The sequence below is a fragment of the Apostichopus japonicus genome, chromosome 20 (assembly GCF_037975245.1).
Source record: "Apostichopus japonicus isolate 1M-3 chromosome 20, ASM3797524v1, whole genome shotgun sequence".
NCBI lineage: Eukaryota > Metazoa > Echinodermata > Holothuroidea > Aspidochirotida > Stichopodidae > Apostichopus > Apostichopus japonicus.
In genome coordinates, this window is record NC_092580.1 from 769,730 (window position 1) to 841,818 (window position 72,089).

The window sequence follows — 72,089 nt, forward strand, 5'->3', positions numbered from 1 at the left end:
TTGGATCGCGGGCTCGAGACCAGGTGGGGCAGTTTGCTTTTGCCGCGATCTCATACGGTCTCTGGGAAATTTAAGTATTAGAAACGAACATAGATTTATATCAACTGCTGTCGTGGCGCGGTTGGTTGCTCTGTACCTCGAGAGCGTGACGTATTTTGGATCGCGGGCTCGAGACCAGGTGGGGCAGTTTGCTTTTGCCGCGATCTTATACGGTCTCTGGGAACTTTAAGTATTAGAAACGAACATAGATTTATATCAACTGCTGTCGTGGCGCTGTTGGTTGCTCTGTACCTCGAGAGCGTGACGTATTTTGGATCGCGGGCTCGAGACCAGGTGGGGGCAGTTTGCTTTTGCCGCGATCTCGTACGGTCTCTGGAACTTTAAGTATTAGAAACGAACATAGATTTATATCAACTGCTGTCGTGGCGCGGTTGGTTGCTCTGTACCTCGAGAGCGTGACGTATTTTGGATCGCGGGCTCGAGACCAGGTGGGGCAGTTTGCTTTTGCCGCGATCTTATACGGTCTCTGTGAACTTTAAGTATTAGAAACGAACATAGATTTATATCAACTGCTGTCGTGGCGCGGTTGGTTGCTCTGTACCTCGAGAGCGTGACGTATTTTGGATCGCGGGCTCGAGACCAGGTGGAGGCAGTTTGCTTTTGCCGCGATCTCATACGGTCTCTGGGAAATTTAAGTATTAGAAACGAACATAGATTTATATCAACTGCTGTCGTGGCGCGGTTGGTTGCTCTGTACCTCGAGAGCGTGACGTATTTTGGATCGCGGGCTCGAGACCAGGTGGGGGCAGTTTCCTTTGGCCGCGATCTCATACGGTCTCTGGGAACTTTAAGTATTAGAAACGAACATAGATTTATATCAACTGCTGTCGTGGCGCGGTTGGTTGCTCTGTACCTCGAGAGCGTGACGTATTTTGGATCGCGGGCTCGAGACCAGGTGGGGGCAGTTTGCTTTTGCCGCGATCTTATACGGTCTCTGGGAACTTTAAGTATTAGAAACGAACATAGATTTATATCAACTGCTGTCGTGGCGCGGTTGGTTGCTCTGTACCTCGAGAGCGTGACGTATTTTGGATCGCGGGCTCGCGACCAGGTGGGGGCAGTTTGCTTTTGCCGCGATCTTATACGGTCTCTGGGAAATTTAAGTATTAGAAACGAACATAGATTTATATCAACTGCTGTCGTGGCGCGGTTGGTTGCTCTGTATCTCGAGAGCGTGACGTATTTTGGATCGCGGGCTCGAGACCAGGTGGGGGCAGTTTGCTTTTGCCGCGATCTTATACGGTCTCTGGGAACTTTAAGTATTAGAAACGAACATAGATTTATATCAACTGCTGTCGTGGCGCGGTTGGTTGCTCTGTACCTCGAGAGCGTGACGTATTTTGGATCGCGGGCTCGAGACCAGGTGGGGGCAGTTTGCTTTTGCCGCGATCTCGTACTGTCTCTGGAACTTTAAGTATTAGAAACGAACATAGATTTATATCAACTGCTGTCGTGGCGCGGTTGGTTGCTCTGTAACTCGAGAGCGTGACGTATTTTGGATCGCGGGCTCGAGACCAGGTGGGGCAGTTTGCATTTGCCGCGATCTCATACGGTCTCTGGAAACTTAAAGTATTAGAAACGAACGTAGATTTATATCAACTGCTGTCGTGGCGCGGTTGGTTGCTCTGTACCTCGAGAGCGTGACGTATTTTGGATCGCGGGCTCGAGACCAGGTGGGGGCAGTTTGCTTTTGCCGCGATCTTATACGGTCTCTGGGAACTTTAAGTATTAGAAACGAACATAGATTTATATCAACTGCTGTCGTGGCGCGGTTGGTTGCTCTGTACCTCGAGAGCGTGACGTATTTTGGATCGCGGGCTCGAGACCAGGTGGGGCAGTTTGCTTTTGCCGCGATCTGGTACGGTCTCTGGAACTTTAAGTATTAGAAACGAACATAGATTTATATCAACTGCTGTCGTGGCGCGGTTGGTTGCTCTGTACCTCGAGAGCGTGACGTATTTTGGATCGCGGGCTCGAGACCAGGTGGGGGCAGTTTGCTTTTGCCGCGATCTTATACGGTCTCTGGGAACTTTAAGTATTAGAAACGAACATAGATTTATATCAACTGCTGTCGTGGCGCGGTTGGTTGCTCTGTACCTCGAGAGCGTGACGTATTTTGGATCGCGGGCTTGAGACCAGGTGGGGGCAGTTTGCTTTTGCCGCGATCTTATACGGTCTCTGGGAACTTTAAGTATTAGAAACGAACATAGATTTATATCAACTGCTGTCGTGGCGCGGTTGGTTGCTCTGTAACTCGAGAGCGTGACGTATTTTGGATCGCGGGCTCGAGACCAGGTGGGGGCAGTTTGCTTTTGCCGCGATCTTATACGGTCTCTGGAACTTTAAGTATTAGAAACGAACATAGATTTATATCAACTGCTGTCGTGGCGCGGTTGGTTGCTCTGTACCTCGAGAGCGTGACGTATTTTGGATCGCGGGCTCGAGACCAGGTGGGGGCAGTTTGCTTTTGCCGCGATCTCATACGGTCTCTGGGAACTTTAAGTATTAGAAACGAACATAGATTTATATCAACTGCTGTCGTGGCGCGGTTGGTTGCTCTGTACCTCGAGAGCGTGACGTATTTTGGATCGCGGGCTCGAGACCAGGTGGGGGCAGTTTGCTTTTGCCGCGATCTTTTTCGGTCTCTGGGAACTTTAAGTATTAGAAACGAACATAGATTTATATCAACTGCTGTCGTGGCGCGGTTGGTTGCTCTGTAACTCGAGAGCGTGACGTATTTTGGATCGCGGGCTCGAGACCAGGTTTGGGCAGTTTGCTTTTGCCGCGATCTCATACGGTCTCTGGAAACTTTAAGTATTAGAAACGAACATAGATTTATATCAACTGCTGTCGTGGCGCGGTTGGTTGCTCTGTACCTCGAGAGCGTGACGTATTTTGGATCGCGGGCTCGAGACCAGGTGGGGGCAGTTTGCTTTTGCCGCGATCTGGTACGGTCTCTGGGAACTTTAAGTATTAGAAACGAACATAGATTTATATCAACTGCTGTCGTGGCGCGGTTGGTTGCTCTGTACCTCGAGAGCGTGACGTATTTTGGATCGCGGGCTCGAGACCAGGTGGGGCAGTTTGCTTTTGCCGCGATCTGGTACGGTCTCTGGAACTTTAAGTATTAGAAACGAACATAGATTTATATCAACTGCTGTCGTGGCGCGGTTGGTTGCTCTGTACCTCGAGAGCGTGACGTATTTTGGATCGCGGGCTCGAGACCAGGTGGGGGCAGTTTGCTTTTGCCGCGATCTCATACGGTCTCTGGGAACTTTAAGTATTAGAAACGAACATAGATTTATATCAACTGCTGTCGTGGCGCGGTTGGTTGCTCTGTAACTCGAGAGCGTGACGTATTTTGGATCGCGGGCTCGAGACCAGGTGGGGGCAGTTTGCTTTTGCCGCGATCTCGTACGGTCTCTGGGAACTTTAAGTATTAGAAACGAACATAGATTTATATCAACTGCTGTCGTGGCGCGGTTGGTTGCTATGTACCTCGAGAGCGTGACGTATTTTGGATCGCGGGCTTGAGACCAGGTGGGGGCAGTTTGCTTTAGCCGCGATCTCATACGGTCTCTGGGAACTTTAAGTATTAGAAACGAACATAGATTTATATCAACTGCTGTCGTGGCGCGGTTGGTTGCTCTGTACCTCGAGAGCGTGACGTATTTTGGATCGCGGGCTCGAGACCAGGTGGGGGCAGTTTGCTTTTGCCGCGATCTCATACGGTCTCTGGGAACTTTAAGTATTAGAAACGAACGTAGATTTATATCAACTGCTGTCGTGGCGCGGTTGGTTGCTCTGTACCTCGAGAGCGTGACGTATTTTGGATCGCGGGCTCGAGACCAGGTGGGGGCAGTTTGCTTTTGCCGCGATCTGATACGGTCTCTGGAACTTTAAGTATTAGAAACGAACATAGATTTATATCAACTGCTGTCGTGGCGCGGTTGGTTGCTCTGTACCTCGAGAGCGTGACGTATTTTGGATCGCGGGCTCGAGACCAGGTGGGGGCAGTTTGCTTTTGCCGCGATCTTATACGGTCTCTTGGAACTTTAAGTATTAGAAACGAACATAGATTTATATCAACTGCTGTCGTGGCGCGGTTGGTTGCTCTGTACCTCGAGAGCGTGACGTATTTTGGATCGCGGGCTCGAGACCAGGTGGGGGCAGTTTGCTTTTGCCGCGATCTTATACGGTCTCTTGGAACTTTAAGTATTAGAAACGAACATAGATTTATATCAACTGCTGTCGTGGCGCGGTTGGTTGCTCTGTACCTCGAGAGCGTGACGTATTTTGGATCGCGGGCTCGAGACCAGGTGGGGGCAGTTTGCTTTTGCCGCGATCTCATACGGTCTCTGGGAACTTTAAGTATTAGAAACGAACATAGATTTATATCAACTGCTGTCGTGGCGCGGTTGGTTGTGCTCTGTACCTCGAGAGCGTGACGTATTTTGGATCGCGGGCTCAACACCAGGTGGGGGCAGTTTGCTTTTGCCGCGATCTCATACGGTCTCTGGGAACTTTAAGTATTAGAAACGAACATAGATTTATATCAACTGCTGTCGTGGCGCGGTTGGTTGCTCTGTACCTCGAGAGCGTGACGTATTTTGGATCGCGGGCTCGAGACCAGGTGGGGGCAGTTTGCTTTTGCCGCGATCTCATACGGTCTCTGGGAAATTTAAGTATTAGAAACGAACATAGATTTATATCAACTGCTGTCGTGGCGCGGTTGGTTGCTCTGTACCTCGAGAGCGTGACGTATTTTGGATCGCGGGCTCGAGACCAGGTGGGGGCAGTTTGCTTTTGCCGCGATCTCATACGGTCTCTGGGAAATTTAAGTATTAGAAACGAACATAGATTTATATCAACTGCTGTCGTGGCGCGGTTGGTTGCTCTGTACCTCGAGAGCGTGACGTATTTTGGATCGCGGGCTCAAGACCAGGTGGGGGCAGTTTGCTTTTGCCGCGATCTTATACGGTCTCTGGGAACTTTAAGCATTAGAAACGAACATAGATTTATATCAACTGCTGTCGTGGCGCGGTTGGTTGCTCTGTACCTCGAGAGCGTGACGTATTTTGGATCGCGGGCTCGAGACCAGGTGGGGGCAGTTTGCTTTTGCCGCGATCTTATACGGTCTCTGGGAACTTTAAGTATTAGAAACGAACATAGATTTATATCAACTGCTGTCGTGGCGCGGTTGGTTGCTCTGTACCTCGAGAGCGTGACGTATTTTGGATCGCGGGCTCGAGACCAGGTGGGGGCAGTTTGCTTTTGCCGCGATCTCATACGGTCTCTGGGAACTTTAAGTATTAGAAACGAACGTAGATTTATATCAACTGCTGTCGTGGCGCGGTTGGTTGCTCTGTACCTCGAGAGCGTGACGTATTTTGGATCGCGGGCTCGAGACCAGGTGGGGGCAGTTTGCTTTTGCCGCGATCTGATACGGTCTCTGGAACTTTAAGTATTAGAAACGAACATAGATTTATATCAACTGCTGTCGTGGCGCGGTTGGTTGCTCTGTACCTCGAGAGCGTGACGTATTTTGGATCGCGGGCTCGAGACCAGGTGGGGGCAGTTTGCTTTTGCCGCGATCTTATACGGTCTCTTGGAACTTTAAGTATTAGAAACGAACATAGATTTATATCAACTGCTGTCGTGGCGCGGTTGGTTGCTCTGTACCTCGAGAGCGTGACGTATTTTGGATCGCGGGCTCGAGACCAGGTGGGGGCAGTTTGCTTTTGCCGCGATCTTATACGGTCTCTTGGAACTTTAAGTATTAGAAACGAACATAGATTTATATCAACTGCTGTCGTGGCGCGGTTGGTTGCTCTGTACCTCGAGAGCGTGACGTATTTTGGATCGCGGGCTCGAGACCAGGTGGGGGCAGTTTGCTTTTGCCGCGATCTCATACGGTCTCTGGGAACTTTAAGTATTAGAAACGAACATAGATTTATATCAACTGCTGTCGTGGCGCGGTTGGTTGTGCTCTGTACCTCGAGAGCGTGACGTATTTTGGATCGCGGGCTCAACACCAGGTGGGGGCAGTTTGCTTTTGCCGCGATCTCATACGGTCTCTGGGAACTTTAAGTATTAGAAACGAACATAGATTTATATCAACTGCTGTCGTGGCGCGGTTGGTTGCTCTGTACCTCGAGAGCGTGACGTATTTTGGATCGCGGGCTCGAGACCAGGTGGGGGCAGTTTGCTTTTGCCGCGATCTCATACGGTCTCTGGGAAATTTAAGTATTAGAAACGAACATAGATTTATATCAACTGCTGTCGTGGCGCGGTTGGTTGCTCTGTACCTCGAGAGCGTGACGTATTTTGGATCGCGGGCTCGAGACCAGGTGGGGGCAGTTTGCTTTTGCCGCGATCTCATACGGTCTCTGGGAAATTTAAGTATTAGAAACGAACATAGATTTATATCAACTGCTGTCGTGGCGCGGTTGGTTGCTCTGTACCTCGAGAGCGTGACGTATTTTGGATCGCGGGCTCAAGACCAGGTGGGGGCAGTTTGCTTTTGCCGCGATCTTATACGGTCTCTGGGAACTTTAAGCATTAGAAACGAACATAGATTTATATCAACTGCTGTCGTGGCGCGGTTGGTTGCTCTGTACCTCGAGAGCGTGACGTATTTTGGATCGCGGGCTCGAGACCAGGTGGGGGCAGTTTGCTTTTGCCGCGATCTTATACGGTCTCTGGGAACTTTAAGTATTAGAAACGAACATAGATTTATATCAACTGCTGTCGTGGCGCGGTTGGTTGCTCTGTACCTCGAGAGCGTGACGTATTTTGGATCGCGGGCTCGAGACCAGGTGGGGGCAGTTTGCTTTTGCCGCGATCTCATACGGTCTCTGGGAACTTTAAGTATTAGAAACGAACATAGATTTATATCAACTGCTGTCGTGGCGCGGTTGGTTGCTCTGTACCTCGAGAGCGTGACGTATTTTGGATCGCGGGCTCGAGACCAGGTGGGGGCAGTTTGCTTTTGCCGCGATCTCGTACGGTCTCTGGAACTTTAAGTATTAGAAACGAACATAGATTTATATCAACTGCTGTCGTGGCGCGGTTGGTTGCTCTGTACCTCGAGAGCGTGACGTATTTTGGATCGCGGGCTCGAGACCAGGTGGGGGCAGTTTGCTTTTGCCGCGATCTTGTACGGTCTCTGTGAAATTTAAGTATTAGAAACGAACATAGATTTATATCAACTGCTGTCGTGGCGCGGTTGGTTGCTCTGTACCTCGAGAGCGTGACGTATTTTGGATCGCGGGCTCGAGACCAGGTGGGGGCAGTTTGCTTTTGCCGCGATCTGGTACGGTCTCTCGGAAATTTAAGTATTAGAAACGAACATAGATTTATATCAACTGCTGTCGTGGCGCGGTTGGTTGCTCTGTACCTCGAGAGCGTGACGTATTTTGGATCGCGGGCTCGAGACCAGGTGGGGGCAGTTTGCTTTTGCCGCGATCTCATACGGTCTCTGGGAACTTTAAGTATTAGAAACGAACATAGATTTATATCAACTGCTGTCGTGGCGCGGTTGGTTGCTCTGTACCTCGAGAGCGTGACGTATTTTGGATCGCGGGCTCGAGACCAGGTGGGGGCAGTTTGCTTTTGCCGCGATCTTATACGGTCTCTGGGAACTTTAAGTATTAGAAACGAACATAGATTTATATCAACTGCTGTCGTGGCGCGGTTGGTTGCTCTGTACCTCGAGAGCGTGACGTATTTTGGATCGCGGGCTCGCGACCAGGTGGGGCAGTTTGCTTTTGCCGCGATCTTATACGGTCTCTGGGAACTTTAAGTATTAGAAACGAACATAGATTTATATCAACTGATGTCGTGGCGCGGTTGGTTGCTCTGTACCTCGAGAGCGTGACGTATTTTGGATCGCGGGCTCGAGACCAGGTGGGGGCAGTTTGCTTTTGCCGCGATCTTATACGGTCTCTGGGAACTTTAAGTATTAGAAACGAACATAGATTTATGTCAACTGCTGTCGTGGCGCGGTTGGTTGCTCTGTACCTCGAGAGCGTGACGTATTTTGGATCGCGGGCTCGAGACCAGGTGGGGGCAGTTTGCTTTTGCCGCGATCTCGTACTGTCTCTGGAACTTTAAGTATTAGAAACGAACATAGATTTATATCAACTGCTGTCGTGGCGCGGTTGGTTGCTCTGTACCTCGAGAGCGTGACGTATTTTGGATCGCGGGCTCGAGACCAGGTGGGGCAGTTTGCTTTTGCCGCGATCTTATACGGTCTCTGGGAACTTTAAGTATTAGAAACGAACATAGATTTATATCAACTGCTGTCGTGGCGCGGTTGGTTGCTCTGTACCTCGAGAGCGTGACGATTTTTGGATCGCGGGCTCGAGACCAGGTGGGTGCAGTTTGCTTTTGCCGCGATCTTGTACGGTCTCTGGAACTTTAAGTATTAGAAACGAAAATAGATTTATATCAACTGCTGTCGTGGCGCGGTTGGTTGCTCTGTAACTCGAGAGCGTGACGTATTTTGGATCGCGGGCTCGAGACCAGGTGGGGGCAGTTTGCTTTTGCCGCGATCTCATACGGTCTCTGGGAACTTTAAGTATTAGAAACGAACATAGATTTATATCAACTGCTGTCGTGGCGCGGTTGGTTGCTCTGTAACTCGAGAGCGTGACGTATTTTGGATCGCGGGCTCGAGACCAGGTGGGGGCAGTTTGCTTTTGCCGCGATCTCATACGGTCTCTGGGAACTTTAAGTATTAGAAACGAACATAGATTTATATCAACTGCTGTCGTGGCGCGGTTGGTTGCTCTGTACCTCGAGAGCGTGACGTATTTTGGATCGCGGGCTCGAGACCAGGTGGGGGCAGTTTGCTTTTGCCGCGATCTTATTCGGTCTCTGGGAACTTTAAGTATTAGAAACGAACATAGAATTATATCAACTGCTGTCGTGGCGCGGTTGGTTGCTCTGTAACTCGAGAGCGTGACGTATTTTGGATCGCGGGCTCGAGACCAGGTGGGGCAGTTTGCTTTTGCCGCGATCTCATACGGTCTCTGGAAACTTTAAGTATTAGAAACGAACATAGATTTATATCAACTGCTGTCGTGGCGCGGTTGGTTGCTCTGTACCTCGAGAGCGTGACGTATTTTGGATCGCGGGCTCGAGACCAGGTGGGGGCAGTTTGCTTTTGCCGCGATCTTATACGGTCTCTGGGAACTTTAAGTATTAGAAACGAACATAGATTTATATCAACTGCTGTCGTGGCGCGGTTGGTTGCTCTGTACCTCGAGAGCGTGACGTATTTTGGATCGCGGGCTCGAGACCAGGTGGGGACAGTTTGCTTTTGCCGCGATCTGGTACGGTCTCTGGAACTTTAAGTATTAGAAACTAACATAGATTTATATCAACTGCTGTCGTGGCGCGGTTGGTTGCTCTGTACCTCGAGAGCGTGACGTATTTTGGATCGCGGGCTCGAGACCAGGTGGGGGCAGTTTGCTTTTGCCGCGATCTTATACGGTCTCTGGGAACTTTAAGTATTAGAAACGAACATAGATTTATATCAACTGCTGTCGTGGCGCGGTTGGTTGCTCTGTAACTCGAGAGCGTGACGTATTTTGGATCGCGGGCTCGAGACCAGGTGGGGGCAGTTTGCTTTTGCCGCGATCTTATACGTTCTCTGGAACTCTAAGTATTAGAAACGAACATAGATTTATATCAACTGCTGTCGTGGCGCGGTTGGTTGCTCTGTACCTCGAGAGCGTGACGTATTTTGGATCGCGGGCTCGAGACCAGGTGGGGGTAGTTTGCTTTTGCCGCGATCTCATACGGTCTCTGGGAACTTTAAGTATTAGAAACGAACATAGATTTATATCAACTGCTGTCGTGGCGCGGTTGGTTGCTCTGTACCTCGAGAGCGTGACGTATTTTGGATCGCGGGCTCGAGACCAGGTGGGGGCAGTTTGCTTTTGCCGCGATCTCATACGGTCTCTGGGAAGTTTAAGTATTAGAAACGAACATAGATTTATATCAACTGCTGTCGTGGCGCGGTTGGTTGCTCTGTACCTCGAGAGCGTGACGTATTTTGGATCGCGGGCTCGAGACCAGGTGGGGCAGTTTGCTTTTGCCGCGATCTGGTACGGTCTCTGGGAACTTTAAGTATTAGAAACGAACATAGATTTATATCAACTGCTGTCGTGGCGCGGTTGGTTGCTCTGTACCTCGAGAGCGTGACGTATTTTGGATCGCGGGCTCGAGACCAGGTGGGGCAGTTTGCTTTTGCCGCGATCTGGTACGGTCTCTGGGAACTTTAAGTATTAGAAACGAACATAGATTTATATCAACTGCTGTCGTGGCGCGGTTGGTTGCTCTGTACCTCGAGAGCGTGACGTATTTTGGATCGCGGGCTCGAGACCAGGTGGGGGCAGTTTGCTTTTGCCGCGATCTCATACGGTCTCTGGGAACTTTAAGCATTAGAAACGAACATAGATTTATATCAACTGCTGTCGTGGCGCGGTTGGTTGCTCTGTACCTCGAGAGCGTGACGTATTTTGGATCGCGGGCTCGAGACCAGGTGGGGGCAGTTTGCTTTTGCCGCGATCTCATACGGTCTCTGGGAACTTTAAGCATTAGAAACGAACATAGATTTATATCAACTGCTGTCGTGGCGCGGTTGGTTGCTCTGTACCTCGAGAGCGTGACGTATTTTGGATCGCGGGCTCGAGACCAGGTGGGGGCAGTTTGCTTTTGCCGCGATCTCATACGGTCTCTGGGAACTTTAAGTATTAGAAACGAACATAGATTTATATCAACTGCTGTCGTGGCGCGGTTGGTTGCTCTGTACCTCGAGAGCGTGACGTATTTTGGATCGCGGGCTCGAGACCAGGTGGGGCAGTTTGCTTTTGCCGCGATCTTATACGGTCTCTGGGAACTTTAAGTATTAGAAACGAACATAGATTTATATCAACTGCTGTCGTGGCGCTGTTGGTTGCTCTGTACCTCGAGAGCGTGACGTATTTTGGATCGCGGGCTCGAGACCAGGTGGGGGCAGTTTGCTTTTGCCGCGATCTCGTACGGTCTCTGGAACTTTAAGTATTAGAAACGAACATAGATTTATATCAACTGCTGTCGTGGCGCGGTTGGTTGCTCTGTACCTCGAGAGCGTGACGTATTTTGGATCGCGGGCTCGAGACCAGGTGGGGCAGTTTGCTTTTGCCGCGATCTTATACGGTCTCTGTGAACTTTAAGTATTAGAAACGAACATAGATTTATATCAACTGCTGTCGTGGCGCGGTTGGTTGCTCTGTACCTCGAGAGCGTGACGTATTTTGGATCGCGGGCTCGAGACCAGGTGGGGGCAGTTTGCTTTTGCCGCGATCTTGTACGGTCTCTGGGAAATTTAAGTATTAGAAACGAACATAGATTTATATCAACTGCTGTCGTGGCGCGGTTGGTTGCTCTGTACCTCGAGAGCGTGACGTATTTTGGATCGCGGGCTCGAGACCAGGTGGGGGCAGTTTGCTTTTGCCGCGATCTCATACGGTCTCTGGGAACTTTAAGTATTAGAAACGAACATAGATTTATATCAACTGCTGTCGTGGCGCGGTTGGTTGCTCTGTACCTCGAGAGCGTGACGTATTTTGGATCGCGGGCTCGAGACCAGGTGGGGGCAGTTTGCTTTTGCCGCGATCTCATACGGTCTCTGGGAACTTTAAGTATTAGAAACGAACATAGATTTATATCAACTGCTGTCGTGGCGCGGTTGGTTGCTCTGTACCTCGAGAGCGTGACGTATTTTGGATCGCGGGCTCGAGACCAGGTGGGGGCAGTTTGCTTTTGCCGCGATCTCATACGGTCTCTGGGAAATTTAAGTATTAGAAACGAACATAGATTTATATCAACTGCTGTCGTGGCGCGGTTGGTTGCTCTGTACCTCGAGAGCGTGACGTATTTTGGATCGCGGGCTCGCGACCAGGTGGGGGCAGTTTGCTTTTGCCGCGATCTCATACGGTCTCTGGGAACTTTAAGTATTAGAAACGAACATAGATTTATATCAACTGCTGTCGTGGCGCGGTTTGTTGCTCTGTACCTCGAGAGCGTGACGTATTTTGGATCGCGGGCTCGCGACCAGGTGGGGACAGTTTGCTTTTGCCGCGATCTTATACGGTCTCTGGGAACTTTAAGTATTAGAAACTAACATAGATTTATATCAACTGCTGTCGTGGCGCGGTTGGTTGCTCTGTACCTCGAGAGCGTGACGTATTTTGGATCGCGGGCTCGAGACCAGGTGGGGGCAGTTTGCTTTTGCCGCGATCTTATACGGTCTCTGGGAACTTTAAGTATTAGAAACGAACATAGATTTATATCAACTGCTGTCGTGGCGCGGTTGGTTGCTCTGTACCTCGAGAGCGTGACGTATTTTGGATCGCGGGCTCGAGACCAGGTGGGGGCAGTTTGCTTTTGCCGCGATCTCGTACTGTCTCTGGAACTTTAAGTATTAGAAACGAACATAGATTTATATCAACTGCTGTCGTGGCGCGGTTGGTTGCTCTGTACCTCGAGAGCGTGACGTATTTTGGATCGCGGGCTCGAGACCAGGTGGGGCAGTTTGCTTTTGCCGCGATCTGGTACGGTCTCTGGAACTTTAAGTATTAGAAACGAACATAGATTTATATCAACTGCTGTCGTGGCGCGGTTGGTTGCTCTGTACCTCGAGAGCGTGACGTATTTTGGATCGCGGGCTCGAGACCAGGTGGGGGCAGTTTGCTTTTGCCGCGATCTTATTCGGTCTCTGGGAACTTTAAGTATTAGAAACGAACATAGATTTATATCAACTGCTGTCGTGGCGCGGTTGGTTGCTCTGTAACTCGAGAGCGTGACGTATTTTGGATCGCGGGCTCGAGACCAGGTGGGGCAGTTTGCATTTGCCGCGATCTCATACGGTCTCTGGAAACTTTAAGTATTAGAAACGAACATAGATTTATATCAACTGCTGTCGTGGCGCGGTTGGTTGCTCTGTACCTCGAGAGCGTGACGTATTTTGGATCGCGGGCTCGAGACCAGGTGGGGGCAGTTTGCTTTTGCCGCGATCTTATACGGTCTCTGGAAACTTTAAGTATTAGAAACGAACATAGATTTATATCAACTGCTGTCGTGGCGCGGTTGGTTGCTCTGTACCTCGAGAGCGTGACGTATTTTGGATCGCGGGCTCGAGACCAGGTGGGGCAGTTTGCTTTTGCCGCGATTTTATACGGTCTCTGGAACTTTAAGTATTAGAAACGAACATAGATTTATATCAACTGCTGTCGTGGCGCGGTTGGTTGCTCTGTACCTCGAGAGCGTGACGTATTTTGGATCGCGGGCTCGAGACCAGGTGGGGCAGTTTGCTTTTGCCGCGATCTGGTACGGTCTCTGGAACTTTAAGTATTAGAAACGAACATAGATTTATATCAACTGCTGTCGTGGCGCGGTTGGTTGCTCTGTACCTCGAGAGCGTGACGTATTTTGGATCGCGGGCTCGAGACCAGGTGGGGGCAGTTTGCTTTTGCCGCGATCTGGTACGGTCTCTGGGAACTTTAAGTATTAGAAACGAACATAGATTTATATCAACTGCTGTCGTGGCGCGGTTGGTTGCTCTGTAACTCGAGAGCGTGACGTATTTTGGATCGCGGGCTCGAGACCAGGTGGGGGCAGTTTGCTTTTGCCGCGATCTTATACGGTCTCTGGAACTTTAAGTATTAGAAACGAACATAGATTTATATCAACTGCTGTCGTGGCGCGGTTGGTTGCTCTGTACCTCGAGAGCGTGACGTATTTTGGATCGCGGGCTCGAGACCAGGTGGGGGCAGTTTGCTTTTGCCGCGATCTCATACGGTCTCTGGGAACTTTAAGTATTAGAAACGAACATAGATTTATATCAACTGCTGTCGTGGCGCGGTTGGTTGCTCTGTACCTCGAGAGCGTGACGTATTTTGGATCGCGGGCTCGAGACCAGGTGGGGGCAGTTTGCTTTTGCCGCGATCTTATTCGGTCTCTGGGAACTTTAAGTATTAGAAACGAACATAGATTTATATCAACTGCTGTCGTGGCGCGGTTGGTTGCTCTGTACCTCGAGAGCGTGACGTATTTTGGATCGCGGGCTCGAGACCAGGTGGGGCAGTTTGCTTTTGCCGCGATCTCATACGGTCTCTGGAAACTTTAAGTATTAGAAACGAACATAGATTTATATCAACTGCTGTCGTGGCGCGGTTGGTTGCTCTGTACCTCGAGAGCGTGACGTATTTTGGATCGCGGGCTCGAGACCAGGTGGGGGCAGTTTGCTTTTGCCGCGATCTTATACGGTCTCTGGGAACTTTAAGTATTAGAAACGAACATAGATTTATATCAACTGCTGTCGTGGCGCGGTTGGTTGCTCTGTACCTCGAGAGCGTGACGTATTTTGGATCGCGGGCTCGAGACCAGGTGGGGCAGTTTGCTTTTGCCGCGATCTGGTACGGTCTCTGGAACTTTAAGTATTAGAAACGAACATAGATTTATATCAACTGCTGTCGTGGCGCGGTTGGTTGCTCTGTACCTCGAGAGCGTGACGTATTTTGGATCGCGGGCTCGAGACCAGGTGGGGGCAGTTTGCTTTTGCCGCGATCTTATACCGTCTCTGGGAACTTTAAGTATTAGAAACGAACATAGATTTATATCAACTGCTGTCGTGGCGCGGTTGGTTGCTCTGTAACTCGAGAGCGTGACGTATTTTGGATCGCGGGCTCGAGACCAGGTGGGGGCAGTTTGCTTTTGCCGCGATCTTATACGGTCTCTGGGAACTTTAAGTATTAGAAACGAACATAGATTTATATCAACTGCTGTCGTGGCGCGGTTGGTTGCTCTGTACCTCGAGAGCGTGACGTATTTTGGATCGCGGGCTCGAGACCAGGTGGGGGCAGTTTGCTTTTGCCGCGATCTCATACGGTCTCTGGGAACTTTAAGTATTAGAAACGAACATAGATTTATATCAACTGCTGTCGTGGCGCGGTTGGTTGCTATGTACCTCGAGAGCGTGACGTATTTTGGATCGCGGGCTTGAGACCAGGTGGGGGCAGTTTGCTTTAGCCGCGATCTCATACGGTCTCTGGGAACTTTAAGTATTAGAAACGAACATAGATTTCTATCAACTGCTGTCGTGGCGCGGTTGGTTGCTCTGTACCTCGAGAGCGTGACGTATTTTGGATCGCGGGCTCGAGACCAGGTGGGGGCAGTTTGCTTTTGCCGCGATCTTATACGGTCTCTGGGAACTTTAAGTATTAGAAACGAACGTAGATTTATATCAACTGCTGTCGTGGCGCGGTTGGTTGCTCTGTACCTCGAGAGCGTGACGTATTTTGGATCGCGGGCTCGAGACCAGGTGAGGGCAGTTTGCTTTTGCCGCGATCTCATACGGTCTCTGGAACTTTAAGTATTAGAAACGAACATAGATTTATATCAACTGCTGTCGTGGCGCGGTTGGTTGCTCTGTACCTCGAGAGTGTGACGTATTTTGGATCGCGGGCTCGAGACCAGGTGGGGGCAGTTTGCTTTTGCCGCGATCTTATACGGTCTCTTGGAACTTTAAGTATTAGAAACGAACATAGATTTATATCAACTGCTGTCGTGGCGCGGTTGGTTGCTCTGTACCTCGAGAGTGTGACGTATTTTGGATCGCGGGCTCGAGACCAGGTGGGGGCAGTTTGCTTTTGCCGCGATCTTATACGGTCTCTTGGAACTTTAAGTATTAGAAACGAACATAGATTTATATCAACTGCTGTCGTGGCGCGGTTGGTTGCTCTGTACCTCGAGAGCGTGACGTATTTTGGATCGCGGGCTCGAGACCAGGTGGGGGCAGTTTGCTTTTGCCGCGATCATATACGGTCTCTTGGAACTTTAAGTATTAGAAACGAACATAGATTTATATCAACTGCTGTCGTGGCGCGGTTGGTTGCTCTGTACCTCGAGAGCGTGACGTATTTTGGATCGCGGGCTCGAGACCAGGTGGGGGCAGTTTGCTTTTGCCGCGATCTTATACGGTCTCTTGGAACTTTAAGTATTAGAAACGAACATAGATTTATATCAACTGCTGTCGTGGCGCGGTTGGTTGCTCTGTACCTCGAGAGCGTGACGTATTTTGGATCGCGGGCTCGAGACCAGGTGGGGGCAGTTTGCTTTTGCCGCGATCTCATACGGTCTCTGGGAACTTTAAGTATTAGAAACGAACATAGATTTATATCAACTGCTGTCGTGGCGCGGTTGGTTGCTCTGTACCTCGAGAGCGTGACGTATTTTGGATCGCGGGCTCGAGACCAGGTGGGGGCAGTTTGCTTTTGCCGCGATCTCATACGGTCTCTGCTAAATTTAAGTATTAGAAACGAACATAGATTTATATCAACTGCTGTCGTGGCGCGGTTGGTTGCTCTGTACCTCGAGAGCGTGACGTATTTTGGATCGCGGGCTCGAGACCAGGTGGGGGCAGTTTGCTTTTGCCGCGATCTTATACGGTCTCTGGGAACTTTAAGCATTAGAAACGAACATAGATTTATATCAACTGCTGTCGTGGCGCGGTTGGTTGCTCTGTACCTCGAGAGCGTGACGTATTTTGGATCGCGGGCTCGAGACCAGGTGGGGGCAGTTTGCTTTTGCCGCGATCTCATACGGTCTCTGGGAACTTTAAGTATTAGAAACGAACATAGATTTATATCAACTGCTGTCGTGGCGCGGTTGGTTGCTCTGTACCTCGAGAGCGTGACGTATTTTGGATCGCGGGCTCGAGACCAGGTGGGGCAGTTTGCTTTTGCCGCGATCTGGTACGGTCTCTGGGAACTTTAAGTATTAGAAACGAACATAGATTTATATCAACTGCTGTCGTGGCGCGGTTGGTTGCTCTGTACCTCGAGAGCGTGACGTATTTTGGATCGCGGGCTCGAGACCAGGTGGGGGCAGTTTGCTTTTGCCGCGATCTCGTACGGTCTCTGGAACTTTAAGTATTAGAAACGAACATAGATTTATATCAACTGCTGTCGTGGCGCGGTTGGTTGCTCTGTACCTCGAGAGCGTGACGTATTTTGGATCGCGGGCTCGAGACCAGGTGGGGGCAGTTTGCTTTTGCCGCGATCTGGTACGGTCTCTGGGAAATTTAAGTATTAGAAACGAACATAGATTTATATCAACTGCTGTCGTGGCGCGGTTGGTTGCTCTGTACCTCGAGAGCGTGACGTATTTTGGATCGCGGGCTCGAGACCAGGTGGGGGCAGTTTGCTTTTGCCGCGATCTCATACGGTCTCTGGGAACTTTAAGTATTAGAAACGAACATAGATTTATATCAACTGCTGTCGTGGCGCGGTTGGTTGCTCTGTACCTCGAGAGCGTGACGTATTTTGGATCGCGGGCTCGAGACCAGGTGGGGGCAGTTTGCTTTTGCCGCGATCTTATACGGTCTCTGGGAACTTTAAGTATTAGAAACGAACATAGATTTATATCAACTGCTGTCGTGGCGCGGTTGGTTGCTCTGTACCTCGAGAGCGTGACGTATTTTGGATCGCGGGCTCGCGACCAGGTGGGGCAGTTTGCTTTTGCCGCGATCTTATACGGTCTCTGGGAACTTTAAGTATTAGAAACGAACATAGATTTATATCAACTGATGTCGTGGCGCGGTTGGTTGCTCTGTACCTCGAGAGCGTGACGTATTTTGGATCGCGGGCTCGAGACCAGGTGGGGGCAGTTTGCTTTTGCCGCGATCTCATACGGTCTCTGGGAACTTTAAGTATTAGAAACGAACATAGATTTATATCAACTGCTGTCGTGGCGCGGTTGGTTGCTCTGTACCTCGAGAGCGTGACGTATTTTGGATCGCGGGCTCGAGACCAGGTGGGGGCAGTTTGCTTTTGCCACGATCTCGTACTGTCTCTGGAACTTTAAGTATTAGAAACGAACATAGATTTATATCAACTGCTGTCGTGGCGCGGTTGGTTGCTCTGTACCTCGAGAGCGTGACGTATTTTGGATCGCGGGCTCGAGACCAGGTGGGGCAGTTTGCTTTTGCCGCGATCTTATACGGTCTCTGGGAACTTTAAGTATTAGAAACGAACATAGATTTATATCAACTGCTGTCGTGGCGCGGTTGGTTGCTCTGTACCTCGAGACCGTGACGATTTTTGGATCGCGGGCTCGAGACCAGGTGGGTGCAGTTTGCTTTTGCCGCGATCTTGTACGGTCTCTGGAAATTTAAGTATTAGAAACGAACATAGATTTATATCAACTGCTGTCGTGGCGCGGTTGGTTGCTCTGTAACTCGAGAGCGTGACGTATTTTGGATCGCGGGCTCGAGACCAGGTGGGGGCAGTTTGCTTTTGCCGCGATCTCATACGGTCTCTGGGAACTTTAAGTATTAGAAACGAACATAGATTTATATCAACTGCTGTCGTGGCGCGGTTGGTTGCTCTGTAACTCGAGAGCGTGACGTATTTTGGATCGCGGGCTCGAGACCAGGTGGGGGCAGTTTGCTTTTGCCGCGATCTCATACGGTCTCTGGGAACTTTAAGTATTAGAAACGAACATAGATTTATATCAACTGCTGTCGTGGCGCGGTTGGTTGCTCTGTACCTCGAGAGCGTGACGTATTTTGGATCGCGGGCTCGAGACCAGGTGGGGGCAGTTTGCTTTTGCCGCGATCTTATTCGGTCTCTGGGAACTTTAAGTATTAGAAACGAACATAGAATTATATCAACTGCTGTCGTGGCGCGGTTGGTTGCTCTGTAACTCGAGAGCGTGACGTATTTTGGATCGCGGGCTCGAGACCAGGTGGGGCAGTTTGCTTTTGCCGCGATCTCATACGGTCTCTGGAAACTTTAAGTATTAGAAACGAACATAGATTTATATCAACTGCTGTCGTGGCGCGGTTGGTTGCTCTGTACCTCGAGAGCGGGACGTATTTTGGATCGCGGGCTCGAGACCAGGTGGGGGCAGTTTGCTTTTGCCGCGATCTTATACGGTCTCTGGGAACTTTAAGTATTAGAAACGAACATAGATTTATATCAACTGCTGTCGTGGCGCGGTTGGTTGCTCTGTACCTCGAGAGCGTGACGTATTTTGGATCGCGGGCTCGAGACCAGGTGGGGCAGTTTGCTTTTGCCGCGATCTGGTACGGTCTCTGGAACTTTAAGTATTAGAAACGAACATAGATTTATATCAACTGCTGTCGTGGCGCGGTTGGTTGCTCTGTACCTCGAGAGCGTGACGTATTTTGGATCGCGGGCTCGAGACCAGGTGGGGGCAGTTTGCTTTTGCCGCGATCTTATACGGTCTCTGGGAACTTTAAGTATTAGAAACGAACATAGATTTATATCAACTGCTGTCGTGGCGCGGTTGGTTGCTCTGTACCTCGAGAGCGTGACATATTTTGGATCGCGGGCTCGAGACCAGGTGGGGGCAGTTTGCTTTTGCCGCGATCTCATACGGTCTCTGGGAACTTTAAGTATTATAAACGAACATAGATTTATATCAACTGCTGTCGTGGCGCGGTTGGTTGCTCTGTAACTCGAGAGCGTGACGTATTTTGGATCGCGGGCTCGAGACCAGGTGGGGGCAGTTTGCTTTTGCCGCGATCTTATACGGTCTCTGGAACTTTAAGTATTAGAAACGAACATAGATTTATATCAACTGCTGTCGTGGCGCGGTTGGTTGCTCTGTACCTCGAGAGCGTGACGTATTTTGGATCGCGGGCTCGAGACCAGGTGGGGGTAGTTTGCTTTTGCCACGATCTCGTACTGTCTCTGGAACTTTAAGTATTAGAAACGAACATAGATTTATATCAACTGCTGTCGTGGCGCGGTTGGTTGCTCTGTACCTCGAGAGCGTGACGTATTTTGGATCGCGGGCTCGAGACCAGGTGGGGCAGTTTGCTTTTGCCGCGATCTTATACGGTCTCTGGGAACTTTAAGTATTAGAAACGAACATAGATTTATATCAACTGCTGTCGTGGCGCGGTTGGTTGCTCTGTACCTCGAGACCGTGACGATTTTTGGATCGCGGGCTCGAGACCAGGTGGGTGCAGTTTGCTTTTGCCGCGATCTTGTACGGTCTCTGGAAATTTAAGTATTAGAAACGAACATAGATTTATATCAACTGCTGTCGTGGCGCGGTTGGTTGCTCTGTAACTCGAGAGCGTGACGTATTTTGGATCGCGGGCTCGAGACCAGGTGGGGGCAGTTTGCTTTTGCCGCGATCTCATACGGTCTCTGGGAACTTTAAGTATTAGAAACGAACATAGATTTATATCAACTGCTGTCGTGGCGCGGTTGGTTGCTCTGTAACTCGAGAGCGTGACGTATTTTGGATCGCGGGCTCGAGACCAGGTGGGGGCAGTTTGCTTTTGCCGCGATCTCATACGGTCTCTGGGAACTTTAAGTATTAGAAACGAACATAGATTTATATCAACTGCTGTCGTGGCGCGGTTGGTTGCTCTGTACCTCGAGAGCGTGACGTATTTTGGATCGCGGGCTCGAGACCAGGTGGGGGCAGTTTGCTTTTGCCGCGATCTTATTCGGTCTCTGGGAACTTTAAGTATTAGAAACGAACATAGAATTATATCAACTGCTGTCGTGGCGCGGTTGGTTGCTCTGTAACTCGAGAGCGTGACGTATTTTGGATCGCGGGCTCGAGACCAGGTGGGGCAGTTTGCTTTTGCCGCGATCTCATACGGTCTCTGGAAACTTTAAGTATTAGAAACGAACATAGATTTATATCAACTGCTGTCGTGGCGCGGTTGGTTGCTCTGTACCTCGAGAGCGGGACGTATTTTGGATCGCGGGCTCGAGACCAGGTGGGGGCAGTTTGCTTTTGCCGCGATCTTATACGGTCTCTGGGAACTTTAAGTATTAGAAACGAACATAGATTTATATCAACTGCTGTCGTGGCGCGGTTGGTTGCTCTGTACCTCGAGAGCGTGACGTATTTTGGATCGCGGGCTCGAGACCAGGTGGGGCAGTTTGCTTTTGCCGCGATCTGGTACGGTCTCTGGAACTTTAAGTATTAGAAACGAACATAGATTTATATCAACTGCTGTCGTGGCGCGGTTGGTTGCTCTGTACCTCGAGAGCGTGACGTATTTTGGATCGCGGGCTCGAGACCAGGTGGGGGCAGTTTGCTTTTGCCGCGATCTTATACGGTCTCTGGGAACTTTAAGTATTAGAAACGAACATAGATTTATATCAACTGCTGTCGTGGCGCGGTTGGTTGCTCTGTACCTCGAGAGCGTGACATATTTTGGATCGCGGGCTCGAGACCAGGTGGGGGCAGTTTGCTTTTGCCGCGATCTCATACGGTCTCTGGGAACTTTAAGTATTATAAACGAACATAGATTTATATCAACTGCTGTCGTGGCGCGGTTGGTTGCTCTGTAACTCGAGAGCGTGACGTATTTTGGATCGCGGGCTCGAGACCAGGTGGGGGCAGTTTGCTTTTGCCGCGATCTTATACGGTCTCTGGAACTTTAAGTATTAGAAACGAACATAGATTTATATCAACTGCTGTCGTGGCGCGGTTGGTTGCTCTGTACCTCGAGAGCGTGACGTATTTTGGATCGCGGGCTCGAGACCAGGTGGGGGTAGTTTGCTTTTGCCGCGATCTCATACGGTCTCTGGGAACTTTAAGTATTAGAAACGAACATAGATTTATATCAACTGCTGTCGTGGCGCGGTTGGTTGCTCTGTACCTCGAGAGCGTGACGTATTTTGGATCGCGGGCTCGAGACCAGGTGGGGGCAGTTTGCTTTTGCCGCGATCTTATTCGGTCTCTGGGAACTTTAAGTATTAGAAACGAACATAGATTTATATCAACTGCTGTCGTGGCGCGGTTGGTTGCTCTGTAACTCGAGAGCGTGACGTATTTTGGATCGCGGGCTCGAGACCAGGTGGGGCAGTTTGCTTTTGCCGCGATCTGGTACGGTCTCTGGAAACTTTAAGTATTAGAAACGAACATAGATTTATATCAACTGCTGTCGTGGCGCGGTTGGTTGCTCTGTACCTCGAGAGCGTGACGTATTTTGGATCGCGGGCTCGAGACCAGGTGGGGGCAGTTTGCTTTTGCCGCGATCTCATACGGTCTCTGGGAACTTTTAGTATTAGAAACGAACATAGATTTATATCAACTGCTGTCGTGGCGCGGTTGGTTGCTCTGTACCTCGAGAGCGTGACGTATTTTGGATCGCGGGCTCGAGACCAGGTGGGGCAGTTTGCTTTTGCCGCGATCTGGTACGGTCTCTGGAACTTTAAGTATTAGAAACGAACATAGATTTATATCAACTGCTGTCGTGGCGCGGTTGGTTGCTCTGTACCTCGAGAGCGTGACGTATTTTGGATCGCGGGCTCGAGACCAGGTGGGGGCAGTTTGCTTTTGCCGCGATCTTATACGGTCTCTGGGAACTTTAAGTATTAGAAACGAACATAGATTTATATCAACTGCTGTCGTGGCGCGGTTGGTTGCTCTGTACCTCGAGAGCGTGACGTATTTTGGATCGCGGGCTCGAGACCAGGTGGGGGCAGTTTGCTTTTGCCGCGATCTCATACGGTCTCTGGGAACTTTAAGTATTAGAAACGAACATAGATTTATATCAACTGCTGTCGTGGCGCGGTTGTTTGCTCTGTAACTCGAGAGCGTGACGTATTTTGGATCGCGGGCTCGAGACCAGGTGGGGGCAGTTTGCTTTTGCCGCGATCTGGTACGGTCTCTGGGAACTTTAAGTATTAGAAACGAACATAGATTTATATCAACTGCTGTCGTGGCGCGGTTGGTTGCTCTGTACCTCGAGAGCGTGACGTATTTTGGATCGCGGGCTCGAGACCAGGTGGGGGCAGTTTGCTTTTGCCGCGATCTCATACGGTCTCTGGGAACTTTAAGTATTAGAAACGAACATAGATTTATATCAACTGCTGTCGTGGCGCGGTTGGTTGCTCTGTACCTCGAGAGCGTGACGTATTTTGGATCGCGGGCTCGAGACCAGGTGGGGACAGTTTGCTTTTGCCGCGATCTTATACGGTCTCTGGGAACTTTAAGTATTAGAAACGAACATAGATTTATATCAACTGCTGTCGTGGCGCGGTTGGTTGCTATGTACCTCGAGAGCGTGACGTATTTTGGATCGCGGGCTTGAGACCAGGTGGGGGCAGTTTGCTTTAGCCGCGATCTCATACGGTCTCTGGGAACTTTAAGTATTAGAAACGAACATAGATTTATATCAACTGCTGTCGTGGCGCGGTTGGTTGCTCTGTACCTCGAGAGCGTGACGTATTTTGGATCGCGGGCTCGAGACCAGGTGGGGGCAGTTTGCTTTTGCCGCGATCTCATACGGTCTCTTGGAACTTTAAGTATTAGAAACGAACGTAGATTTATATCAACTGCTGTCGTGGCGCGGTTGGTTGCTCTGTACCTCGAGAGCGTGACGTATTTTGGATCGCGGGCTCGAGACCAGGTGAGGGCAGTTTGCTTTTGCCGCGATCTTATACGGTCTCTGGAACTTTAAGTATTAGAAACGAACATAGATTTATATCAACTGCTGTCGTGGCGCGGTTGGTTGCTCTGTACCTCGAGAGCGTGACGTATTTTGGATCGCGGGCTCGAGACCAGGTGGGGGCAGTTTGCTTTTGCCGCGATCTCATACGGTCGTTTGGAACTTTAAGTATTAGAAACGAACATAGATTTATATCAACTGCTGTCGTGGCGCGGTTGGTTGCTCTGTACCTCGAGAGCGTGACGTATTTTGGATCGCGGGCTCGAGACCAGGTGGGGGCAGTTTGCTTTTGCCGCGATCTAATACGGTCTCTGGGAACTTTAAGTATTAGAAACGAACATATATTTATATCAACTGCTGTCGTGGCGCGGTTGGTTGTGCTCTGTACCTCAAGAGCGTGACGTATTTTGGATCGCGGGCTCAACACCAGGTGGAGGCAGTTTGCTTTTGCCGCGATCTCATACGGTCTCTGGGAACTTTAAGTATTAGAAACGAACATAGATTTATATCAACTGCTGTCGTGGCGCGGTTGATTGCTCTGTACCTCGAGAGCGTGATGTATTTTGGATCGCGGGCTCGAGACCAGGTGGGGGCAGTTTGCTTTTGCCGCGATCTCATACGGTCTCTGGGAACTTTAAGTATTAGAAACGAACATATATTTATATCCACTGCTGTCGTGGCGCGTTTGGTTGCTCTGTACCTCGAGAGCGTGACGATTTTTGGATCGCGGGCTCGAGACCAGGTGGGGGCAGTTTGCTTTTGCCGCGATCTCATACGGTCTCTGGAAACTTTAAGTATTAGAAACGAACATAGATTTATATCAACTGCTGTCGTGGCGCGGTTGGTTGCTCTGTACCTCGAGAGCGTGACGTATTTTGGATCGCGGGCTCGAGACCAGGTGAGGGCAGTTTGCTTTTGCCGCGATCTCATACGGTCTCTGGAACTTTAAGTATTAGAAACGAACATAGATTTATATCAACTGCTGTCGTGGCGCGGTTGGTTGCTCTGTACCTCGAGAGCGTGACGTATTTTGGATCGCGGGCTCGAGACCAGGTGGGGGCAGTTTGCTTTTGCCGCGATCTCATACGGTCTCTTGGAACTTTAAGTATTAGAAACGAACATAGATTTATATCAACTGCTGTCGTGGCGCGGTTGGTTGCTCTGTACCTCGAGAGCGTGACGTATTTTGGATCGCGGGCTCGAGACCAGGTGGGGGCAGTTTGCTTTTGCCGCGATCTAATACGGTCTCTGGGAACTTTAAGTATTAGAAACGAACATATATTTATATCAACTGCTGTCGTGGCGCGGTTGGTTGTGCTCTGTACCTCAAGAGCGTGACGTATTTTGGATCGCGGGCTCAACACCAGGTGGAGGCAGTTTGCTTTTGCCGCGATCTCATACGGTCTCTGGGAACTTTAAGTATTAGAAACGAACATAGATTTATATCAACTGCTGTCGTGGCGCGGTTGATTGCTCTGTACCTCGAGAGCGTGACGTATTTTGGATCGCGGGCTCGAGACCAGGTGGGGGCAGTTTGCTTTTGCCGCGATCTCATACGGTCTCTGGGAACTTTAAGTATTAGAAACGAACATATATTTATATCAACTGCTGTCGTGGCGCGTTTGGTTGCTCTGTACCTCAAGAGCGTGACGATTTTTGGATCGCGGGCTCGAGACCAGGTGGGGGCAGTTTGCTTTTGCCGCGATCTCATACGGTCTCTGGGAACTTTAAGTACTATAAACGAACATAGATTTATATCAACTGCTGTCGTGGCGCGGTTGATTGCTCTGTACCTCGAGAGCGTGACGTATTTTGGATCGCGGGCTCGAGACCAGGTGGGGGCAGTTTGCTTTTGCCGCGATCTCATACGGTCTCTTGAAACTTTAAGTATTAGAAACGAACATAGATTTATATCAACTGCTGTCGTGGCGCGGTTGGTTGCTCTGTACCTCGAGAGCGTGACGTATTTTGGATCGCGGGCTCGAGACCAGGTGGGGGCAGTTTGCTTTTGCCGCGATCTAATACGGTCTCTGGGAACTTTAAGTATTAGAAACGAACATAGATTTATATCAACTGCTGTCGTGGCGCGGTCTGTTGTGCTCTGTACCTCGAGAGCGTGACGTATTTTGGATCGCGGGCTCGAGACCAGGTGCGGGCAGTTTGCTTTTGCCGCGATCTCATACGGTCTCTGGGAACTTTAAGTATTAGAAACGAACATAGATTTATATCAACTGCTGTCGTGGCGCGGTTGGTTGCTCTGTACCTCGAGAGCGTGACGATTTTTGTATCGCAAGCTCGAGACCAGGTGGGGGCAGTTTGCTTTTGCCGCGATCTTATACGGTCTCTGGGAACTTTAAGTATTAGAAACGAACATAGATTTATATCAACTGCTGTCGTGGCGCGGTTGATTGCTCTGTACCTCGAGAGCGTGACGTATTTTGGATCGCGGGCTCGAGACCAGGTGGGGGCAGTTTGCTTTTGCCGCGATCTCATACGGTCTCTTGGAACTTTAAGTATTAGAAACGAACATAGATTTATATCAACTGCTGTCGTGGCGCGGTTGGTTGCTCTGTACCTCGAGAGCGTGACGTATTTTGGATCGCGGGCTCGAGACCAGGTGGGGGCAGTTTGCTTTTGCCGCGATCTTATACGGTCTCTGGGAACTTTAAGTATTAGAAACGAACATAGATTTATATCAACTGCTGTCGTGGCGCGGTTGATTGCTCTGTACCTCGAGAGCGTGACGTATTTTGGATCGCGGGCTCGAGACCAGGTGGGGGCAGTTTGCTTTTGCCGGGATCTTATACGGTCTCTGGGAACTTTAAGTATTAGAAACGAACATAGATTTATATCAACTGCTGTCGTGGCGCGGTTGGTTGCTCTGTACCTCGAGAGCGTGACGTATTTTGGATCGCGGGCTCGAGACCAGGTGGGGGCAGTTTGCTTTTGCCGCGATCTTATACGGTCTCTGGAACTTTAAGTATTAGAAACGAACATAGATTTATATCAACTGCTGTCGTGGCGCGGTTGGTTGCTCTGTAACTCGAGAGCGTGACGTATTTTGGATCGCGGGCTCGAGACCAGGTGGGGGCAGTTTCCTTTTGCCGCGATCTTATACGGTCTCTGGGAACTTTAAGTATTAGAAACGAACATATATTTATATCAACTGCTGTCGTGGCGCGGTTGGTTGCTCTGTAACTCGAGAGCGTGACGTATTTTGGATCGCGGGCTCGAGACCAGGTGGGGCAGTTTGCTTTTGCCGCGATCTCATACGGTCTCTGGAACTTTAAGTATTAGAAACGAACATAGATTTATATCAACTGCTGTCGTGGCGCGGTTGGTTGCTCTGTACCTCGAGAGCGTGACGTATTTTGGATCGCGGGCTCGAGACCAGGTGGGGGCAGTTTGCTTTTGCCGCGATCTTATACGGTCTCTGGGAACTTTAAGTATTAGAAACGAACATAGATTTATATCAACTGCTGTCGTGGCGCGGTTGGTTGCTCTGTACCTCGAGAGCGTGACGTATTTTGGATCGCGGGCTCGAGACCAGGTGGGGGCAGTTTGCTTTTGCCGCGATCTTATACGGTCTCTTGGAACTTTAAGTATTAGAAACGAACATAGATTTATATCAACTACTGTCGTGGCGCGGTTGGTTGCTCTGTAACTCGAGAGCGTGACGTATTTTGGATCGCGGGCTCGAGACCAGGTGGGGGCAGTTTGCTTTTGCCGCGATCTTATACGGTCTCTGGGAACTTTAAGTATTAGAAACGAACATAGATTTATATCAACTGCTGTCGTGGCGCGGCTGATTGCTCTGTACCTCGAGAGCGTGACGTATTTTGGATCGCGGGCTCGAGACCAGGTGGGGGCAGTTTGCTTTTGCCGCGATCTCATACGGTCTCTGGGAACTTTAAGTATTAGAAACGAACATAGATTTATATCAACTGCTGTCGTGGCGCGGTTGGTTGCTCTGTACCTCGAGAGCGTGACGTATTTTGGATCGCGGGCTCGAGACCAGGTGGGGGCAGTTTGCTTTTGCCGCGATCTAATACGGTCTCTGGAACTTTAAGTATTAGAAACGAACATAGATTTATATCAACTGCTGTCGTGGCGCGGTTGGTTGCTCTGTACCTCGAGAGCGTGACGATTTTGGATAGCGGGCTCGAGACCAGGTGGGGGCAGTTTGCTTTTGGCGCGATCTTATACGGTCTCTGGGAACTTTAAGTATTAGAAACGAACATAGATTTATATCAACTGCTGTCGTGGCGCGGTTGGTTGCTCTGTACCTCGAGAGCGTGACGTATTTTGGATCGTGGGCTCGAGACCAGGTGGGGGCAGTTTGCTTTTGCCGCGATCTCATACGGTCTCTGGGAACTTTAAGTATTAGAAACGAACATAGATTTATATCAACTACTGTCGTGGCGCGGTTGGTTGCTCTGTAACTCGAGAGCGTGACGTATTTTGGATCGCGGGCTCGAGACCAGGTGGGGGCAGTTTGCTTTTGCCGCGATCTTATACGGTCTCTGGGAACTTTAAGTATTAGAAACGAACATAGATTTATATCAACTGCTGTCGTGGCGCGGTTGATTGCTCTGTACCTCGAGAGCGTGACGTATTTTGGATCGCGGGCTCGAGACCAGGTGGGGGCAGTTTGCTTTTGCCGCGATCTCATACGGTCTCTGGGAACTTTAAGTATTAGAAACGAACATAGATTTATATCAACTGCTGTCGTGGCGCGGTTGGTTGCTCTGTACCTCGAGAGCGTGACGTATTTTGGATCGCGGGCTCGAGACCAGGTGGGGGCAGTTTGCTTTTGCCGCGATCTAATACGGTCTCTGGGAACTTTAAGTATTAGAAACGAACATAGATTTATATCAACTGCTGTCGTGGCGCGGTTGGTTGCTCTGTACCTCGAGAGCGTGACGATTTTGGATAGCGGGCTCGAGACCAGGTGGGGGCAGTTTGCTTTTGGCGCGATCTTATACGGTCTCTGGGAACTTTTAGTATTAGAAACGAACATAGATTTATATCAACTGCTGTCGTGGCGCGGTTGGTTGCTCTGTACCTCGAGAGCGTGACGTATTTTGGATCGCGGGCTCGAGACCTGGTGGGGGCAGTTTGCTTTTGCCGCGATCTCATACGGTCTCTGGGAACTTTAAGTATTAGAAACGAACATAGATTTATATCAACTGCTGTCGTGGCGCGGTTGGTTGCTCTGTACCTCGAGAGCGTGACGTATTTTGGATCGCGGGCTCGAGACCAGGTGGGGGCAGTTTGCTTTTGCCGCGATCTTATACGGTCTCTGGGAACTTTAAGTATTAGAAACGAACATAGATTTATATCAACTGCTGTCGTGGCGCGGTTGGTTGCTCTGTACCTCGAGAGCGTGACGTATTTTGGATCGCGGGCTCGAGACCAGGTGGGGGCAGTTTGCTTTTGCCGCGATCTTATACGGTCTCTGGGAACTTTAAGTATTAGAAACGAACATAGATTTATATCAACTGCTGTCGTGGCGCGGTTGGTTGCTCTGTACCTCGAGAGCGTGACGTATTTTGGATCGCGGGCTCGAGACCAGGTGGGGGCAGTTTGCTTTTGCCGCGATCTTATACGGTCTCTTGGAACTTTAAGTATTAGAAACGAACATAGATTTATATCAACTACTGTCGTGGCGCGGTTGGTTGCTCTGTAACTCGAGAGCGTGACGTATTTTGGATCGCGGGCTCGAGACCAGGTGGGGGCAGTTTGCTTTTGCCGCGATCTTATACGGTCTCTGGGAACTTTAAGTATTAGAAACGAACATAGATTTATATCAACTGCTGTCGTGGCGCGGCTGATTGCTCTGTACCTCGAGAGCGTGACGTATTTTGGATCGCGGGCTCGAGACCAGGTGGGGGCAGTTTGCTTTTGCCGCGATCTCATACGGTCTCTGGGAACTTTAAGTATTAGAAACGAACATAGATTTATATCAACTGCTGTCGTGGCGCGGTTGGTTGCTCTGTACCTCGAGAGCGTGACGTATTTTGGATCGCGGGCTCGAGACCAGGTGGGGGCAGTTTGCTTTTGCCGCGATCTAATACGGTCTCTGGAACTTTAAGTATTAGAAACGAACATAGATTTATATCAACTGCTGTCGTGGCGCGGTTGGTTGCTCTGTACCTCGAGAGCGTGACGATTTTGGATAGCGGGCTCGAGACCAGGTGGGGGCAGTTTGCTTTTGGCGCGATCTTATACGGTCTCTGGGAACTTTAAGTATTAGAAACGAACATAGATTTATATCAACTGCTGTCGTGGCGCGGTTGGTTGCTCTGTACCTCGAGAGCGTGACGTATTTTGGATCGTGGGCTCGAGACCAGGTGGGGGCAGTTTGCTTTTGCCGCGATCTCATACGGTCTCTGGGAACTTTAAGTATTAGAAACGAACATAGATTTATATCAACTACTGTCGTGGCGCGGTTGGTTGCTCTGTAACTCGAGAGCGTGACGTATTTTGGATCGCGGGCTCGAGACCAGGTGGGGGCAGTTTGCTTTTGCCGCGATCTTATACGGTCTCTGGGAACTTTAAGTATTAGAAACGAACATAGATTTATATCAACTGCTGTCGTGGCGCGGTTGATTGCTCTGTACCTCGAGAGCGTGACGTATTTTGGATCGCGGGCTCGAGACCAGGTGGGGGCAGTTTGCTTTTGCCGCGATCTCATACGGTCTCTGGGAACTTTAAGTATTAGAAACGAACATAGATTTATATCAACTGCTGTCGTGGCGCGGTTGGTTGCTCTGTACCTCGAGAGCGTGACGTATTTTGGATCGCGGGCTCGAGACCAGGTGGGGGCAGTTTGCTTTTGCCGCGATCTAATACGGTCTCTGGGAACTTTAAGTATTAGAAACGAACATAGATTTATATCAACTGCTGTCGTGGCGCGGTTGGTTGCTCTGTACCTCGAGAGCGTGACGATTTTGGATAGCGGGCTCGAGACCAGGTGGGGGCAGTTTGCTTTTGGCGCGATCTTATACGGTCTCTGGGAACTTTTAGTATTAGAAACGAACATAGATTTATATCAACTGCTGTCGTGGCGCGGTTGGTTGCTCTGTACCTCGAGAGCGTGACGTATTTTGGATCGCGGGCTCGAGACCTGGTGGGGGCAGTTTGCTTTTGCCGCGATCTCATACGGTCTCTGGGAACTTTAAGTATTAGAAACGAACATAGATTTATATCAACTGCTGTCGTGGCGCGGTCTGTTGTGCTCTGTACCTCGAGAGCGTGACGTATTTTGGATCGCGGGCTCGAGACCAGGTGGGGGCAGTTTGCTTTTGCCGCGATCTCATACGGTCTCTGGGAACTTTAAGTATTAGAAACGAACATAGATTTATATCAACTGCTGTCGTGGCGCGGTTGGTTGCTCTGTACCTCGAGAGCGTGACGATTTTTGGATCGCAAGCTCGAGACCAGGTGGGGGCAGTTTGCTTTTGCCGCGATCTTATACGGTCTCTGGGAACTTTAAGTATTAGAAACGAACATAGATTTATATCAACTGCTGTCGTGGCGCGGTTGGTTGCTCTGTACCTCGAGAGCGTGACGTATTTTGGATAGAGGGCTCGAGACCAGGTGGGGGCAGTTTGCTTTTGGCGCGATCTCATACGGTCTCTGGGAACTTTTAGTATTAGAAACGAACATAGATTTATATCAACTGCTGTCGTGGCGCGGTTGGTTGCTCTGTACCTCAAGAGCGTGACGTATTTTGGATCGCGGGATCGAGACCAGGTGGGGGCAGTTTGCTTTTGCCGCGATCTCATACGGTCTCTGGGAACTTTAAGTATTAGAAACGAACATAGATTTATATCAACTGCTGTCGTGGCGCGGTCTGTTGTGCTCTGTACCTCGAGAGCGTGACGTATTTTGGATCGCGGGCTCGAGACCAGGTGGGGGCAGTTTGCTTTTGCCGCGATCTCATACGGTCTCTGGGAACTTTAAGTATTAGAAACGAACATAGATTTATATCAACTGCTGTCGTGGCGCGGTTGGTTGCTCTGTACCTCCAGAGCGTGACGATTTTTGGATCGCAAGCTCGAGACCAGGTGGGGGCAGTTTGCTTTTGCCGCGATCTTATACGGTCTCTGGGAACTTTAAGTATTAGAAACGAACATAGATTTATATCAACTGATGTCGTGGCGCGGTTGATTGCTCTGTACCTCGAGAGCGTGACGTATTTTGGATCGCGGGCTCGAGACCAGGTGGGGGCAGTTTGCTTTTGCCGCGATCTCATACGGTCTCTTGGAACTTTAAGTATTAGAAACGAACATAGATTTATATCAACTGCTGTCGTGGCGCGGTTGGTTGCTCTGTACCTCGAGAGCGTGACGTATTTTGGATCGCGGGCTCGAGACCAGGTGGGGGCAGTTTGCTTTTGCCGCGATCTTATACGGTCTCTGGGAACTTTAAGTATTAGAAACGAACATAGATTTATATCAACTGCTGTCGTGGCGCGGTTGATTGCTCTGTACCTCGAGAGCGTGACGTATTTTGGATCGCGGGCTCGAGACCAGGTGGGGGCAGTTTGCTTTTGCCGGGATCTTATACGGTCTCTGGAACTTTAAGTATTAGAAACGAACATAGATTTATATCAACTGCTGTCGTGGCGCGGTTGGTTGCTCTGTACCTCGAGAGCGTGACGTATTTTGGATCGCGGGCTCGAGACCAGGTGGGGGCAGTTTGCTTTTGCCGGGATCTTATACGGTCTCTGGAACTTTAAGTATTAGAAACGAACATAGATTTATATCAACTGCTGTCGTGGCGCGGTTGGTTGCTCTGTAACTCGAGAGCGTGACGTATTTTGGATCGCGGGCTCGAGACCAGGTGGGGGCAGTTTGCTTTTGCCGCGATCTCATACGGTCTCTGGGAACTTTAAGTATTAGAAACGAACATAGATTTATATCAACTGCTGTCGTGGCGCGGTTGGTTGCTCTGTAACTCGAGAGCGTGACGTATTTTGGATCGCGGGCTCGAGACCAGGTGGGGCAGTTTGCTTTTGCCGCGATCTGGTACGGTCTCTGGAACTTTAAGTATTAGAAACGAACATAGATTTATATCAACTGCTGTCGTGGCGCGGTTGGTTGCTCTGTACCTCGAGAGCGTGACGTATTTTGGATCGCGGGCTCGAGACCAGGTGGGGGCAGTTTGCTTTTGCCGCGATCTCATACGGTCTCTGGGAACTTTAAGTATTAGAAACGAACATAGATTTATATCAACTGCTGTCGTGGCGCGGTTGGTTGCTCTGTACCTCGAGAGCGTGACGTATTTTGGATCGAGGGCTCGAGACCAGGTGGGGACAGTTTGCTTTTGCCGCGATCTCATACGGTCTCTGGGAACTTTAAGTATTAGAAACGAACATAGATTTATATCAACTGCTGTCGTGGCGCGGTTGGTTGCTATGTACCTCGAGAGCGTGACGTATTTTGGATCGCGGGCTCGAGACCAGGTGGGGGCAGTTTCCTTTAGCCGCGATCTCATACGGTCTCTGGGAACTTTAAGTATTAGAAACGAACATAGATTTATATCATCTGCTGTCGTGGCGCGGTTGGTTGCTCTGTACCTCGAGAGCGTGACGTATTTTGGATCGCGGGCTCGAGACCAGGTGGGGGCAGTTTGCTTTTGCCGCGATCTCATACGGTTTCTGGGAACTTTAAGTATTAGAAACGAACATAGATTTATATCAACTGCTGTCGTGGCGCGGTTGGTTGCTCTGTACCTCGAGAGCGTGACGTATTTTGGATCGCGGGCTCGAGACCAGGTGAGGGCAGTTTGCTTTTGCCGCGATCTAATACGGTCTCTGGGAACTTTAAGTATTAGAAACGAACATAGATTTATATCAACTGCTGTCGTGGCGCGGTTGGTTGCTCTGTAACTCGAGAGCGTGACGTATTTTGGATCGCGGGCTCGAGACCAGGTGGGGCAGTTTGCTTTTGCCGCGATCTGGTACGGTCTCTGGAACTTTAAGTATTAGAAACGAACATAGATTTATATCAACTGCTGTCGTGGCGCGGTTGGTTGCTCTGTAACTCGAGAGCGTGACGTATTTTGGATCGCGGGCTCGAGACCAGGTGGGGGCAGTTTGCTTTTGCCGCGATCTCATACGGTCTCTGGGAACTTTAAGTATTAGAAACGAACATAGATTTATATCAACTGCTGTCGTGGCGCGGTTGGTTGCTCTGTAACTCGAGAGCGTGACGTATTTTGGATCGCGGGCTCGAGACCAGGTGGGGCAGTTTGCTTTTGCCGCGATCTGGTACGGTCTCTGGAACTTTAAGTATTAGAAACGAACATAGATTTATATCAACTGCTGTCGTGGCGCGGTTGGTTGCTCTGTACCTCGAGAGCGTGACGTATTTTGGATCGCGGGCTCGAGACCAGGTGGGGGCAGTTTGCTTTTGCCGCGATCTCATACGGTCTCTGGGAACTTTAAGTATTAGAAACGAACATAGATTTATATCAACTGCTGTCGTGGCGCGGTTGGTTGCTCTGTACCTCGAGAGCGTGACGTATTTTGGATCGAGGGCTCGAGACCAGGTGGGGACAGTTTGCTTTTGCCGCGATCTCATACGGTCTCTGGGAACTTTAAGTATTAGAAACGAACATAGATTTATATCAACTGCTGTCGTGGCGCGGTTGGTTGCTATGTACCTCGAGAGCGTGACGTATTTTGGATCGCGGGCTCGAGACCAGGTGGGGGCAGTTTCCTTTAGCCGCGATCTCATACGGTCTCTGGGAACTTTAAGTATTAGAAACGAACATAGATTTATATCATCTGCTGTCGTGGCGCGGTTGGTTGCTCTGTACCTCGAGAGCGTGACGTATTTTGGATCGCGGGCTCGAGACCAGGTGGGGGCAGTTTGCTTTTGCCGCGATCTCATACGGTTTCTGGGAACTTTAAGTATTAGAAACGAACATAGATTTATATCAACTGCTGTCGTGGCGCGGTTGGTTGCTCTGTACCTCGAGAGCGTGACGTATTTTGGATCGCGGGCTCGAGACCAGGTGAGGGCAGTTTGCTTTTGCCGCGATCTAATACGGTCTCTGGGAACTTTAAGTATTAGAAACGAACATAGATTTATATCAACTGCTGTCGTGGCGCGGTTGGTTGCTCTGTAACTCGAGAGCGTGACGTATTTTGGATCGCGGGCTCGAGACCAGGTGGGGCAGTTTGCTTTTGCCGCGATCTGGTACGGTCTCTGGAACTTTAAGTATTAGAAACGAACATAGATTTATATCAACTGCTGTCGTGGCGCGGTTGGTTGCTCTGTACCTCGAGAGCGTGACGTATTTTGGATCGCGGGCTCGAGACCAGGTGGGGGCAGTTTGCTTTTGCCGCGATCTCATACGGTCTCTGGGAACTTTAAGTATTAGAAACGAACATAGATTTATATCAACTGCTGTCGTGGCGCGGTTGGTTGCTCTGTACCTCGAGAGCGTGACGTATTTTGGATCGCGGGCTCGAGACCAGGTGGGGGCAGTTTGCTTTTGCCGCGATCTCATACGGTCTCTGGGAACTTTAAGTATTAGAAACGAACATAGATTTATATCAACTGCTGTCGTGGCGCGGTTGGTTGCTCTGTAACTCGAGAGCGTGACGTATTTTGGATCGCGGGCTCGAGACCAGATGGGGCAGTTTGCTTTTGCCGCGATCTGGTACGGTCTCTGGAACTTTAAGTATTAGAAACGAACATAGATTTATATCAACTGCTGTCGTGGCGCGGTTGGTTGCTCTGTACCTCGAGAGCGTGACGTATTTTGGATCGCGGGCTCGAGACCAGGTGGGGGCAGTTTGCTTTTGCCGCGATCTTATACGGTCTCTGGGAACTTTAAGTATTAGAAACGAACATAGATTTATATCAACTGCTGTCGTGGCGCGGTTGGTTGCTCTGTACCTCGAGAGCGTGACGTATTTTGGATCGCGGGCTCGAGACCAGGTGGGGGCAGTTTGCTTTTGCCGCGATCTCATACGGTCTCTGGGAACTTTAAGTATTAGAAACGAACATAGATTTATATCAACTGCTGTCGTGGCGCGGTTGGTTGCTCTGTAACTCGGGAGCGTGACGTATTTTGGATCGCGGGCTCGAGACCAGGTGGGGGCAGTTTGCTTTTGCCGCGATCTGGTACGGTCTCTGGGAACTTTAAGTATTAGAAACGAACATAGATTTATATCAACTGCTGTCGTGGCGCGGTTGGTTGCTCTGTACCTCGAGAGCGTGACGTATTTGGATCGCGGGCTCGAGACCAGGTGGGGGCAGTTTGCTTTTGCCGCGATCTTATACGGTCTCTGGGAACTTTAAGTATTAGAAACGAACATAGATTTATATCAACTGCTGTCGTGGCGCGGTTGGTTGTGCTCTGTACCTCGAGAGCGTGACGTATTTTGGATCGCGGGCTCGAGACCAGGTGGGGGCAGTTTGCTTTTGCCGCGATCTCATACGGTCTCTGGAACTTTAACTATTAGAAACGAACATAGATTTATATCAACTGCTGTCGTGGCACTGTTGGTTGTGCTCTGTACCTCGAGAGCGTGACGTATTTTGGATCGCGGGCTCGAGACCAGGCCAGCGCAGTTTGCTTTTGCCGCGATCTTATACGGTCTCTGGAACTTTAAGTATTAGAAACGAACATAGATTTATATCAACTGCTGTCGTGGCGCGGTTGGTTGCTCTGTACCTCGAGAGCGTGACGTATTTTGGATCGCGGGCTCGAGACCAGGTGGGGGCAGTTTGCTTTTGCCGCGATCTCATACGGTCTCTGGGAACTTTAAGTATTAGAAACGAACATAGATTTATATCAACTGCTGTCGTGGCGCGGTTGGTTGCTCTGTACCTCGAGAGCGTGACGTATTTTGGATCGCGGGCTCGAGACCAGGTGGGGACAGTTTGCTTTTGCCGCGATCTTATACGGTCTCTGGGAACTTTAAGTATTAGAAACGAACATAGATTTATATCAACTGCTGTCGTGGCGCGGTTGGTTGCTATGTACCTCGAGAGCGTGACGTATTTTGGATCGCGGGCTCGAGACCAGGTGGGGGCAGTTTGCTTTAGCCGCGATCTCATACGGTCTCTGGGAACTTTAAGTATTAGAAACGAACGTAGATTTATATCAACTGCTGTCGTGGCGCGGTTGGTTGCTCTGTACCTCGAGAGCGTGACGTATTTTGGATCGCGGGCTCGAGACCAGGTGAGGGCAGTTTGCTTTTGCCGCGATCTTATACGGTCTCTGGGAACTTTAAGTATTAGAAACGAACATAGATTTATATCAACTGCTGTCGTGGCGCGGTTGGTTGCTCTGTAACTCGAGAGCGTGACGTATTTTGGATCGCGGGCTCGAGACCAGGTGGGGGCAGTTTGCTTTTGCCGCGATCTGGTACGGTCTCTGGAACTTTAAGTATTAGAAACGAACATAGATTTATATCAACTGCTGTCGTGGCGCGGTTGGTTGTGCTCTGTACCTCGAGAGCGTGACGTATTTTGGATCGCGGGCTCGAGACCAGGTGGGGGCAGTTTGCTTTTGCCGCGATCTTTTACGATCTCTGGAACTTTAAGTATTAGAAACGAACATAGATTTATATCAACTGCTGTCGTGGCGCGGTTGGTTGCTCTGTACCTCGAGAGCGTGACGTATTTTGGATCGCGGGCTCGAGACCAGGTGGGGGCAGTTTGCTTTTGCCGCGATCTGGTACGGTCTCTGGAACTTTAAGTATTAGAAACGAACATAGATTTATATCAACTGCTGTCGTGGCGCGGTTGGTTGCTCTGTACCTCGAGAGCGTGACGTATTTTGGATCGCGGGCTCGAGACCAGGTGGGGGCAGTTTGCTTTTGCCGCGATCTTATACGGTCTCTGGGAACTTTAAGTATTAGAAACGAACATAGATTTATATCAACTGCTGTCGTGGCGCGGTTGGTTGCTCTGTACCTCGAGAGCGTGACGTATTTTGGATCGCGGGCTCGAGACCAGGTGGGGCAGTTTGCTTTTGCCGCGATCTGGTACGGTCTCTGGAACTTTAAGTATTAGAAACGAACATAGATTTATATCAACTGCTGTCGTGGCGCGGTTGGTTGCTCTGTACCTCGAGAGCGTGACGTATTTTGGATCGCGGGCTCGAGACCAGGTGGGGGCAGTTTGCTTTTGCCGCGATCTGGTACGGTCTCTGGAACTTTAAGTATTAGAAACGAACATAGATTTATATCAACTGCTGTCGTGGCGCGGTTGGTTGCTCTGTACCTCGAGAGCGTGACGTATTTTGGATCGCGGGCTCGAGACCAGGTGGGGGCAGTTTGCTTTTGCCGCGATCTTATACGGTCTCTGGGAACTTTAAGTATTAGAAACGAACATAGATTTATATCAACTGCTGTCGTGGCGCGGTTGGTTGCTCTGTACCTCGAGAGCGTGACGTATTTTGGATCGCGGGCTCGAGACCAGGTGGGGGCAGTTTGCTTTTGCCGCGATCTGGTACGGTCTCTGGAACTTTAAGTATTAGAAACGAACATAGATTTATATCAACTGCTGTCGTGGCGCGGTTGGTTGCTCTGTACCTCGAGAGCGTGACGTATTTTGGATCGCGGGCTCGAGACCAGGTGGGGGCAGTTTGCTTTTGCCGCGATCTGATACGGTCTCTGGGAACTTTAAGTATTAGAAACGAACATAGATTTATATCAACTGCTGTCGTGGCGCGGTTGGTTGCTCTGTACCTCGAGAGCGTGACGTATTTTGGATCGCGGGCTCGAGACCAGGTGGGGGCAGTTTGCTTTTGCCGCGATCTTATACGGTCTCTGGGAACTTTAAGTATTAGAAACGAACATAGATTTATATCAACTGCTGTCGTGGCGCGGTTGGTTGCTCTGTAACTCGAGAGCGTGACGTATTTTGGATCGCGGGCTCGAGACCAGGTGGGGGCAGTTTGCTTTTGCCGCGATCTGGTACGGTCTCTGGGAACTTTAAGTATTAGAAACGAACATAGATTTATATCAACTGCTGTCGTGGCGCGGTTGGTTGCTCTGTACCTCGAGAGCGTGACGTATTTTGGATCGCGGGCTCGAGACCAGGTGGGGGCAGTTTGCTTTTGCCGCGATCTCATACGGTCTCTGGGAACTTTAAGTATTAGAAACGAACATAGATTTATATCAACTGCTGTCGTGGCGCGGTTGGTTGCTCTGTACCTCGAGAGCGTGACGTATTTTGGATCGCGGGCTCGAGACCAGGTGGGGACAGTTTGCTTTTGCCGCGATCTTTTACCATCTCTGGAACTTTAAGTATTAGAAACGAACATAGATTTATATCAACTGCTGTCGTGGCGCGGTTGGTTGTGCTCTGTACCTCGAGAGCGTGACGTATTTTGGATCGCGGGCTCGAGACCAGGTGGGGGCAGTTTGCTTTTGCCGCGATCTCATACGGTCTCTGGAACTTTAACTATTAGAAACGAACATAGATTTATATCAACTGCTGTCGTGGCACTGTTGGTTGTGCTCTGTACCTCGAGAGCGTGACGTATTTTGGATCACGGGCTCGAGACCAGGTGGGGGCAGTTTGCTTTTGCCGCGATCTTATACGGTCTCTGGAACTTTAAGTATTAGAAACGAACATAGATTTATATCAACTGCTGTCGTGGCGCGGTTGGTTGCTCTGTACCTCGAGAGCGTGACGTATTTTGGATCGCGGGCTCGAGACCAGGTGGGGGCAGTTTGCTTTTGCCGCGATCTCATACGTTCTCTGGGAACTTTAAGTATTAGAAACGAACATAGATTTATATCAACTGCTGTCGTGGCGCGGTTGGTTGTGCTCTGTACCTCGAGAGCGTGACGTATTTTGGATCGCGGGCTCGAGACCAGGTGGGGGCAGTTTGCTTTTGCCGCCATCTGGTACGGTCTCTGGAACTTTAAGTATTAGAAACGAACATAGATTTATATCAACTGCTGTCGTGGCGTGGTTGGTTGTGCTCTGTACCTTGAGAGCGTGACGTATTTTGGATCGCGGGCTCGAGACCAGGCCAGTGCAGTTTGCTTTTGCCGCGATCTAATACGATCTCTGGAACTTTAAGTATTAGAAACAAACATTGATTTATATCAACTGCTGTCGTGGCGCGGTTGGTTGTGCTCTGTACCTCGAGAGCGTGACGTATTTTGGATCGCGGGATCGAGACCAGGTGGGTGCAGTTTGCTTTTGCCGCGATCTCATACGGTCTCTGGGAACTTTAAGTATTAGAAACGAACATAGATTTATATCAACTGCTGTCGTGGCGCGGTTGGTTGTGCTCTGTACCTCGAGAGCGTGACGTATTTTGGATCGCGGGCTCGAGACCAGGTGGGGGCAGTTTGCTTTTGCCGCCATCTGGTACGGTCTCTGGAACTTTAAGTATTAGAAACGAACATAGATTTATATCAACTGCTGTCGTGGCGCGGTTGGTTGTGCTCTGTACCTCGAGAGCGTGACGTATTTTGGATCGCGGGCTCGAGACCAGGCCAGTGCAGTTTGCTTTTGCCGCGATCTAATACGATCTCTGGAACTTTAAGTATTAGAAACAAACATTGATTTATATCAACTGCTGTCGTGGCGCGGTTGGTTGTGCTCTGTACCTCGAGAGCGTGACGTATTTTGGATCGCGGGATCGAGACCAGGCCAGGGCAGTTTGCTTTTGCCGCGATCTAATACGGTCTCTGGAACTTTAAGTATTAGAAACGAACATAGATTTATATCAACTGCTGTCGTGGCGCGGTTGGTTGCTCTGTACCTCGAGATCGTGACGTATTTTGGATCGCGGGCTCGAGACCAGGCCAGTGCAGTTTGCTTTTGCCGCGATCTAATACGGTCTCTGGAACTTTAAGTATTAGAAACGAACATAGATTTATATCAACTGCTGTCGTGGCGCGGTTGGTTGTGCTCTGTACCTCGAGAGCGTGACGTATTTTGGATCGCGGGCTCGAGACCAGGTGGGGGCAGTTTGCTTTTGCCGGAATCTTATACGGTCTCTGGGAACTTTAAGTATTAGAAACGAACATAGATTTATATCAACTGCTGTCGTGGCGCGGTTGGTTGTGCTCTGTACCTAGAGAGCGTGACGTATTTTGGATCGCGGGCTCGAGACCAGGTGGGGGCAGTTTGCTTTTGCCGCGATCTAATACGGTCTCTGGAACTTTAAGTATTAGAAACGAACATAGATTTATATCAACTGCTGTCGTGGCGCGGTTGGTTGTGCTCTGTACCTCGAGAGCGTGACGTATTTTGGATCGCGGGCTCGAGACCAGGTGGGGGCAGTTTGCTTTTGCCGCGATCTTTTACGATCTCTGGAACTTTAAGTATTAGAAACGAACATAGATTTATATCAACTGCTGTCGTGGCGCGGTTGGTTGTGCTCTGTACCTCGAGAGCGTGACGTATTTTGGATCGCGGGCTCGAGACCAGGTGGGGGCAGTTTGCTTTTGCCGCGATCTTATACGGTCTCTGGAACTTTAAGTATTAGAAACGAACATAGATTTATATCAACTGCTGTCGTGGCGCGGTTGGTTGTGCTCTGTACCTCGAGAGCGTGACGTATTTTGGATCGCGGGCTCGAGACCAGGTGGGGGCAGTTTGCTTTTGCCGCGATCTAATAAGGTCTCTGGAACTTTAAGTATTAGAAACAAACATAGATTTATATCAACTGCTGTCGTGGCGCGGTTGGTTGCTCTGTACCTCGAGAGCGTGACGTATTTTGGATCGCGGGATCGAGACCAGGTGGGGGCAGTTTGCTTTTGCCGCGATCTTTTACCATCTCTGGAACTTTAAGTATTAGAAACGAACATAGATTTATATCAACTGCTGTCGTGGCGCGGTTGGTTGTGCTCTGTACCTCGAGAGCGTGACGTATTTTGGATCGCGGGCTCGAGACCAGGTGCGGGCAGTTTGCTTTTGCCGCGATCTTTTACCATCTCTGGAACTTTAAGTATTAGAAACGAACATAGATTTATATCAACTGCTGTCGTGGCGCGGTTGGTTGTGCTCTGTACCTCGAGAGCGTGACGTATTTTGGATCGCGGGCTCGAGACCAGGTGGGGGCAGTTTGCTTTTGCCGCGATCTCATACGGTCTCTGGAACTTTAACTATTAGAAACGAACATAGATTTATATCAACTGCTGTCGTGGCACTGTTGGTTGTGCTCTGTACCTCGAGAGCGTGACTTATTTTGGATCGCGGGCTCGAGACCAGGCCAGCGCAGTTTGCTTTTGCCGCGATCTTATACGGTCTCTGGAACTTTAAGTTCTAGAAACGAACATAGATTTATATCAACTGCTGTCGTGGCGCGGTTGGTTGCTCTGTACCTCGAGAGCGTGACGTATTTTGGATCGCGGGCTCGAGACCAGGTGGGGGCAGTTTGCTTTTGCCGCGATCTAATACGGTCTCTGGGAACTTTAAGTATTAGAAACGAACATAGATTTATATCAACTGCTGTCGTGGCGCGGTTGGTTGTGCTCTGTACCTCGAGAGCGTGACGTATTTTGGATCGCGGGCTCGAGACCAGGTGGGGGCAGTTTGCTTTTGCCGCCATCTGGTACGGTCTCTGGAACTTTAAGTATTAGAAACGAACATAGATTTATATCAACTGCTGTCGTGGCGCGGTTGGTTGCTCTGTACCTCGAGAGCGTGACGTATTTTGGATCGCGGGCTCGAGACCAGGTGGGGGCAGTTTGCTTTTGCCGCGATCTGGTACGGTCTCTGGAACTTTAAGTATTAGAAACGAACATAGATTTATATCAACTGCTGTCGTGGCGCGGTTGGTTGCTCTGTACCTCGAGAGCGTGACGTATTTTGGATCGCGGGCTCGAGACCAGGTGGGGGCAGTTTGCTTTTGCCGCGATCTTATACGGTCTCTGGGAACTTTAAGTATTAGAAACGAACATAGATTTATATCAACTGCTGTCGTGGCGCGGTTGGTTGCTCTGTACCTCGAGAGCGTGACGTATTTTGGATCGCGGGCTCGAGACCAGGTGGGGGCAGTTTGCTTTTGCCGCGATCTCATACGGTCTCTGGAACTTTAAGTATTAGAAACGAACATAGATTTATATCAACTGCTGTCGTGGCGCGGTTGGTTGTGCTCTGTACCTCGAGAGCGTGACGTATTTTGGATCGCGGGCTCGAGACCAGGTGGGGGCAGTTTGCTTTTGCCGCGATCTCGTACGATCTCTGGAACTTTAAGTATTAGAAACGAACATAGCATTATATCAACTGCTGTCGTGGCGCGGTTGGTTGTGCTCTGTACCTCGAGAGCGTGACGTATTTTGGATCGCGGGCTCGAAACCAGGTGGGGGCAGTTTGCTTTTGCCGCGATCTTATACGGTCTCTGGAACTTTAAGTATTAGAAACGAACATAGATTTATATCAACTGCTGTCGTGGCGCGGTTGGTTGCTCTGTACCTCGAGATCGTGACGTATTTTGGATCGCGGGCTCGAGACCAGGCCAGTGCAGTTTGCTTTTGCCGCGATCTAATACGGTCTCTGGAACTTTAAGTATTAGAAACGAACATAGATTTATATCAACTGCTGTCGTGGCGCGGTTGGTTGTGCTCTGTACCTCGAGAGCGTGACGTATTTTGGATCGCGGGCTCGAGACCAGGTGGGGGCAGTTTGGTTTTGCCGCGATCTTTTACGATCTCTGGAACTTTAAGTATTAGAAACGAACATAGATTTATATCAACTGCTGTCGTGGCGCGGTTGGTTGTGCTCTGTACCTCGAGAGCGTGACGTATTTTGGATCGCGGGCTCGAGACCAGGTGGGGGCAGTTTGCTTTTGCCGCGATCTAATACGGTCTCTGGAACTTTAAGTATTAGAAACGAACATAGATTTATATCAACTGCTGTCGTGGCGCGGTTGGTTGTGCTCTGTACCTCGAGAGCGTGACGTATTTTGGATCGCGGGCTCGAGACCAGGCCAGCGCAGTTTACTTTTGCCGCGATCTTATACGGTCTCTGGAACTTTAAGTATTAGAAACAAACATAGATTTATATCAACTGCTGTCGTGGCGCGGTTGGTTGCTCTGTACCTCGAGAGCGTGACGTATTTTGGATCGCGGGATCGAGACCAGGTGGGGGCAGTTTGCTTTTGCCGCGATCTTTTACCATCTCTGGAACTTTAAGTATTAGAAACGAACATAGATTTATATCAACTGCTGTCGTGGCGCGGTTGGTTGTGCTCTGTACCTCGAGAGCGTGACGTATTTTGGATCGCGGGCTCGAGACCAGGTGGGGGCAGTTTGCTTTTGCCGCGATCTTTTACCATCTCTGGAACTTTAAGTTCTAGAAACGAACATAGATTTATATCAACTGCTGTCGTGGCGCGGTTGGTTGCTCTGTACCTCGAGAGCGTGACGTATTTTGGATCGCGGGCTCGAGACCAGGTGGGGGCAGTTTGCTTTTGCCGCGATCTAATACGGTCTCTGGGAACTTTAAGTATTAGAAACGAACATAGATTTATATCAACTGCTGTCGTGGCGCGGTTGGTTGTGCTCTGTACCTCGAGAGCGTGACGTATTTTGGATCGCGGGCTCGAGACCAGGTGGGGGCAGTTTGCTTTTGCCGCCATCTGGTACGGTCTCTGGAACTTTAAGTATTAGAAACGAACATAGATTTATATCAACTGCTGTCGTGGCGCGGTTGGTTGTGCTCTGTACCTCGAGAGCGTGACGTATTTTGGATCGCGGGCTCGAGACCAGGTGGGGGCAGTTTGCTTTTGCCGCCATCTGGTACGGTCTCTGGAACTTTAAGTATTAGAAACGAACATAGATTTATATCAACTGCTGTCGTGGCGCGGTTGGTTGCTCTGTACCTCGAGAGCGTGACGTATTTTGGATCGCGGGCTCGAGACCAGGTGGGGCAGTTTGCTTTTGCCGCGATCTTATACGGTCTCTGGGAACTTTAAGTATTAGAAACGAACATAGATTTATATCAACTGCTGTCGTGGCGCGGTTGGTTGCTCTGTACCTCGAGAGCGTGACGTATTTTGGATCGCGGGCTCGAGACCAGGTGGGGGCAGTTTGCTTTTGCCGCGATCTCATACGGTCTCTGGAACTTTAAGTATTAGAAACGAACATAGATTTATATCAACTGCTGTCGTGGCGCGGTTGGTTGTGCTCTGTACCTCGAGAGCGTGACGTATTTTGGATCGCGGGCTCGAGACCAGGTGGGGGCAGTTTGGTTTTGCCGCGATCTCGTACGATCTCTGGAACTTTAAGTATTAGAAACGAACATAGCATTATATCAACTGCTGTCGTGGCGCGGTTGGTTGTGCTCTGTACCTCGAGAGCGTGACGTATTTTGGATCGCGGGCTCGAGACCAGGTGGGGGCAGTTTGGTTTTGTCGCGATCTTTTACGATCTCTGGAACTTTAAGTATTAGAAACGAACATAGATGTATATCAACTGCTGTCGTGGCGCGGTTGGTTGTGCTCTGTACCTCGAGAGCGTGACGTATTTTGGATCGCGGGCTCGAAACCAGGTGGGGGCAGTTTGCTTTTGCCGCGATCTGGTACGGTCTCTGGAACTTTAAGTATTAGAAACGAACATAGATTTATATCAACTGCTGTCGTGGCGCGGTTGGTTGTGCTCTGTACCTCGAGAGCGTGACGTATTTTGGATCGCGGGCTCGAGACCAGGCCAGTGCAGTTTGCTTTTGCCGCGATCTAATACGATCTCTGGAACTTTAAGTATTAGAAACAAACATTGATTTATATCAACTGCTGTCGTGGCGCGGTTGGTTGTGCTCTGTACCTCGAGAGCGTGACGTATTTTGGATCGCGGGCTCGAGACCAGGTGGGGGCAGTTTGCTTTTGCCGCGATCTTATACGGTCTCTGGAACTTTAAGTATTAGAAACGAACATAGATTTATATCAACTGCTGTCGTGGCGCGGTTGGTTGCTCTGTACCTCGAGATCGTGACGTATTTTGGATCGCGGGCTCGAGACCAGGCCAGTGCAGTTTGCTTTTGCCGCGATCTAATACGGTCTCTGGAACTTTAAGTATTAGAAACGAACATAGATTTATATCAACTGCTGTCGTGGCGCGGTTGGTTGTGCTCTGTACCTCGAGAGCGTGACGTATTTTGGATCGCGGGCTCGAGACCAGGTGGGGGCAGTTTGGTTTTGCCGCGATCTTTTACGATCTCTGGAACTTTAAGTATTAGAAACGAACATAGATTTATATCAACTGCTGTCGTGGCGCGGTTGGTTGTGCTCTGTACCTCGAGAGCGTGACGTATTTTGGATCGCGGGCTCGAGACCAGGTGGGGGCAGTTTGCTTTTGCCGCGATCTAATACGGTCTCTGGAACTTTAAGTATTAGAAACGAACATAGATTTATATCAACTGCTGTCGTGGCGCGGTTGGTTGTGCTCTGTACCTCGAGAGCGTGACGTATTTTGGATCGCGGGCTCGAGACCAGGCCAGCGCAGTTTGCTTTTGCCGCGATCTTATACGGTCTCTGGAACTTTAAGTATTAGAAACAAACATAGATTTATATCAACTGCTGTCGTGGCGCGGTTGGTTGCTCTGTACCTCGAGAGCGTGACGTATTTTGGATCGCGGGATCGAGACCAGGTGGGGGCAGTTTGCTTTTGCCGCGATCTTTTACCATTTCTTTAACTTTAAGTATTAGAAACGAACATAGATTTATATCAACTGCTGTCGTGGCGCGGTTGGTTGTGCTCTGTACCTCAAGAGCGTGACGTATTTTGGATCGCGGGCTCGAGACCAGGTGGGGGCAGTTTGCTTTTGCCGCGATCTTTTACCATCTCTGGAACTTTAAGTATTAGAAACGAACATAGATTTATATCAACTGCTGTCGTGGCGCGGTTGTTTGTGCTCTGTACCTCGAGAGCGTGACGTATTTTGGATCGCGGGCTCGAGACCAGGTGGGGGCAGTTTGCTTTTGCCGCGATCTCATACGGTCTCTGGAACTTTAAGTATTAGAAACGAACATAGATTTATATCAACTGCTGTCGTGGCACTGTTGGTTGTGCTCTGTACCTCGAGAGCGTGACTTATTTTGGATCGCGGGCTCGAGACCAGGCCAGCGCAGTTTGCTTTTGCCGCGATCTAATACGGTGTCTGGAACTTTAAGTATTAGAAACGAACATAGATTTATATCAACTGCTGTCGTGGCGCGGTTGGTTGCTCTGTACCTCGAGAGCGTGACGTATTTTGGATCGCGGGCTCGAGACCAGGTGGGGGCAGTTTGCTTTTGCCGCGATCTTATACGGTCTCTGGGAACTTTAAGTATTAGAAACGAACATAGATTTATATCAACTGCTGTCGTGGCGCGGTTGGTTGTGCTCTGTACCTCGAGAGCGTGACGTATTTTGGATCGCGGGCTCGAGACCAGGTGGGGGCAGTTTGCTTTTGCCGCGATCTGGTACGGTCTCTGGAACTTTAAGTATTAGAAACGAACATAGATTTATATCAACTGCTGTCGTGGCGCGGTTGGTTGTGCTCTGTACCTCGAGAGCGTGACGTATTTTGGATCGCGGGCTCGAGACCAGGTGGGGCAGTTTGCTTTTGCCGCGATCTGATACGGTCTCTGGGAACTTTAAGTATTAGAAACGAACATAGATTTATATCAACTGCTGTCGTGGCGCGGTTGGTTGCTCTGTACCTCGAGAGCGTGACGTATTTTGGATCGCGGGATCGAGACCAGGCCAGTGCAGTTTGCTTTTGCCGCGATCTAATACGGTCTCTGGAACTTTAAGTATTAGAAACGAACATAGATTTATATCAACTGCTGTCGTGGCGCGGTTGGTTGTGCTCTGTACCTCGAGAGCGTGACGTATTTTGGATCGCGGGCTCGAGACCAGGTGGGGGCAGTTTGCTTTTGCCGCGATCTAATACGGTCTCTGGAACTTTAAGTATTAGAAACGAACATAGATTTATATCAACTGCTGTCGTGGCGCGGTTGGTTGTGCTCTGTACCTCGAGAGCGTGACGTATTTTGGATCGCGGGCTCGAGACCAGGTGGGGGCAGTTTGCTTTTGCCGCGATCTAATACGATCTCTGGAACTTTAAGTATTAGAAACAAACATTGATTTATATCAACTGCTGTCGTGGCGCGGTTGGTTGTGCTCTGTACCTCGAGAACGTGACGTATTTTGGATCGCGGGATCGAGACCAGGCCAGCGCAGTTTGCTTTTGCCGCGTTCTTATACGGTCTCTGGAACTTTAAGTATTAGAAACGAACATAGATTTATATCAACTGCTGTCGTGGCGCGGTTGGTTGTGCTCTGTACCTCGAGAGCGTGACGTATTTTGGATCGCGGGCTCGAGACCAGGTGGGGGCAGTTTGCTTTTGCCGCGATATTATACGGTCTCTGGGAACTTTAAGTATTAGAAACGAACATAGATTTATATCAACTGCTGTCGTGGCGCGGTTGGTTGTGCTCTGTACCTCGAGAGCGTGACGTATTTTGGATCGCAGGCTCGAGACCAGGTGGGGGCAGTTTGGTTTTGCCGCGATCTTTTACGATCTCTGGAACTTTAAGTATTAGAAACGAACATAGATGTATATCAACTGCTGTCGTGGCGCGGTTGGTTGTGCTCTGTACCTCGAGAGCGTGACGTATTTTGGATCGCGGGCTCGAGACCAGGTGGGGGCAGTTTGCTTTTGCCGCGATCTTATACGGTCTCTGGAACTTTAAGTATTAGAAACGAACATAGATTTATATCAACTGCTGTCGTGGCACTGTTGGTTGTGCTCTGTACCTCGAGAGCGTGACGTATTTTGGATCGCGGGCTCGAGACCAGGTGGGGGCAGTTTGCTTTTGCCGCGATCTTATACGGTCTCTGGAACTTTAAGTATTAGAAACGAACATAGATTTATATCAACTGCTGTCGTGGCGCGGTTGGTTGCTCTGTACCTCGAGAGCGTGACGTATTTTGGATCGCGGGCTCGAGACCAGGTGGGGGCAGTTTGCTTTTGCCGCGATCTCATACGGTCTCTGGGAACTTTAAGTATTAGAAACGAACATAGATTTATATCAACTGCTGTCGTGGCGCGGTTGGTTGTGCTCTGTACCTCGAGAGCGTGACGTATTTTGGATCGCGGGCTCGAGACCAGGTGGGGGCAGTTTGCTTTTGCCGCCATCTGGTACGGTCTCTGGAACTTTAAGTATTAGAAACGAACATAGATTTATATCAACTGCTGTCGTGGCGCGGTTGGTTGTGCTCTGTACCTCGAGAGCGTGACGTATTTTGGATCGCGGGCTCGAAACCAGGCCAGTGCAGTTTGCTTTTGCCGCGATCTAATACGATCTCTGGAACTTTAAGTATTAGAAACAAACATTGATTTATATCAACTGCTGTCGTGGCGCGGTTGGTTGTGCTCTGTACCTCGAGAGCGTGACGTATTTTGGATCGCGGGATCGAGACCAGGTGGGGGCAGTTTGCTTTTGCCGCGATCTCATACGGTCTCTGGAACTTTAAGTATTAGAAACGAACATAGATTTATATCAACTGCTGTCGTGGCGCGGTTGGTTGTGCTCTGTACCTCGAGAGCGTGACGTATTTTGGATCGCGGGCTCGAGACCAGGTGGGGGCAGTTTGCTTTTGCCGCCATCTGGTACTGTCTCTGGAACTTTAAGTATTAGAAACGAACATCTGGTCTGGCACCCATAATGTTTATCTTCACCCTCTTGAAATCCTACAAAAGAAAGTCATTCGTCACATAACTCATTCTGAATATCGTGAACACACCAGCTCACTTTTCAAATTGCTCAACTTATTAAAATTTAACGATATTGTTAGGCTGAATGTAGCCACATTCTTTTACAAGGCTTGGAATGGCTTACTTCCTGCAGCCTTTCATGACTTATTTACTATTAACAGCGCCATACATAGTCACCGCACTAGAAGTGCCGGTCAAGCACACCACAACTTATGTAATACAACATTTGGTACGTTAAGTTTAAAGAATCGTGCTATGAGGACATGGAATGATCTAACTGCTACTATAAAATCTAAACCATCTAAAGAAACATTTAGAAAAGCACTAAAAAAAGAAGTAATTTCTCAGTATTGATACATCGTTTATATTGTATGTTATTAATTATTCTTTATTAAGACACTAGTTATATTTTCATTTATGTATATATGCTTTTTGTTTGTTTTTTGTTTTCCCTTTCTTTCTTTCTTTCCTGGGAGTCCTTTACCTTGTTAAGCCTGAATTGGCTTTTTAGAGGACTTCCCTCCACATGTATATATCCAGTGGAAAATCAAATAAATCAAATCAAATCAAATCAAATCAAACATAGATTTATATCAACTGCTGTCGTGGCGCGGTTGGTTGTGCTCTGTACCTCGAGAGCGTGACGTATTTTGGATCGCGGGCTCGAGACCAGGCCAGTGCAGTTTGCTTTTGCCGCGATCTAATACGATCTCTGGAACTTTAAGTATTAGAAACAAACATTGATTTATATCAACTGCTGTCGTGGCGCGGTTGGTTGTGCTCTGTACCTCGAGAGCGTGACGTATTTTGGATCGCGGGATCGAGACCAGGCCAGCGCAGTTTGCTTTTGCCGCGATCTAATACGGTCTCTGGAACTTTAAGTATTAGAAACGAACATAGATTTATATCAACTGCTGTCGTGGCGCGGTTGGTTGCTCTGTACCTCGAGATCGTGACGTATTTTGGATCGCGGGCTCGAGACCAGGCCAGTGCAGTTTGCTTTTGCCGCGATCTAATACGGTCTCTGGAACTTTAAGTATTAGAAACGAACATAGATTTATATCAACTGCTGTCGTGGCGCGGTTGGTTGTGCTCTGTACCTCGAGAGCGTGACGTATTTTGGATCGCGGGCTCGAGACCAGGTGGGGCAGTTTGCTTTTGCCGCGATCTTATACGGTCTCTGGGAACTTTAAGTATTAGAAACGAACATAGATTTATATCAACTGCTGTCGTGGCGCGGTTGGTTGTGCTCTGTACCTAGAGAGCGTGACGCATTTTGGATCGCGGGCTCGAGACCAGGTGGGGGCAGTTTGCTTTTGCCGCGATCTAATACGGTCTCTGGAACTTTAAGTATTAGAAACGAACATAGATTTATATCAACTGCTGTCGTGGCGCGGTTGGTTGTGCTCTGTACCTCAAGAGCGTGACGTATTTTGGATCGCGGGCTCGAGACCAGGTGGGGGCAGTTTGCTTTTGCCGCGATCTTTTACCATCTCTGGAACTTTAAGTATTAGGAACGAACATAGATTTATATCAACTGCTGTCGTGGCGCGGTTGTTTGTGCTCTGTACCTCGAGAGCGTGACGTATTTTGGATCGCGGGCTCGAGACCAGGTGGGGGCAGTTTGCTTTTGCCGCGATCTCATACGGTCTCTGGAACTTTAAGTATTAGAAACGAACATAGATTTATATCAACTGCTGTCGTGGCACTGTTGGTTGTGCTCTGTACCTCGAGAGCGTGACTTATTTTGGATCGCGGGCTCGAGACCAGGCCAGCGCAGTTTGCTTTTGCCGCGATCTAATACGGTCTCTGGAACTTTAAGTATTAGAAACGAACATAGATTTATATCAACTGCTGTCGTGGCGCGGTTGGTTGCTCTGTACCTCGAGAGCGTGACGTATTTTGGATCGCGGGCTCGAGACCAGGTGGGGGCAGTTTGCTTTTGCCGCGATCTTATACGGTCTCTGGGAACTTTAAGTATTAGAAACGAACATAGATTTATATCAACTGCTGTCGTGGCGCGGTTGGTTGTGCTCTGTACCTCGAGAGCGTGACGTATTTTGGATCGCGGGCTCGAGACCAGGTGGGGGCAGTTTGCTTTTGCCGCGATCTGGTACGGTCTCTGGAACTTTAAGTATTAGAAACGAACATAGATTTATATCAACTGCTGTCGTGGCGCGGTTGGTTGTGCTCTGTACCTCGAGAGCGTGACGTATTTTGGATCGCGGGCTCGAGACCAGGTGGGGCAGTTTGCTTTTGCCGCGATCTGATACGGTCTCTGGGAACTTTAAGTATTAGAAACGAACATAGATTTATATCAACTGCTGTCGTGGCGCGGTTGGTTGCTCTGTACCTCGAGAGCGTGACGTATTTTGGATCGCGGGATCGAGACCAGGCCAGTGCAGTTTGCTTTTGCCGCCATCTGGTACGGTCTCTGGAACTTTAAGTATTAGAAACGAACATAGATTTATATCAACTGCTGTCGTGGCGCGGTTGGTTGTGCTCTGTACCTCGAGAGCGTGACGTATTTTGGATCGCGGGCTCGAAACCAGGCCAGTGCAGTTTGCTTTTGCCGCGATCTAATACGATCTCTGGAACTTTAAGTATTAGAAACAAACATTGATTTATATCAACTGCTGTCGTGGCGCGGTTGGTTGTGCTCTGTACCTCGAGAGCGTGACGTATTTTGGATCGCGGGCTCGAAACCAGGTGGGGGCAGTTTGCTTTTGCCGCGATCTAATACGGTCTCTGGAACTTTAAGTATTAGAAACGAACATAGATTTATATCAACTGCTGTCGTGGCGCGGTTGGTTGTGCTCTGTACCTCGAGAGCGTGACGTATTTTGGATCGCGGGCTCGAGACCAGGTGGGGGCAGTTTGCTTTTGCCGCGATCTAATACGATCTCTGGAACTTTAAGTATTAGAAACAAACATTGATTTATATCAACTGCTGTCGTGGCGCGGTTGGTTGTGCTCTGTACCTCGAGAGCGTGACGTATTTTGGATCGCGGGATCGAGACCAGGCCAGCGCAGTTTGCTTTTGCCGCGTTCTTATACGGTCTCTGGAACTTTAAGTATTAGAAACGAACATAGATTTATATCAACTGCTGTCGTGGCGCGGTTGGTTGTGCTCTGTACCTCGAGAGCGTGACGTATTTTGGATCGCGGGCTCGAGACCAGGTGGGGGCAGTTTGCTTTTGCCGCGATATTATACGGTCTCTGGAACTTTAAGTATTAGAAACGAACATAGATTTATATCAACTGCTGTCGTGGCGCGGTTGGTTGTGCTCTGTACCTCGAGAGCGTGACGTATTTTGGATCGCAGGCTCGAGACCAGGTGGGGGCAGTTTGGTTTTGCCGCGATCTTTTACGATCTCTGGAACTTTAAGTATTAGAAACGAACATAGATGTATATCAACTGCTGTCGTGGCGCGGTTGGTTGTGCTCTGTACCTCGAGAGCGTGACGTATTTTGGATCGCGGGCTCGAGACCAGGTGGGGGCAGTTTGCTTTTGCCGCGATCTTATACGGTCTCTGGAACTTTAAGTATTAGAAACGAACATAGATTTATATCAACTGCTGTCGTGGCACTGTTGGTTGTGCTCTGTACCTCGAGAGCGTGACGTATTTTGGATCGCGGGCTCGAGACCAGGTGGGGGCAGTTTGCTTTTGCCGCGATCTTATACGGTCTCTGGAACTTTAAGTATTAGAAACGAACATAGATTTATATCAACTGCTGTCGTGGCGCGGTTGGTTGCTCTGTACCTCGAGAGCGTGACGTATTTTGGATCGCGGGCTCGAGACCAGGTGGGGGCAGTTTGCTTTTGCCGCGATCTCATACGGTCTCTGGGAACTTTAAGTATTAGAAACGAACATAGATTTATATCAACTGCTGTCGTGGCGCGGTTGGTTGTGCTCTGTACCTCGAGAGCGTGACGTATTTTGGATCGCGGGCTCGAGACCAGGTGGGGGCAGTTTGCTTTTGCCGCCATCTGGTACGGTCTCTGGAACTTTAAGTATTAGAAACGAACATAGATTTATATCAACTGCTGTCGTGGCGCGGTTGGTTGTGCTCTGTACCTCGAGAGCGTGACGTATTTTGGATCGCGGGCTCGAAACCAGGCCAGTGCAGTTTGCTTTTGCCGCGATCTAATACGATCTCTGGAACTTTAAGTATTAGAAACAAACATTGATTTATATCAACTGCTGTCGTGGCGCGGTTGGTTGTGCTCTGTACCTCGAGAGCGTGACGTATTTTGGATCGCGGGATCGAGACCAGGTGGGGGCAGTTTGCTTTTGCCGCGATCTCATACGGTCTCTGGAACTTTAAGTATTAGAAACGAACATAGATTTATATCAACTGCTGTCGTGGCGCGGTTGGTTGTGCTCTGTACCTCGAGAGCGTGACGTATTTTGGATCGCGGGCTCGAGACCAGGTGGGGGCAGTTTGCTTTTGCCGCCATCTGGTACTGTCTCTGGAACTTTAAGTATTAGAAACGAACATCTGGTCTGGCACCCATAATGTTTATCTTCACCCTCTTGAAATCCTACAAAAGAAAGTCATTCGTCACATAACTCATTCTGAATATCGTGAACACACCAGCTCACTTTTCAAATTGCTCAACTTATTAAAATTTAACGATATTGTTAGGCTGAATGTAGCCACATTCTTTTACAAGGCTTGGAATGGCTTACTTCCTGCAGCCTTTCATGACTTATTTACTATTAACAGCGCCATACATAGTCACCGCACTAGAAGTGCCGGTCAAGCACACCACAACTTATGTAATACAACATTTGGTACGTTAAGTTTAAAGAATCGTGCTATGAGGACATGGAATGATCTAACTGCTACTATAAAATCTAAACCATCTAAAGAAACATTTAGAAAAGCACTAAAAAAAGAAGTAATTTCTCAGTATTGATACATCGTTTATATTGTATGTTATTAATTATTCTTTATTAAGACACTAGTTATATTTTCATTTATGTATATATGCTTTTTGTTTGTTTTTTGTTTTCCCTTTCTTTCTTTCTTTCCTGGGAGTCCTTTACCTTGTTAAGCCTGAATTGGCTTTTTAGAGGACTTCCCTCCACATGTATATATCCAGTGGAAAATCAAATAAATCAAATCAAATCAAATCAAATCAAACATAGATTTATATCAACTGCTGTCGTGGCGCGGTTGGTTGTGCTCTGTACCTCGAGAGCGTGACGTATTTTGGATCGCGGGCTCGAGACCAGGCCAGTGCAGTTTGCTTTTGCCGCGATCTAATACGATCTCTGGAACTTTAAGTATTAGAAACAAACATTGATTTATATCAACTGCTGTCGTGGCGCGGTTGGTTGTGCTCTGTACCTCGAGAGCGTGACGTATTTTGGATCGCGGGATCGAGACCAGGCCAGCGCAGTTTGCTTTTGCCGCGATCTAATACGGTCTCTGGAACTTTAAGTATTAGAAACGAACATAGATTTATATCAACTGCTGTCGTGGCACTGTTGGTTGTGCTCTGTACCTCGAGAGCGTGACTTATTTTGGATCGCGGGCTCGAGACCAGGCCAGCGCAGTTTGCTTTTGCCGCGATCTTATACGGTCTCTGGAACTTTAAGTTCTAGAAACGAACATAGATTTATATCAACTGCTGTCGTGGCGCGGTTGGTTGCTCTGTACCTCGAGAGCGTGACGTATTTTGGATCGCGGGCTCGAGACCAGGTGGGGGCAGTTTGCTTTTGCCGCGATCTCATACGGTCTCTGGAACTTTAAGTATTAGAAACGAACATAGATTTATATCAACTGCTGTCGTGGCGCGGTTGGTTGTGCTCTGTACCTCGAGAGCGTGACGTATTTTGGATCGCGGGCTCGAGACCAGGTGGGGGCAGTTTGCTTTTGCCGCCATCTGGTACGGTCTCTGGAACTTTAAGTATTAGAAACGAACATAGATTTATATCAACTGCTGTCGTGGCGCGGTTGGTTGCTCTGTACCTCGAGAGCGTGACGTATTTTGGATCGCGGGCTCGAGACCAGGTGGGGGCAGTTTGCTTTTGCCGCGATCTGGTACGGTCTCTGGAACTTTAAGTATTAGAAACGAACATAGATTTATATCAACTGCTGTCGTGGCGCGGTTGGTTGCTCTGTACCTCGAGAGCGTGACGTATTTTGGATCGCGGGCTCGAGACCAGGTGGGGCAGTTTGCTTTTGCCGCGATCTGATACGGTCTCTGGGAACTTTAAGTATTAGAAACGAACATAGATTTATATCAACTGCTGTCGTGGCGCGGTTGGTTGCTCTGTACCTCGAGAGCGTGACGTATTTTGGATCGCGGGCTCGAGACCAGGTGGGGGCAGTTTGCTTGCCGCGATCTCATACGGTCTCTGGAACTTTAAGTATTAGAAACGAACATAGATTTATATCAACTGCTGTCGTGGCGCGGTTGGTTGTGCTCTGTACCTCGAGAGCGTGACGTATTTTGGATCGCGGGCTCGAAACCAGGTGGGGGCAGTTTGCTTTTGCCGCGATCTTATACGGTCTCTGGAACTTTAAGTATTAGAAACGAACATAGATTTATATCAACTGCTGTCGTGGCGCGGTTGGTTGTGCTCTGTACCTCGAGAGCGTGACGTATTTTGGATCGCGGGCTCGAGACCAGGCCAGTGCAGTTTGCTTTTGCCGCGATCTAATACGATCTCTGGAACTTTAAGTATTAGAAACAAACATTGATTTATATCAACTGCTGTCGTGGCGCGGTTGGTTGTGCTCTGTACCTCGAGAGCGTGACGTATTTTGGATCGCGGGCTCGAGACCAGGTGGGGGCAGTTTGCTTTTGCCGCGATCTTATACGGTCTCTGGAACTTTAAGTATTAGAAACGAACATAGATTTATATCAACTGCTGTCGTGGCGCGGTTGGTTGCTCTGTACCTCGAGATCGTGACGTATTTTGGATCGCGGGCTCGAGACCAGGCCAGTGCAGTTTGCTTTTGCCGCGATCTAATACGGTCTCTGGAACTTTAAGTATTAGAAACGAACATAGATTTATATCAACTGCTGTCGTGGCGCGGTTGGTTGTGCTCTGTACCTCGAGAGCGTGACGTATTTTGGATCGCGGGCTCGAGACCAGGTGGGGGCAGTTTGCTTTTGCCGCGATCTTATACGGTCTCTGGAACTTTAAGTATTAGAAACGAACATAGATTTATATCAACTGCTGTCGTGGCGCGGTTGGTTGTGCTCTGTACCTCGAGAGCGTGACGTATTTTGGATCGCGGGCTCGAGACCAGGTGGGGGCAGTTTGCTTTTGCCGCGATCTTTTACGATCTCTGGAACTTTAAGTATTAGAAACGAACATAGATTTATATCAACTGCTGTCGTGGCGCGGTTGGTTGTGCTCTGTACCTCGAGAGCGTGACGTATTTTGGATCGCGGGCTCGAGACCAGGTGGGGGCAGTTTGCTTTTGCCGCGATCTAATACGGTCTCTGGAACTTTAAGTATTAGAAACGAACATAGATTTATATCAACTGCTGTCGTGGCGCGGTTGGTTGTGCTCTGTACCTCGAGAGCGTGACGTATTTTGGATCGCGGGCTCGAGACCAGGCCAGCGCAGTTTGCTTTTGCCGCGATCTTATACGGTCTCTGGAACTTTAAGTATTAGAAACAAACATAGATTTATATCAACTGCTGTCGTGGCGCGGTTGGTTGCTCTGTACCTCGAGAGCGTGACGTATTTTGGATCGCGGGATCGAGACCAGGTGGGGGCAGTTTGCTTTTGCCGCGATCTTTTACCATCTCTAGAACTTTAAGTATTAGAAACGAACATAGATTTATATCAACTGCTGTCGTGGCGCGGTTGGTTGTGCTCTGTACCTCGAGAGCGTGACGTATTTTGGATCGCGGGCTCGAGACCAGGTGGGGGCAGTTTGCTTTTGCCGCGGTCTTTTACCATCTCTGGAACTTTAAGTATTAGAAACGAACATAGATTTATATCAACTGCTGTCGTGGCGCGGTTGTTTGTGCTCTGTACCTCGAGAGCGTGACGTATTTTGGATCGCGGGCTCGAGACCAGGTGGGGGCAGTTTGCTTTTGCCGCGATCTCATACGGTCTCTGGAACTTTAACTATTAGAAACGAACATAGATTTATATCAACTGCTGTCGTGGCACTGTTGGTTGTGCTCTGTACCTCGAGAGCGTGACTTATTTTGGATCGCGGGCTCGAGACCAGGCCAGCGCAGTTTGCTTTTGCCGCGATCTAATACGGTCTCTGGAACTTTAAGTATTAGAAACGAACATAGATTTATATCAACTGCTGTCGTGGCGCGGTTGGTTGCTCTGTACCTCGAGAGCGTGACGTATTTTGGATCGCGGGCTCGAGACCAGGTGGGGGCAGTTTGCTTTTGCCGCGATCTTATACGGTCTCTGGGAACTTTAAGTATTAGAAACGAACATAGATTTATATCAACTGCTGTCGTGGCGCGGTTGGTTGTGCTCTGTACCTCGAGAGCGTGACGTATTTTGGATCGCGGGCTCGAGACCAGGTGGGGGCAGTTTGCTTTTGCCGCGATCTCGTTCGGTCTCTGGAACTTTAAGTATTAGAAACGAACATAGATTTATATCAACTGCTGTCGTGGCGCGGTTGGTTGTGCTCTGTACCTCGAGAGCGTGACGTATTTTGGATCGCGGGCTCGAGACCAGGTGGGGCAGTTTGCTTTTGCCGCGATCTGATACGGTCTCTGGGAACTTTAAGTATTAGAAACGAACATAGATTTATATCAACTGCTGTCGTGGCGGGGTTGGTTGCTCTGTACCTCGAGAGCGTGACGTATTTTGGATCGCGGGATCGAGACCAGGCCAGTGCAGTTTGCTTTTGCCGCGATCTAATACGGTCTCTGGAACTTTAAGTATTAGAAACGAACATAGATTTATATCAACTGCTGTCGTGGCGCGGTTGGTTGTGCTCTGTACCTCGAGAGCGTGACGTATTTTGGATCGCGGGCTCGAAACCAGGTGGGGGCAGTTTGCTTTTGCCGCGATCTAATACGGTCTCTGGAACTTTAAGTATTAGAAACGAACATAGATTTATATCAACTGCTGTCGTGGCGCGGTTGGTTGTGCTCTGTACCTCGAGAGCGTGACGTATTTTGGATCGCGGGCTCGAGACCAGGTGGGGGCAGTTTGCTTTTGCCGCGATCTAATACGATCTCTGGAACTTTAAGTATTAGAAACAAACATAGATTTATATCAACTGCTGTCGTGGCGCGGTTGGTTGTGCTCTGTACCTCGAGAGCGTGACGTATTTTGGATCGCGGGCTCGAGACCAGGTGGGGGCAGTTTGCTTTTGCCGCGATCTTATACGGTCTCTGGAACTTTAAGTATTAGAAACGAACATAGATTTATATCAACTGCTGTCGTGGCGCGGTTGGTTGTGCTCTGTACCTCGAGAGCGTGACGTATTTTGGATCGCGGGCTCGAGACCAGGTGGGGGCAGTTTGGTTTTGCCGCGATCTTTTACGATCTCTGGAACTTTAAGTATTAGAAACGAACATAGATGTATATCAACTGCTGTCGTGGCGCGGTTGGTTGTGCTCTGTACCTCGAGAGCGTGACGTATTTTGGATCGCGGGCTCGAGACCAGGTGGGGGCAGTTTGCTTTTGCCGCGATCTTATACGGTCTCTGGAACTTTAAGTATTAGAAACGAACATAGATTTATATCAACTGCTGTCGTGGCGCGGTTGGTTGTGCTCTGTACCTCGAGAGCGTGACGTATTTTGGATCGCGAGCTCGAGACCAGGTAAGCGCAGTTTGCTTTTGCCGCGATCTTATTCGGTCTCTGGAACTTTAAGTATTAGAAACAAACATAGATTTATATCAACTGCTGTCGTGGCGCGGTTGGTTGCTCTGTACCTCGAGAGCGTGACGTATTTTGGATCGCGGGATCGAGACCAGGTGGGGGCAGTTTGCTTTTGCCGCGATCTTTTACAATCTCTGGAACTTTAAGTATTAGAAACGAACATAGATTTATATCAACTGCTGTCGTGGCGCGGTTGGTTGTGCTCTGTACCTCGAGAGCGTGACGTATTTTGGATCGCGGGCTCGAGACCAGGTGGGGGCAGTTTGCTTTTGCCGCGATCTTATACTGTCTCTGGAACTTTAAGTATTAGAAACGAACATAGATTTATATCAACTGCTGTCGTGGCGCGGTTGGTTGCTCTGTACCTCGAGAGCGTGACGTATTTTGGATCGCGGGCTCGAGACCAGGTGGGGGCAGTTTGCTTTTGCCGCGATCTTATACGGTCTCTGGAACTTTAAGTATTAGAAACGAACATAGATTTATATCAACTGCTGTCGTGGTGCGGTTGGTTGCTCTGTACCTCGAGAGCGTGACGTATTTTGGATCGCGGGCTCGAGACCAGGCCAGCGCAGTTTGCTTTTGCCGCGATCTGATACGGTGTCTGGGAACTTTATGTATTAGAAACGAACATAGATTTATATCAACTGCTGTCGTGGCGCGGTTGGTTGTGCTCTGTACCTCGAGAGCGTGACGTATTTTGGATCGCGGGATCGAGACCAGGTGGGGGCAGTTTGCTTTTGCCGCGATCTTATACTGTCTCTGGAACTTTAAGTATTAGAAACGAACATAGATTTATATCAACTGCTGTCGTGGCGCGGTTGGTTGCTCTGTACCTCGAGAGCGTGACGTATTTTGGATCGCGGGCTCGAGACCAGGTGGGGGCAGTTTGCTTTTGCCGCGATCTTATACGGTCTCTGGAACTTTAAGTATTAGAAACGAACATAGATTTATATCAACTGCTGTCGTGGTGCGGTTGGTTGCTCTGTACCTCGAGAGCGTGACGTATTTTGGATCGCGGGCTCGAGACCAGGCCAGCGCAGTTTGCTTTTGCCGCGATCTGATACGGTCTCTGGGAACTTTAAGTATTAGAAACGAACATAGATTTATATCAACTGCTGTCGTGGCGCGGTTGGTTGTGCTCTGTACCTCGAGAGCGTGACGTATTTTGGATCGCGGGATCGAGACCAGGCCAGCGCAGTTTGCTTTTGCCGCGTTCTTATACGGTCTCTGGAACTTTAAGTATTAGAAACGAACATAGATTTATATCAACTGCTGTCGTGGCGCGGTTGGTTGCTCTGTACCTCGAGAACGTGACGTATTTTGGATCGCGGGCTCGAGACCAGGTGGGGGCAGTTTGCTTTTGCCGCGATCTTATACGGTCTCTGGGAACTTTAAGTATTAGAAACGAACATAGATTTATATCAACTGCTGTCGTGGCGCGGTTGGTTGCTCTGTACCTCGAGAACGTGACGTATTTTGGATCGCGGGCTCGAGACCAGGTGGGGGCAGTTTGCTTTTGCCGCGATCTAATACGATCTCTGGAACTTTAAGTATTAGAAACGAACATAGATTTATATCAACTGCTGTCGTGGCGCGGTTGGTTGCTCTGTACCTCGAGAGCGTGACGTATTTGGATGGCGGGCTCGAGACCAGGTGGGGGCAGTTTGCTTTTGCCGCGATCTCATACGGTCTCTGGGAACTTTAAGTATTAGAAAGGAACATAGATTTATATCAACTGCTGTCGTGGCGCGGTTGGTTGCTCTGTACCTCGAGAGCGTGACGTATTTGGATGGCGGGCTCGAGACCAGGTGGGGGCAGTTTGCTTTTGCCGCGATCTTATACGGTCTGTGGGAACTTTAAGTATTAGAAACGAACAAAGATTTATATCAACTGCTGTCGTGGCGCGGTTGGTTGCTCTGTACCTCGAGAGCGTGACGTATTTGGATGGCGGGCTCGAGACCAGGTGGGGGCAGTTTGCTTTTGCCGCGATCTCATACGGTCTCTGGGAACTTTAAGTATTAGAAACGAACATAGATTTATATCAACTGCTGTCGTGGCGCGGTTGATTGCTCTGTACCTCGAGAGCGTGACGTATTTTGGATCGCGGGCTCGAGACCAGGTGGGGGCAGTTTGCTTTTGCCGCGATCTAATACGGTCTCTGGGAACTTTAAGTATTAGAAACGAACATAGATTTATATCAACTGCTGTCGTGGCGCGGTTGGTTGCTCTGTACCTCGAGAACGTGACGTATTTTGGATCGCGGGCTCGAGACCAGGTGGGGGCAGTTTGCTTTTGCCGCGATCTTATACGGTCTCTGGGAACTTTAAGTATTAGAAACGAACATAGATTTATATCAACTGCTGTCGTGGCGCGGTTGGTTGCTCTGTACCTCGAGAGCGTGACGTATTTTGGATCGCGGGCTCGAGACCAGGCCAGCGCAGTTTGCTTTTGCCGCGATCTAATACGATCTCTGGAACTTTAAGTATTAGAAACATTGATTTATATCAACTGCTGTCGTGGCGCGGTTGGTTGTGCTCTGTACCTCGAGACGTGACGTATTTTGGATCGCGGGCTCGAGACCAGGCCAGCGCAGTTTGCTTTTGCCGCGATCTTTTACGATCTCTGGAACTTTAAGTATTAGAAACGAACATTGATTTATATCAACTGCTGTCGTGGCACTGTTGGTTGTGCTCTGTACCTCGAGAGCGTGACGTATTTTGGATCGCGGGATCGAGACCAGGCCAGCGCAGTTTGCTTTTGCCGCGATCTAATACGGTCTCTGGAACTTTAAGTATTAGAAACGAACATAGATTTATATCAACTGCTGTCGTGGCGCGGTTGGTTGCTCTGTACCTCGAGAGCGTGACGTATTTTGGATCGCGGGCTCGAGACCAGGCCAGTGCAGTTTGCTTTTGCCGCGATCTTATACGGTCTCTGGAACTTTAAGTATTAGAAACGAACATAGATTTATATCAACTGCTGTCGTGGCGCGGTTGGTTGTGCTCTGTACCTCGAGAGCGTGACGTATTTTGGATCGCGGGCTCGAGACCAGGTGGGGGCAGTTTGCTTTTGCCGCGATCTCATACGGTCTCTGGGAACTTTAAGTATTAGAAACGAACATAGATTTATATCAACTGCTGTCGTGGCGCGGTTGGTTGTGCTCTGTACCTCGAGAGCGTGACGTATTTTGGATCGCGGGCTCGAGACCAGGTGGGGGCAGTTTGCTTTTGCCGCGATCCTATAAGGTATCCTGAACTTTAAGTATAAGAACGAACATAGATTTATATCAACTGCTGTCGTGGCGCGGTTGGTTGTGCTCTGTACCTCGAGAGCGTGACGCATTTTGGATCGCGGGATCGAGACCAGGCCAGCGCAGTTTGCTTTTGCCGCGATCTAATACGGTCTCTGGAACTTTAAGTATTAGAAACGAACCAAGATTTATATCAACTGCTGTCGTGGCGCGGTTGGTTGCTCTCTGTACCTCGAGAGCGTGACGTATTTTGGATCGCGGGCTCGAGACCAGGCCAGCACAGTTTGCTTTTGCCGCGATCTAATACGATCTCTGGAACTTTAAGTATAAGAAACGAACATAGATTTATATCAACAGCTGCCGTGGCGCAGTTGGTTGTGCTCTGTACCTTGAGAGCGAGACGTATTTTGGATTCTCGGCTCGAGACCTGGCCACCGCAGTTTGCTTTTGCCGCGATCTTATACTGCTAACCCCTACTGCTTACACAGTATTGCTCATATGTGTATCTACACACTTCACCGTGTGTACTGAAATGTCTGAAAATACATCTTTATGGACCAAAAATGATAATTGCATAGAATTCTGTTGTGGTTTATATTGTGACGACAATAAAAAGTATCATTTTGGTAATAACAAAAAATTATCTCTCACTTTAGGTGGCATACTCCTATTGGAGTCTATATCAATCCGCTCAAAAGCAGCGGGAGAACATCTTTTTGTGACCTGTTATCAATCATGATCTAGTTTTTTGTGGCATGCATGCTAAAGAGCATTAATGGAAGTACATGTGGTGAGAAAATTGGGTCAATTGAGGCTATTTTAGACCCCTTTATGCCTCCCAGGAGCAGCGTAGGAAATTTGTTTACCACTGAGTGAAGAGGTTTGTTTACAAGTGACGAAAACTTCCGGCTCGGATAGCAAAAAATCTTCATGATCATGGTACGGAAACCTGATGATGCCATGAATGGCCAATTTGTCAGCTATCCGGTGATGGGTAGCGTTTAGCTAGTGAAAACTTCTATCTAGACTAATAGACCACATTACTTTTGTGATTTAGTGTGTAAGTCAATGGGGCTTTTAATGGGCGTATGCTACCTTAGGCAAAAATGCTAAAATTTTTCATTTTAAGTGCTAGAAGTCCCAATTTTGGACCAAAGTAGTTGCTATGGTGTGTAAAAATGGTTTTCAAGCAAACGTCTGAAAATTCAAGCTTGGATGATTTTTACGCATAAATTAGTATTACAGACTTAAAGTACCACAAAGAGCATGTGCGTTTCTATACATGAGACCAGAACAACATTTTGAGCATTTCTGACCAGTTTTCCTCCCCAATAAACTATTGGGTCATTAAGCCTTGACCTACCAAAGCTTCCGTAATTTGATTCATTCCTTGACCCTGCTAAGTAGGTGCCAAATGCACGATATTCAAAATCCTTCAGAATCAGACCAAAATGCCTGCCGTGTGTGTGACGTGAATGACTTAGTTCAGTGAAATTTGACATCCGTGGGCACCTAAAGTACATGGTAACCATATTTTAGGTTATTTTTGCTAAAGTTGGAAGTACCTGGTGTTTGACTAAAGACAAATACTCAGTTTCAATGCATGAAATACCCATAATGTTGTTAGCTTAGGCCTCAGGTTCATAATGGCGCTACGTTAGTACCCTAGACCACGTCTACACCAGCTGTAGCACAATGTGAGGTCTGTATCCTAAGTGGAGTGGCTGCTGAGTGCTAAAACCTTACACAGAGAATGTTTTGAGTCTTATTTAGCAAATAATCCACAAAGGTATGCATTTTCTGCTCCTACATATGTGCATCAAGGGGTTTTGAGCCTATTTTCACTATCATTAGTTTTCTGTTGTTTTGTCAATTTTCAGAGAAAGTTGATGTGCCAAGTCCTCAGCATTCACAGCGATATACTTTGAATGGGTGTGGTATCAATGGCCTCAACTGGTTAGATGAGGTAACAACAAATCCCAAACAACTCTGACAGCAGAAAGAGATATCCTGATGCTTCCATGGGAGATCTACTGTAGTAACTACAGTATAGGAACGCTCGCCACCAATGGAGAATAAGGTAATTTGACGTTGTTGTTCTTTGCCGAGCAACAAATTTGAATGTTTTATCATGAAATATGCCCCCCTATCCACCTCTCTTCCCTTATAACTGTCTATAATACATTGTAACAACCTATGCACAAACCTTTAAATGGACTGGATATGCTGTTGAGGTGAACAGTGTATCTAGATAGCATTTCAGTATTTGTTCCTTTTGACTACTGTACATACTGTTACAGTGTGTTTCAGTGTGTGGCCGTTGAGCGTGTCGTATCAAGAATATAGGAGGCGATCATTTATTTAGTAACAGACTTGGTTTATTATTGTACTTCAGTAGCCATATTCAATGGAGTGCACAGACTCGTAGTGTGTAATATGAAGAGCAAGTACGGTAGCTCATATTGATCAGCTACATAAATGTACTTGTCACACAGTGAGGCTGTGGTTTACAAATCCCGATGATCCAGTTTTGGCAAAGAACACCTTCAATTCTCTTCTCTTATTCTTAGTAACTTAGCAGTTGCACTGGAGTGACATGCAATATCAGTTTAACATGTTCCAAACAGTTCAGGAATACATTGGGGTATGTCCTGTAGGTCAGTTTGGGAGGAATCAGCTGAGCTAAACAAAAGTAGTTTTCATCACTTTTCAGAGCCAGAGACGAAAAAACCCTCCCCGTAGACCCTTCTCTGGATGACGTTTCTGCAGGTAGGGCAAGCCAGACCAAGTGGGCGGTGATCAGGAATACCAATACAACCTGCAGGAATCATAGATGCACCCAAATTGGTCAAGCTTATCAAAATTGGTGACTGGAAATGTTGTTGCAGTCGTAGACCTGGTTACTGCTTACACAGTATTGCTCATATGTGTATTTACACACTGCACCTTGCATACTGAAATCTCTGAAAATACATCTTTATGGACCTAAAATGATAATTGCATAGAATTTTGTTGTGGTTTATATTGTGACGACTATAAAAAGTATCATTTTGGTATTAAAAAAAAAATTCATCTCTCACATAAGGTGGCATACTCCTATTAGAGTCTATATCAGTCCGCTCGATTGTTCTCCTTCAAGAAAAGTGCCAAAAAGCAGCAGGGGAACATCTTTTGTGACCTGTTATCAATCATGATCTAGTTTTTTGTGGCTTGCATGTTGAAGAGCATTAATGGAAGTACATGTAGTGAGAAAATTGTGTCAATTGAGGCCATTTCAGACCCCTTTAAGGCCTCCCAGGAGCAGCGTAGGAAAATTGTTTACCACTGAGTGAAGAGGTTTGTTTACAAGTGACAAAAACTTCCGGCTCGGATAGCAAAAAATCTACATGGTCATGATACGGAAAATTGATGATGCCATAAAAGGCCAACTTGACAGCTATCCGGTGATGGGTAGCGTTTAGCTAGTGAAAACTTCTCTCTAGACTTAGAGACCACATTACTTTTGTGATTTAGTGTGTAAGTCAATGGCGCTTTTAATGGGCGTATGCTACCTGAAGGATTCTTGCCAGGTTTGTTACTGTTTTTTTAAGCTTTTTATATGGACAAGAGTTCACTCTTGTAGCTACATAGTGATTCCAAACACAACCTTTGATTCAAGTCCTACAATTCTTCCATATCAGAAAGACCTATAGGGTCGTCCCCACATCCATTGCTTGTCTCTCTGTGAGCCATCATAGCACTGTGATAGGCCCTTAATAGAGCTTGCAAATTAACAAACCTGTTTCCTGTAGATTCTGCAAACATGGTTTGTTGTGACTGAGTTGAAAATATCTCATGTCCTTTATCTGCTGGGTTAATTACTCTCTCATACTCTTCCTTGTCGAGCCTTCTATAAGCAGGTTTGCAAGAGGAATTAGTTGCCATATCTGTATCAGAAGAGCTAGGAATATCACCAGTGCAATTGGCATCAGCTTCAGCAGCTGTTCAAGCAGTAAAGCCAAACCTGTTACCTGGCTTGAAGGTTATTACATGCCTATCAAACATGCCTTTCCTTCTACCCATTGTTCTAAATACTAATCAGTTTTTATCCTTAAAACATACCAATTTTCCAGTGACCTATTCACTAGTTTTGTTTGTAAGCATTTATTGGAAGTCTAAGCAGTTGAATAGCTACACATAGAATGATACAAGACAAGACTTACACTGAGAAACTAGTCAATATGATCGACTACAACTAGTTTGGAATGTTGTTTGAACAGCGCCCTCATTCTAGATCCGGTCACAGCTAGTGCATAGATCTCCTAAGTAGTTTTTGCACCAAAATCTGACAAAATACCTTTGAAAAGCAGTGCCAAAGTAACAAGTAACTTTTTCTCTTTCACTTTAGAGCCACAGCTAAGGGCGCATGCTTACTGGATGCTGGGAGTGATCAAATTTTCAGAGGGAAGAAGGCCAACCAAGTTTCCACCAGAGGGGGTAAGTAGCACCAAACTGAGGGACTGTGCTTAAAACACATTGTGTGGACCCAAGAACAATTTAGACATTCAGTAGATGCCTGTCATGCTGATGGAATGACTTCTTATCACACTAGGGAATATGTCAATCATTGGGCTCTCACTTGTTTAAAGTTCAGTACTGTATTATTCATATAGACTGTACAACATGTGTGAAACACCATATGAAGATTCACCCAATAGACAGAGATACACAGAAATGATGTAAGTCACAACTTCTCAAACTATCATGAAAAGGAGGTTTAATGTGGAGTTTAAATATCTCAGCTGTTACTTAAGGTGGCATACTCCTGTTAGCATCTATATCAACCTGCACAAGTGTTCTCCTTCAGGAAAAGTTCCAAAGAGCAACAGGAGAACATCTTTGTTTATATCTTATCAATTAGGATCTGGTTTTCTTGGTTTGGCTGTAATGGAGCATGAATGGAAGTACAAGTGGTACACAGATTGGGTCAGTTGAGGCAAGTTTAGACCACTTTAGGTCTCCCTGGAGCAGCATATGAACATTGTTTACTGCTGAGTAAAGAGGTTTGTTTACAAGTGAAGAAAATTTCAAGCTCTCATAGGAAACAAAAAGTCTGCACAGTCATGATAAAGAAACTTGAGGTTCAAATGAATGTGATAAATTTATTAGAATAAACCAAAAGCAAATAGAATAAAGGGTAATTTAAACCAAGAAATACTGCACGACGCAACTCACATGCATACCTGTAAATGTTACCCACGCACGACGACACATACAACACTGACACGTAAAGGGAAACACAGCATCACACGCATTAAAACAATCGAAGACCATTAACAGGGTGTACTGCTGAGTTTCTGGAGAAAGATTGTAAAACAAACCACCTGCTGCTGAAGAAACAAAGTCTAAACATTCAAGAGTTCTGCTGCCTCCATTGGTCTTTATTATAACTTTCTGTCAAATATCATTGGAGATATGGATATTTTGGCTTCCAGATTAAAGGTACAAAGCCAACATGTCTGGGAGGAAATGCTCCTAAAAAGGTCAATGTCCGTTCACTGATGCACATATTATATGACATCACGGTCACGCCAATACATGTGTCTAAATGCTTCAAAGCATGCCTTTTCTTTCATTGTTGATGCTGGATCTGGAAAATAACCATTTCATCCTTAATTAAAAGTCTTGAATTTTAATATATCAACACTGAGGGAACCCTGAAGGATTGATAATCCAACACAATCGTAGAATAGAAAAGGTGAGGGATTTCTCAACCAAGGCTTCCTATACAATTGAGTTTTCTCCTGGCATCTTGAATCCAGTGAAATGACCATTGGCTGGAAACTCACTTCTGATTCTTTGGACTGCACATGATGGTAGCACAACCCTGACGTGTCTTGCTAGGAACCCCCAGCACCTTTGAACCTGTTGACCGTAGGCTATGTATCTGTACTGCCTAAAAAAAATATTGAAAGTTCAAAATGTATGAATGTTGGCCCATGATGTCCACAATAACAAGCAGGGATACAATGTACAGTTATGGTTACATTTGTTGTGAATTTACACCTTCCATATTTCATGAAACATTCTTTTGTTCAGACAATTGATTTGCAAAACTCCAGGCCTAAGTACTAGCCTAGTAATAATGAGTATAAAATGACACATATGCCTACCTAGCATGGCTGCATAATGCAGCTTACGTCCCGAGCCAAACTTTCAGTATGTAACCACCACTACTACTACTACTACGCACCATACTGAACATGTATGAATACATAGCCAACACACAGTACATATGGGTTGTAAGGATTCTATGGTTGTAAGTCACCGTAACACAACTCACAATATGGTTAAGGCAGTTCCGCGAATTCCAACCACACATGCAAAAAATGGACTGGATTTTGTTTGCTTCATTACTAAATTCTTACCACGTTGTATGCTCCTTGCAATAGTTCCGAACGGGTTTCTTCTTCGATATGTTGTGGAGCTTCAATTTCGGCTCATTTGACAGGCTCGAACTGATACGGTTCTATATCCTAACAGTAACACCTCAGGTCCACCCTCAACATTAGGTTCAATATTGGCATGATCATCGCCTTCACTCTCTGCTTCGAATATTAGAAAGGGCACTCCAATTCTAGTACAATTTCACTGCCTGGTGAAGAACCACTATCACTTTGAACTTCGGTTGCCACATTTGGTTCTAAATCTGACATTCCACGGGAAATTTAGATTTGAATTCGTGCTGACTTGTTATCGATTGTTTTGTGTATTTATGTACACTTGTCGGAGTGTAGGTATGATATATGTTCGGAGGAAACAGCGAGAGCAAATCGTGTTCCTAAAATGTTGTCACATTAGGTCATGAGATTACGAAAAAAAATTTCGAAGGGAAAAATCAAGTTTCTAATTGGCAGAGTGGTTGATATATGTTCTAGAGAACATGCTTAGATGGATCCCAAAAATACAGGATGTTGAAATTTTCGTGTCGTGGCCATAATAAGTAAGAATTTGAAAATTGCCATTTTAGACTCTATGAGCCTTAAGTATAGCTAAGGGTATTGGTTATGATATGTAATCACGGAATATGACAAAAAGGTCTCATCATTTTACGCTTGAGTGATTTGGGGGCAAATTTTGTGAAAAATCACCAAAATATCGCAATGTGGCACGAGATTGACACGGAAGTAACAACACATTGGTACCCCATGGCATGTGCCCAAAAATGCACTGATGAAGTAATAATTAGACTGGAAGAACATGTTCATGGCCTGTAGAGACCAATGTACTACCTGTGTCTGTTGTTTTGATCTGTGTGTTATTGAGATGTGTAGTAGTACAAGTAAAGGATGGTATAAGGAGCCACTAGTTTCAATGTTAAGCTATTGAACAAGTAAAACCTGAGGAACTGAAGTTGTACATCTGGTGAGTAGTCTACTTTTATACAGTATAGTGCTGATAGTCGTGATCGATTAATCGCCAGTAGTCGCGATTACACTTTGGAAGTTTGATTAATCGCTCTCAAAACCTAAGTTGCGATTACTGGACTAAAGCTAGCACTACACACAATCTGCTATTGAAAAATAGCCTAACCTATCAAAAACAACACTTAAGCAGTTTGTCAGCAAATATTGCAAACACAGGTTCTTACAATGCTACACTAGAACTGTGCTGTGTTAAAAATCAGCAAGCACCTGTTCAGGTTAGATTCATGCGTTTACTTGTTAGTAATACGATTGTTCTGCAGTGCAACATTTAGTCCTAGCAATGTTTCATCATTGCGCATAATTGCAAATTCCCAAATTTATTAATCTTTAATGATTGCCAAAGAATTTGTAATTTCTTCAAACATGCATGTTTACAGTATATTTCATTTCTGGCCAGTGGTTCACATGTATCATATGTCTGATAGAGTGTGTCGATTGCGGTGAAGTTTCATTTCAATGTGTCATAATATGTGCGTGCTATCACACTAGGCTAAAGCCTAGCCTAGAAGGTGAACGTCCTTCTACAGAAAACTCTTGCATAGTAATCATCACACCGCTACAGGGTGTTGCATCTATTCATTTTTTTGCTGTGATTAGTGCTAGTAGTTGTAGTAGCCTTGTAGATCCATTCCAAAGTTTTTGATTTACTTTGAAGGATTTTAAGAAATGTTGAATATTGAAATTTGTTGACAGTTTTTGTTTGGTAGATGTTTTAACATGAATTAGACATCACACATTAAGACTTGAAAGAACAAATAGGGACAGTGCACCATGGAAAAAGATTTGTTTGACTGTATTTCTGCAATGTAGAAATGACAGTGATGATGCCATAACTGTAACCGAGTATCGCGAGAAGAGCTATGCGATTAATCAACTACAAAAGTAAGAGTCGACTATCAGCACTAATACTGTGTACCTAGCAGAGCAAAAAGCGACAGTCAGAATTTAAATGCATACATTACAATGTAATATATGTGGTGTAAGAATCAGTTTTATTGAGACCCAGACTGCAATCAGAATAAGGATAGGCCTATATACAGTAACACATTTGTAAATGGAAAGCTCACACCTTCACAATGTCAGACTAAGATTGGATGGCATGGGCTGATGAAATAAATGCAAATGTTGCAAAATATACATCAGCCCCAACAAGTTACACAAATGGCTGCAGGATGTGGACAGGTGCCTACACCATCAGTAAGCCAGGGGCACCAGCATATGGCATTATCCGCACAATGCTATCCCTGGCAGCTAAGAGAAGAGCCACATTCCAGCATCTGCTCTTCAAAGTATTGTGCAAAGAAATTAACTTTTTAAGTACCAAATCATTTCACATCTCCCACATATGCCACAACAGCCTATGTGTGGAGGTGTCACATCCATTGCTTGTGTCTCTGTGAGCCATCATAGCATTGTGACAGGCCCTTAATAAGACTTGCAAATTTACTAACCTGTTTACTGTAGATTTTGTCATATATCAGAGGAGAGTACTGCTTTAGTCAGTGCTCTGTAGAGAGACCTGTTTATTGAAATCTAAACTGTACACTATGGGTGTTTCACATCAGGTTCTCTGCTGGGTGGATGCTTTTCTGAGTGATAGAGAGCAGTCGGTTGTTGTCAATGGGTCTAGGTCTAATCCTTCTAAGGTTACTTCCGGTGTTCCGCAAGGGTCAGTTTTGGGACCCATTCTCTTCCTGGCCTATATTAATGATATTGGTAATGCTGTTTCTTCTGGTGTCCGACTGTTCGCTGATGACTGTGTCTGTTATCGGGTTATCGATGATGTCAGTGATGGTCATCAACTTCAGGAAGATATTAATATACTAGGGCAATGGGCTAAAGATTGGGGCATGAGTTTCCAGCCGGTGAAATGTAACATTATGACCATTACTAGAAAGAGGAAACCTGTAAATTTCAATTACATGCTCAATGGGGTTCACTTGGTTAAGGTTGATTGTATTAAATATCTGGGTATCCATATCACTTCAGATCTCAACTGGGGAAAAAATATTCAAAATGTGTGTAACAAAGGAAATAGGATATTGGGAGTTCTTTGTAGAAACTTATCCCCTTGTTCGAAGGATGCAAAATTGGCTGCATATAAAGGTCTCCTCCTGCCAGTATTGGAATATGCCAGTTCTGTCTGGGATCCCCACCAAGCTTTCTTGCAGCACAACCTCGAAAACATTCAGAGGCGTGCAGCCCGTTTCATCGCTTCAGATTATTCAAGAGAGCCTGGCTCTGTCTCATCTCTGTTACGGGACCTA